This window comes from Bos indicus x Bos taurus, chromosome 24 (genome assembly GCF_003369695.1).
Source record: "Bos indicus x Bos taurus breed Angus x Brahman F1 hybrid chromosome 24, Bos_hybrid_MaternalHap_v2.0, whole genome shotgun sequence".
NCBI classification, from domain to species: domain Eukaryota; kingdom Metazoa; phylum Chordata; class Mammalia; order Artiodactyla; family Bovidae; genus Bos; species Bos indicus x Bos taurus.
Genome location: NC_040099.1, coordinates 62,361,709 through 62,414,538, shown reverse-complemented (window position 1 = coordinate 62,414,538; position 52,830 = coordinate 62,361,709). Strand labels below are relative to the sequence as shown.

General features: G+C 47.9%; 1 pseudogene; it reads left to right on the top strand.

Moving 5' to 3' along the window:
* Window positions 1-4,936: 4,936 nt before the first annotated feature.
* On the top strand, window positions 4,937-17,467 carry LOC113882828 (annotated as a pseudogene).
* Window positions 17,468-52,830: the final 35,363 nt, after the last annotated feature.

Below are 52,830 nucleotides of genomic sequence, written 5' to 3'. Positions count from 1 at the left end.
CTCACAACCACATCCTTACAGGTCACTGATTCCTGAAAACAAAGTGGGTGTTCCACATCAGGTGGTACTGTTGCAGGAAGGAGACCCCTTCCAGGCCCGAAACTGGGCTCCTGTCGAACACTCAGAAGTGAATTGTCTGAGGAGACACATGTCTGACAAAGCCAGAGATTTTATTGGAAAGGGCACCTGCATGGAGAGCAGTAGGGTAGGGAACCCAGAACAGCTCTGCCACACTGCTCACAGTGGTTTTATGGTGATGGGATTAGTTTTCGGGTTGTCTTTAGCCAGGTCATTCTGACTCAGAGTCTTTCCTGCTGGTGCACACCTTGTTCAGCCAAGATGGATGTCAGAGAGAAGGATTCTGGGAGGTGGTCGGACATGTGGTGTGTCCTTTTGACCTTTCCTGAACTCTTTTGGTTGGTGGTGGCTTATTAGTTCCGTGTTCCTTACCAGGACCTCCTGTCATAAAACAACTCATGCAAATGGTTACTGTGGTGTCCTGGCCAGGGTGGGCAGTTTCAGTCAGCATGCTTCCTCTCACAGTTCCACTGTGGTTTTATAGATCAGGCCATAGCATCCTGCATCCCCTGGGTCAATTCTACCACAACCTGTGCTGGTTGGACCTACAAGCTGAGAATGGTTTTTATTTTTAAAATGTTATAAAGTTTTTTGAGACCTATGAATTATATGACTGCCAAATTTCAGTGTCTATAAAGATATCTAAGACTGCTTTCCTGCTGCAATAACAGAATTGAGTAGATGCAGCAGAGGTCATATGACAGTCTAAAATATTTACTATCTGCTCTTTAGAAAACTTGCCAGCTCTCGCTCTGGAAAGTAGTATTTTTTTAAATACTGTATGATGGAGTTTTGCTTGAAGAAAGGTAAAGTTTTATTAAATTTTGCCCCATGAAATAAATATTTTTAAAGTAAATGTAAAACTGGCCATGTTACTCTCAGTAATCTCAGAATAAACACAAGGACAACAAATATTTATTGATAATTGAAAATTTATTAAAGAATCAAGTCATTTAGATGATCTTACTTCTGCAAGACACATTGACATGGTTGATTCCAGAGTTGCATTTTCCCTTAGGATCAGGTGGATTCTATAGCCTCTCCTGTGTGTGTGTCTGTGTGTGTGGCTTGAATGATTGCATGCTGCTTCTTTATTCTTACCACCCTGGTGTTGCTTAGAGACCCTGGATATTTCATGAAATCAATGGCCACACACACACTAAGAGGCCTAACCCTGTCTCTGTCTTGTGTCTTCAGGAGCTGAGTGCATACCAAATGTGCATGAAAGGTCCAGATGTAAAAGCTCAGGAGTCCCATTGACTCACACCTCCTATATAAAGGCAATGGTCTTCTTTTACCCTCATGGGGATAATAGGGGCCAGATGTGAGGACAAAGTGTACGATGGGTCCAGGTGCAAAAAGTCAGTTATCCCCTTGCTTCATACCTGCGGTGCAAAGGGAAAATCCTTCCTTTGGGAAAAGAGCTCAGAGCTCATAGAGACAAGGGCTGCCCCCTGCAGAGTGGGGCCAGTAGCCTCTGGTGGGGAAGTCTGGGGTGATGACTGACTGGCTGGGGGCTCCCAGGATGAGGCAAGAGGCTGAGGAGCCCAAATCCTGCACAGCCAAGGTCATACCAACCCCTCCTTGGATCTGCGTCTGTCTGAGTGGAGCAGTGACTTTAAGGGCCTAGGATGCCAGCTGCCTGCCTGGAGGTTACAGAAGAAGGAGGCGCAGAAGAAAGCAGGCGGTGTGGTTCCTTTTGATTTCTGAAGACACTTCTTTCTGGCACCAGGGGCCAAGCATGGGAAAGCTTGTATTCTTTTTATAAAACTGCTTTAGCCTGTTCTAATTCATATGCCTTTCCATCTTAGTTCATGGTAAAAGATAAATGTACAAATGTATATATTTTTCTTTTAGCACCAGTGGAAATCCTATAACTTGGCTACTTTATCCAAACAATTCATTATACAGATCTTTCCAGGTCAGTACCGATACAAATTTCCGTCCCAGGTCCCTCTTAATGGCTGTTTCCTGAATGTTCTGTTTTATACTGAGTGATACTAATATCAATAATCTTAGTACACAAGTATTTGCACAAATATTCCTCCCACGCTGAGTTGTTCTCATTGGACCTTTCGGTGTACAATATGAAATGTGATTTATGACTGTTTATTCATTCATTTATTTGATGGCTTCTGAAGAGACTTTTTTTTTTTTAATGTTGTATCATGATTCCAATCTTTCTACTCCACAGAATAAAAATCATTCATATATGTTTTTACCCAGTCCTTTCATGGTTTCAGTTTTACAGTCCACACAATCTAAGTTTCACTAATTCCTAAGTCCGCCTGGGAGCAGGGACCCTGCCCTCTGGGCCGCCTGGGTCCGAGCCTCGAGCCTCGGGAATCGCTGAGGAGCGCGCCTTCTCCCGCAGCTACCCGGGGAGGTCTTCCCAGCTCCCGCCCTCCCCGTCTGGTGTCTGGGTCTCCGCGCCCTGCCGGGCCGGGAGCCGGCTCCCAGGCGGACGCCCGGGACAAGCGGGGCGTCAGGCGGCCCGCGTTCGGGGTCCGCCCGGGGCCGTGTGCGCCGCCCGTCGGGAGCCACCCAAAGGACGCCGTGAGCCGGTCCCTTCCCGGGGAACGCTGGCGACTCCCGCGAAGGTTCGGCCGCCGAGCCCGGGGCAGAGCTCCAGAGGCCGGGGTGACAGCGGCAACGCTCCCGGTGCCGTGAGACCCGGGAAGAGCCTGCTGTCGCCGGAGATTCGAGCTGCAGGTCCGCGGCCTGGGCGGGCGGCGGCGATCGGTGTCGCTGCCCGGCCGGGTGGACCAGAGCGCCGCGAGGCCCTTCTGCCCCGGGCACCGCTGGGGCAGCTGAGCACGAGCAGGAAAGGTCACGGCGCCGGCGTCCGCGGGGTTACACCTTCTCCATGTTTCCCACTCGCCCGGAGGTGCGGACCACACGGACGCACGCAGACATGTCCAGTCTTCCCAGCCTCCCCCATGGACCCCGATAGTCCCGATTCACAAACGTGTGTCCTCTCCCCGGAGACGGCCGGCCCTGGTGTCCAGAACAGGAGGCACCGGAAGAGACCACGGGCCGCCCGTCCTCCTCCCCAAAGGGCGCCGGGAAGCGCTTCCTTGCCACCTTGGGGGAACGGTCGTCCCGCTGCCTTCCCGGCGCTGACGCTGCTCCCAGGCGGCCACGGTTCCCGGTGACGTGCTCAGGACTCAGCAGACGGATTTCCTGCGGGTCCGGCTGCATCTATTCGAGGGGCGCCAGGAGTCCCTTCTGTTCTCCTCGGGCTCGGAAGTAGAAAGGATGGTGTCCGTGTGGAGGCGCTGTGTTTCGTGGGTGTGAGACGCGGATACGTCTGTGTGAGGATCACAAAGCCGACAGATTGGTGGCCTCTGTGGCGAGGTCAACCAGATGGCCCGACAGGTTGTTGGGGATTTTTGTTACTATTTGTATTGTAATGTAGGTATTCAGTGAGAAATCTCGAAATTAATTATAATGAAAATCACCATTATCATTGTTACTCAACAATAACGTAATTATTACCTTTGTTTGCAGTTAATTTAAGAAACACTGTTTCAGGTTTATCCACAGAGTATCCAATTGAAGACGACCAGAGAAGGATGTTGAAGTGAAGAACTTTCTTAACACACTGGGAAGTTGGGGAACCTCTCCTTCTAGCCACGAGGCCCTGCCCTGCAGCAACCGACCTGGAAAACCAGACCCCAGCCCCTGCAGCAATGGGCTCCAGGATTCAGTGCGTGGTCAGTGACTGTCACCTTCCTTATTTTTCTTCCTTTCAATTTAGTACCAAATGGGGGAAGCCAAATCTCATCTAAGCAGTCACCTGGGATGGCCCTCTTCCTGCCAGCCTGTCTCCGGCTTCCCCCACATTACATGCTCTGAGCAGGACACACTTTCCCTCTTTCCCACCAGAGTGCGTCCCCACTCCTGTGTGTGCCCTGAGTCTCAGCCTAGGTGAGTGGTGCTGCCTGACTCCTTGCTCTGGAGACAAATTCTGAAGAACAGTGAAGGATCAGGAAAATGTCCTGGAGTAGGAAACGGCCACCCACTCCAGTATTCTTGCCTGGAAAATTCCATGAACAGAGGAGCATGGCCTTCTGCAGGCCATGGGGTCACAACGAGTCAAACATGACTGAGCACGCACACACAGACACAGGCCCCTTTGTTTATGTCTACAGAGCTTAGAGTGAGAACCACATAAAGCACTGAGGATAATATGTGGGTTTTGTTATTTTTGAAAAAAAAATCAAATTAATCATTTTAAGTTGAGATATATATCATATACCAAAAAATTCTACTTTGAGCACTATATTTTAGTGATTGCCTATTTATATAGTTGTGTAGCCATCATCACTATCTGATCCAGAATATTTTATATTTTATCTCCCTACAAAGACACCTAGTGTTCCTTAATCAGTCACTTTAAATTCCACATTCCTCACTCTTTCATCCTTATGGAATTGCCTATTCTGTGTATTTCAAGCACATGGGTTTGTACAACTGTGGCCATTTAGGTCCGGTTTCTTACACAGTGTCATGTTTTTGAAGCTTATTCATATTTTATCATGTGATCCAATTTTTTGTTTGACTTCAGAATTTTCCTAAGTCTTTAACACATGCACACACACACACACACAGAGAGAGAGACATGCTACAGTTTTTTTAATGTGGAAAATACACAGAGGTCCAATGTCACCATTAGAACCATTTTATGCAGACAGTTCCATGGCATAAAGTACTGCCTTCCTGTAGGCACTCAACCTGCCCACCAACCCAGAGCGGCCAGCAAGCACAGAGGATGCCAGCACAACTGTGCTGCCCATTGTCAGAACCCCGCACAGCACCCACCCAGGCCAAGACTCAACAATAGGTGCACCTCCCAATGGCCAAAGGAGAGCCCATCTGTGCCAGCAGAGGGGGAGGTGGACAAGGGTGAGAGAGATGAAAGAAGAGACAAGTGGGAAAGTCCACAGCACCTGGTCTTTCCAGCTGGTCTTGCAACCAAGTACTAATCAGGCTCAACCTTGCTTTAGCTTCTGAGCTCAGAAATTACCAGGGGCCTTCATGGTGCTATGGCCCTAGATGATGGCAGCTCCAACCAGGCACCCCAATACTCTGTGCTGTGGGGCCCTGCCATGCCAGCCTCACCAGCCCCTGTCAGAGCCCTGGAGTGCCCAGCATCTGTGGGCAAACCGCTCCTGACACATCCTTCAGCCCTCTGGAGGCCCAGCCATCAGGCTGTGACTTGGAGTTCCCAGGAGATGGTTATCACTCAGGGTATGTGGCCAGTGGCAATAGGGCCTGACCCTCTGGAAGTGAGTGGAGAAAAGCCCAGTGCTCTAATTCAATGCTGTCCTGGCACCAACTGAGTGACTCTTGCTGACATCTTCACTGATTCATCCAGATATTCCACGTACCACTCGTGTTCCGGCTGGGGTTCTAGGGGCAGCCTTCACGGGGCTGCAGCCTTTCCCAGTGACCAATCCCAAGTGCTGACGCCTCTGCCTCTGGGCCCTCACACAGGTAGTACCGCTGTCAATGCTTAGGGATAAAACAGCGGATCTAAGACGCTGAAGACTTGTCCTAGGTCTTGCAAACAGCTCAGAACTGATGTCTGGTGGCCTTTAATGCTGTGACCTAAGACCATACCATCTACCAGCAGACATGTCAATCTCCAGATAATCAGAATCAGATTGATTAAGTAAAAAGAGAGACAAATGTGTCATGTTGGGAGGAGGGAGGTGGAAACAACACCCCTCTGCCTTTGTCTCCCTCCTTCCAGCTGCCCAGGGGCCCAAGTCATCCCAATATTCTGTGTTCACATATTGTTCTCTTTTGACTTAGACAACATGGAGGGTCCCTGCCCTCAAGTAGTAATTTTCTCAGTTTTGAGGGGTACAGTCATGAAATGTCTTCCAGTGTACAAATAGAGAAAAGATAAAACTCACCCAGACCACTGGAGTTCCGTACGAGGTGAGGGTGATATAAGGTCCCTTGAACTTCTGTTCTGGAAAGAGGGAGGGAGGAGGAAGAAAAAGCTAATCTTCAGTGAATGTAACCTTCACATGGACTCTGTTTAGTCATTTTATCTGTACAGCTCTTCAGTCATCATAACATTTACTCAAGGTCTTTTATCTTTCTGGCCTGATGTTCTCATGGAGCTCACAGGCTGAAGAGGTGCTCAAAGTGAGAGAGTCAATTCGTAGGCAGGTTGATAAGAAGTCCAGGGGAAGCTGAGGAGAGAGGGTCTGGAGTTCTCAAGGAGGAGGAAAGAACAAACATCTTTTTCCCTCTACATTTCTTAGTCTTAGTCACTTAAAACATTTGTTTTTCCTTTCTTTCTTTAGGCCCAGAACTGACGATTACACAACTCAGTTTAAACTCTGTGAAAGAAAGTAAAGTTGCTCGGTCATGCCTGACTCTGCAACCCCATGGACTGTAGCCTACCAGGCTCCTTTGTCCATGGGATTTTCCAGGCAAGAGTACTGGAGTGGGTTGCTGTTTCCTTCTCCAGGGGATCTTCCCAAGCCAGGGATCCAGCCTGGGTCTCCCACATTGTAGGCAGATGCTTTCCCATCTGAGCCACTTAAACTCTGTACTAGGGATCATATAACAACAATGTATCCTGCTTGAGGACAGTTTCTCCTTCCTGAAAACCTTCTGATTAATCCTGATATCTTAGAATGTATATTATGGGAATAGGTCTGGTAGGATCTTTCTGTTAAATTCTAATCCTCTTATCCTAAAATGCTAATTGTGGGAGTGGGTCTGGTAAACCTTTCACAAACTTGAGACATTCTTTTGATTTAATGTAGAAACTAATTTAAAAAGTATATACATCCCTTGCTAACACTAGCAAGGGGGGGCACTCTCCACCCCCTTCTGCTGTCCATGTCAGAAGCTTTCTCTGACCTTTTCCCACTGTCATAAAACTCTGCTACACAAACGCTCTTGAGTGATCAATCCTGGTCCCTGGTCCTGAAGCTAAATCTTCTTCGGAGATCCTGAATCCGACAGCGTTCATAGTAAGCTCAATTGAATCTATAACAATCTCTTAAAAGCCAAATATAATCTTAAAATAAGCTATGCTGCTGCTAAGTCACTTCAGTCGTGTCCAACTCTGTGTGACCCCATAGACGGCAGCCCACCAGGCTCCCCCATCCCTGGGACATGCCCTCTTGTGATGCATGTCCCAGGGATATGCGTCACATATGACACTTCCTGCATGTCCCAGGGATATGCGTCTTATGACACTTCCTGCAGTGTTCTCCAGGCAAGAACACTGGGGTGGGTTGCCATTTGAAAAATCAAAGTGAAGTCGCTCAGTCGTGTCCGACTCTTAGTGACCACATGGACTGCAGCCCACCAGGCTCCTCCATCCATGGGATTTTCCAGGCAAGAGTACTGGAGTGGGATGCCATTGCCTTCTCCAAAATAAGCTATAAGCCCTATTAAAATAAAATTCAACTGAGTAAAATTTTAAAATCTTAGTGCCTTTATTTAAATGAATGAGGCAGCACCCAATTTAGCAGTTAGAAACTCTGAGGAGTTGCACAAAATAAAAGACTTTTATAGGCATAAGGGATCAGGAACAAGGACGTTGTACTGGGCAAAGAATCCAAGTGGTTACTGTGAGGTTACTTTCCAATAGAGGCTGGAAAGCTTTCTCAGGCAGATGACTTAACTAGTGATAATCAGAAGATTCCTGGCTGACTGGTTCAAGATTTCATTTCTGGAAGAGCCAAAACTGCATTTAAGTCTATTTTGCTAGCATGGTTCCTAACTAAGCAACTCCTCTGGGGCTGTTGTCTTGTTTGTAACAGTCCCCTGGGGGCAGCAACAAGGCTTCCCACTGCTGGTTCTTCCCAAATGCTGAGAGCGCACGTGCTCTGTGCCAGGCCTGTGCTGGGGGCAGGGACCCAGCCACGACACCTCACAGTCCTTGACATTCAAGAGGAGAGTAAAACAGAAGACCACCACACTTTAAAAAGAAAGGATTCTGCTGCTCCCACAAAGCTGACGCTGTGGAACCAGACAAGGAATAAACAGAACAGCTTGTAGAAGAATCAGCTCCATGAAGTGAAGGGCGGGAAACGGCACAGCGGGATGGGGGGGCTGGGGCAGAGAGGGGCAGGGAGGAGAAGAGTCCTGGGGCCGGAGGATGGATGGGTGATGAGCCCCAGCGGGTGCAGACAGGGCCGGCCCTGGTGCTGTGAAGGACCGAGGTGGTAAGGGTAGGAGACATGGGGGAGCTGTCACCGCAGATGCACATGGGGACGTGTCTCTGAGGAGGTGACATTTAAGCTGCGCTCCGGGCCACTGTCCCCTTCCCTTGTCACCCAGAGCCAGACACCGAGGATGGCCGCTAACATCACGCGCACCAGCCAGTCCTGAGCCTGCGCACCCAGCTCACTGTTCCCTCCTGAGGAGTCACAGTCAAGGCCCCTGTGCTGAGTTCCCCTCCCTCCCTCTCTGGACAAGTCCATTCCTTTCCCATGTGGCCCAATGGCGTGGCCTGTCCCTCCTCTTGGGAACTTTAAGTCATCAACTCTCTTCTTGATGACAGTCATCTCCTGATCTGTTTGCCTTATTATGCCTCCAATTTCCTATTAATACACTATATTTTAAATTAGCCAAGAATGACAGCGCACTCTAGACACAGAGTGTCTTAACTGAGCACACTCGATTAAGTGTGGACAAATGGAGAATGAACTAGGACACTTCCCGCAATGTCCTCAATCAGTTTAATGTTTATTGTGTGTTAAGCGTGTGTTTTGTGTTTTCCCGCCTGGTTAGTTTCCTCTGGGTCAGCTGTGCTTTCTTTCACCAACTCTTTCTCCTGACAAAATTACTTGCAAGCACAACTGAAGTTCAGAATATGTTCAAATTGTTCCCTACAGGGCAGGCATCTTAGAGAAAACTTTACTGCAGTGCTGATAAGGTGTCATGTCTTTCTCCAAGTTGGCTGAGAACAAGCAGAGTAGGACTTGTGTGGTTAGTCCCTCTGTTGTGTCCAGCTCCTTGTGACCCATCCTTTGAGAGGAGCCTGGCAGGCTACAGGCCCTGGAGTCCCAAAGAGCTGGACACAACTGAGCGACTATATATTCTTCTGGATTCTTTCCCATTACAGGTCGTCACAAGATACTGAGTATAGCTCCCTCACTACACAGCAGCTCCTTATGTCACCTGGTGTACATACAGCAGTGTGTGCATACTGACCCCAAACTCCTGACTCACCTCTCCCACACGCCCGTGTCCTCTTTGGTAACCATAAGCGTGTTTTCTATGTCTGTGACTCTACCTCTGCTTTGTAAATAAGTTCATCTGTATCATTCTTCAATATTCCACATATGTGATATCATACGATGCTTGTCTCTTTCTGTCTGACTTACTTCACTTAAAGTGAAATCACCATGTTCATCCATGTTGCTACAAATGGCATTATTTCATTTGATTTTATGACTGAGTAATTTTCCATTGTATATATATTCCACATCTTCTGGAGCAAGCACTTCTTAGACTGTACAGCTTGACTTCCTTTAAAGGAACAAAAATTGTGAGGAAACCTAAGTTTTTTTAGAGATGGAGAATTTCTCTGCAATGATTCATATATCATTAATTAGCATTTAATGGATTAGGAGACCAAGAATAGTAGGTAAAATTGGTGTGTCGTTTTGTTTTATGTCACTTATGTCAAGTTCTCATGCTGCTGCTGCTAAGTTGCTTCGACTCTGTGTGACCCCATAGATGGCAGCCCACCAAGCTCCCCCACCCCTGGGATTCTCCAGGCAGGAACACTGGAGGCAGTTGCCATCTCCTTCTCCAATGCACGCAAGTGAAAAGTGAAAGTGAAGTCACTCAGTTGTGTCCAACTCCTATCAGGGTTAAATTATGTTCACAAAATACAGATTTCTTCTGTTCGTCTATTCTTGATTCTCTAAAATTATGTGGTGCTTTGGTAGTCAGTTGTTCTTTGCTTGCATAGCCTTCACATGATTTTCAGAAGTAATTCTTGAAAAAATTTTATTTTATAGCCTTCCTTGCTTATTTTTCTTTTGTTACAGCTGCTTTAAATATTGGTCTTGAGAATTCATATTTTTCCAGAAAGTAGTCAATTTCTTGAATATTCTCGTATATTTGCAGTGTGTATAAAGGGGTTTATATTCATTTTTGTGGGTGGGTATGAGATAATATGAAATATACATTGGACTTGTTATCTGACACAGGACCCCTAAATGTCTTGAAGTTTCCTGGGCGATAGAAATGTCTTTTGGTTTGTTTTCTTTGTATGTTTCCTGAAAGTGTTAATTTTGCTTTTTCCTGATAGGAAATGATTACCTTCATAGCAGACACGTTTGAGGATTATTGCTAAGGTTTGTTAGTACAATTCTATGTGCCCTTTATTTTAAGGCTTGTGATTAGTTTCATCTCTTTCTCTCTCTCTCTTTTTTTTTTTTTTTAGTTTCAGCTCTAATATATACATTTTCTGTCTCAGTTGAATGCCCCACATATTCAAGGAGGTTTCTTCACTCTGGCTGGTGAGGATTCTCAGCCCCAATGAATGTTGCACATTATTCAATGCATTCAGTTCAGTTCAGCTCAGTCATTCAGTCACGTCCAACTCTTTGCAACCCCATGAACCGCAGCACGCCAGGCTTCCCTGTCCATCACCAACTCCCTGAGTTCACCCAAACTCATGTTCATTGAATCGGTGATGCCATCCAACTATCTCATCCTCTGTCATCCCCTTCTCCTCCTGCCCCCAATTCCTCCCAGCATCAGAGTCTTTTCCAATGAATCAGCTCTTCACATCAGGTGGCCAAAGTATTGGAGTTTCAGCTTCAGCATCAGTCCTTCCAGTGAACACCCAGGACTGATCTCCTTTAGAATGGACTTGTTGGATCTCCTTGCTGTCCAAGGGACTCTCAAGAGTCTTCTCCAAAAGCATTAATTCTTCTCTGCTAAGTTTTCTTTATAGTCCAACTCTCACATCCATACACGACTACTGGAAAAACTATAGCTTTGACTAGATGGACTTTTGTTGGCAAAGTACTGTCTCTGCTTTTTAATATGCTGTCTAGTTTTGTCATAACTTTCCTTCCAAGGAGTAAGCATCTTTTAATTTCATGGATGCAATCACCATCTGTGTTGATTTGGGAGCCCACCAAAATAAAGTCAGCCACTGTTTCCACTATTACCCCATCTATTTGTTGAGCTATTTCAAATCCTAAAAGATGATTCTGTGAAAGTCCTGCACTCAATATGTCAGCAAATTTGGAAAACTCAGCAGTGGCCACAGGACTGGAAAAGGTCAGTGTTCATTCCAATCCCAAAGAAAGGCAATGCCAAAGAATGCTCAAACTACCACACAATTGCACTCATCTCACACGCTAGTAAAGTAATGTTCAAAATTCTCCAAGCCAGGCTTCAGCAATATGTGAACCGTGAACTTCCTGATGTTCAAGGTGATTTTAGAAAAGGCAGAGGAACCAGAGATCAAATTGCCAACATCCACTGGATCATCAAAAAAAGAAAAGAGTTCCAGAAAAATATCTATTTCTGCTTTATTGACTATGCCAAAGCCTTTGACTGTGTGGATCACAACAAACTGTGGAAAATTCTGAAAGAGATGGGAATACCAGACCACCTGACCTGCCTCTTGAGAAACCTGTAGGAAGAAACAGTTAGAACTGGACATGGAACAACAGACTGGTTCCAAATAGGAAAAGGAGTACATCAAGGCTGTATATTGTTATCCTGCTTATTTAACTTATATGCAGAGTGCAATGGCACCCCACTCCAGTACTCTTGCCTGGAAAATCCCATGGATGGAGGAGCCTGGTGGGCTGCAGTCCATGGGGTCGCTAAGAGTCAGGCATGACTGAACGACTTCACTTTCACTTTTCACTTTCATGCATTGGAGAAGGAACTGGCCACCCACTCCAGTGTTCTTGCCTGGAGAACCCCAGGGACTGGGGAGCCTGGTGGGCTGCCGTCTATGGGGTCACACAGAGTTGGACACGACTGAAGTGACTTAGCAGTAGCAGTAGTAGCAGAGTACATCATGAGAAACGCTGGGCTGGAGGAAGCACAAGCTGGAATCAAGATTGCTGGGAGAAATATCAACAACCTCAGAGATTCAGATGACACCACCCTTATGGCAGAAAGTGAAGAGGAACTAAAGAACCTCTTGATGAAAGTGAAAGAGAGAGTGAAAAAGTTGGCTTAAAGCTCAACATTCAGAAAACTAAGATCATGGCATCCAGTCCCACTCAATGCATAGATGTCCAGTAATAATTCTTTCCTCAAAAGTTGTTCCTGCCCAGCCTTGTGGAATGTCACCTGTGTGTGATCAGATGACAGAGACTCAGCAGGCTCATTAGGCACTTGTAATCATTCTTTCTGTCTGAGTAGCTCTCTCCTTTGGATCCCCTGCCCAACACATATCACCTTCTGAGCCTCCCTGGCTCACCTGTGTTCTAAGATCAGGGCTTTGCTGGGCTGCATCTGGGTTCCCCTCCCTGTACCTGCAACATGGAAATTGCCTGAAGGCAGACAGCCAGGAGTCATCAGATGGATTTGTGTATCCATCTTCACTCTAGGAACTTAGTCCTGTGTGGCCTGCTGTCCAGGATCTGAAAACAGTTGTTCCCAGTATTTTGTTCAGGTTTCTAATTACCAGTGCCAGGTGAGGAAGTTCAGATACTGTTCCTCTTAAAGCTGGAAGTGGAAGTCACATTTTATTTTTACAGACACTTTGAATCAGTAATTCTAAGTCAGTTAACCATATATGTTCAAAAGTACCCTTTGCTTCATTTTATGTGTTTTGCTCTTGCAAATGTAAAACAAAACCAAATATCAAGAGACACACTAAAACGGGTTTTGTTTTCTGTTTTTCCTGGTTGAACTTTATGCCAACAAGTCCTAGGTAAGGACTTAGGAAGCTGCAATAAGTCAAGGCACCAGCAAGATCACAGGATCTGCAATCAACAGGGATCTTAATGGTACCAGAGAGCCTTTTTTTTTTTTTGCCATGCCATAGGAGTTGGATGCAGTAGTTGAGGGGCTAGAGAGATCCCAGGACCTTAATGACACCAGTGAGCCAACTAAAATACAGGAGGCTGAGGCCAGGTACAGCATGTTTGGCCAATGTGAGCTGAAACATATTTCATTCTGAATTTCCAGAACCATAACCTCAAATAAAATGTTCACCTTCTTCTGATATTCACATAGAAAGATTGCACAGAATCTTTTTCCCAGAAATTCTACTTCCATGAAAGAAAGCCACCAGGAAGATTGCTTGGAGAATTTAGGAGATGTGTGGTTTTTAGGTGGAGAAAGAGGAAGTGAGTAAATGGCAAATGTGGTTCAGAAATGGAAAGGGGTCTGTGCAAACCCAGCAGGCTCTCTTTGGTGGAAGGCAGGCCGTGCACTCACTGCTCCTTCCCCCTTTTGCTGAGGTCACTTTTATCATGTTTTAGGTAGCTCCAATGAAAACTTCAAGTACAGGGGCTTCCCTGGTGGTCCAGTGGTTAAGAATCTACCTTGCAGTGCAGGGGACACCGGCTCAATCTCTGGTCCCCAGAAGATCCCACATGCCACAGAGAAATTAAGTCTGTACACCGCCAATACTGAGCCCAGGCATCCTAGAGCCCAGTGCTCCACAGCAAGAGGAGCCACCAAAGCAGGAAGCCCAACCACCCAACTAGAGCACAGGCTCTGCTTGCTACAAGTGGAGAGAGCCTGCAGGCAGCAAAGAAGACCCAGGGCAGCCAAAAGGAAATAAAATTATATTTAAATAAAAACCCCTTCAAGTACAGTGACTCTCAATGGCTCAAGTAACTCCTGCTCGATGTTCTCAGCACACCGGCATATGGGGTCTACAGGACCCTCCTCGTCCCGTGAAGGCCCAGCGTCTCCATCGACCATGTGTCTCCACCACTGTGCTGTGCCATCTCCCCGTTCTCCTCTGCACAGAACTGCTTCTGATGGTGTCACTCTTTAGGCAGGGGAGTCATTCTTGTGAATCACCATCTAAGAATTAATATCATCTCACCTGCAATTTTATTTCTATATTCCTTAAAAGGAGTTCCTTAAAATCCCAATTGTATTACTTAAAAGGGCGTTTTAACAAAATCTTGATTTGAACATCTATGTTTTTATTTATCAACTTTTATGTCTCCTTCATTGTGTCCTGTGCTCTGGCTCAGCCTCTCTCTTGGCCTCTGCTCTTGGCCTCTCAGGAAACAGCATACAGGATGTATTAGTTGCATCCGCCCTCCCCTCTCACTGGCTCTTTTCCATCCTCCCTCATCTCCGTGACATGGGTAACTCTGTGCACATCACTATCACCATGACACCCTCCCTCCCTTGGGAAGCCTGTTATCACCTTCCTGCTCCTTTCTCTGCTGCCCCGTGTGTGTCCCTGCCCAACACTCACAGCAGCCTCACAGCAGGCGCTCTCCCTCACTCTTGTCTCCAGAGCTCCTGCTGGAATTTCTGGACACCACCTCCCAAGTATTTACCTCTGACTCTGACTTCTCCTTCCCTGGTGGGCCCTGTAGCATCTTCCCCTGAATGAAGACCACAGATAAAACCTAAATTCTCCTTCTTCCCCAGCTACCTTAGACTCCCCTGTGGATGTCTCCTTCTCATCCAGGCTCAGTGATTCAATATTATCCATGAACCATTTTTCTATACTCAACCGTCTATCTGGCCGTATTGATACCGTCTCTAGGGGAGTGGGTGGAGCAATGATGGGCAATGTTGAGATGGCAGGTAGAGACCAGACCAGGCAATGAGGGCGTGAGAATGAAGGACAGTGCTAAGAAAAGGAGCAGATTATAGAGAAGTCACAAGGGTAGAAGAGGTTGGAGAATTTTTAAAAACAGATCAGGGAGAAATCTGGGAGAGGAGAGGTTGAGTCTTAAGGAAAGAGAAATGATCATTGCATAGCTCCTCGGTGGAGTGGGGGAGGGGGGGAAATCCAGCAACGTGCTAGTTTACCAGCAACATCCTATCAGATGCTACATTTCAGTTGGAAATACTTCAGGCTACAAATCCGTTACATTTGTAGAAATTCCTAATGCACTAGAAATTGATACATTTTCCTGCCATGGAATAAATTAGGCTAAGATTATGCATTACATTGCTTATTGTGATGTCAAGATGTCATTTTATATTAGTGTTTATTCCAATGTGGACCAGTAAAGCGTATTATAATACATCATCTATTCAGTGGACTGATTTGTGGAAAATAGTGTCCCAAGAGAGAATATTCCCCAAGATATTGTCAGCTGAATATAAGCAAGATACCATAGAACACTGTGCACAGTGTGCGACCATGTATGGTTTTAAATGTGGTTGTGCTCAGTCACTCAGTCACGTCCCACACTTTGTGACACTATGGACTGTAGCCCACCGGGCTCCTCTGCCCATGGCGATTCCCCAGGCACGGATACTAGAGTGGGTTGCCATTTCCTGCTCCAGAGGATCTTCCGGACCCAGGGATTGAATCTGAGTCCCTTATGTCTCCTGCACAGGGAGGTGGGTTCTTTACCACTAGCACCACATGTGGAGTGAAGAAGAAATAGATAGTCATAGTTGCTTGTGTATCCATAAAATGACATTCTGGGCCGTCTCTCCTGATCCAGGGGCTAAGACTCTGCACTCTCATTGTAAGGGCCTGAGTTTAATCCCTTGTCAGGAAAGTAGAACCCACATGCCACAGCTAAGAGTTCCCATGGAAAAGGTCCCGCAGGCACAGCCAAATAAATACTTAGAAAAAAACAAACAAACAAACAAACAAAAAGTCTGGAAACCATTCCTGAGAAACAAAACACGTGGCTGACTGTGGAAGCAGCAGGGCCTTGACAAGAAGAAAGGGGGTAGGAAGAACGATGTAATATAAAGTATTTTATATTTCTAGGTTCTTGAACCTTGTACATGTATTACAAGTTTCTCAGAAATGCCAAGACATTACAAAAAAATTTTAAACCTCTAAAGAATAAAACTCACAGCGTTATTTCTACAAACTGAAAGAAAGTCAAGTTTGTTTTATCAGAAAGATTATCTGGCTTCTCTAACATATCTTCTCAGGCTTTTCCCACGCTACCCAGACAGTGATCCACACGGCACTGTCTGGATTCTTGTCATAACGTGAAGTGAATCTTTTGCACTATCCTGGGTCCTTGATGTCCGGAAAATGAAGGACGACACCATCACGTTCCTTGCAGCAGGGGCCCACTTAGGTATCACCGACTTTTACTTCCCAATGGAGCAGTACATCTACAGAAGGAAAACTGACGGCGTCTACATTAGGAATCCAAAGAGAACCTGGGAGAAGCTTCTGTAGGCAGCTCATGCCATCGTTGCCACTGAAAACCCAGCTGCTGTCACTGCTGCGTCCTCCAGGAACCTTTGCCAGCGAGCTAAGCTGCAGTTTGCTGCCACCGCTTCTCTGGTCGGGTACTTTGCTCCTGGAGCCTCCACTAACCAGACCCAGGCAGCTTCCAGGAGCCAAGACTCCTAGTGGTTACGATCCCAGGGCTGACCACCAGCCTCTCCCAGAGGCATGTATGCGAACTTCTTACCATCGGTCTGTGTGACACGGACTCTCCTCTGCACTCTGGAGACCACCCATCCCCGGCAACTAGGGAGTTCAGTTGGTGGGTATGACTTGGCAGATGCTCACCCGGGAAGTTCTGCCCATTTCCTGTGAACATTCTTGGGAGATCGTGCCTGATCTCTACGTCTGAAGATTCTGAAATGTTGGGAAGCACGGTACAAAACAGCCGGTTGGAAGAAGTCCTTGGAAAAATGGCAAGGGCCAGAGATACCCTGGCTTGATGTGCTGCGGGCAAAAAAACATCTCCTGCCTTTGGTTATGCCCGGCAGCAAGATTTAATAATAAATATTAAAGATGTTACTTGAAAAAATGGGTTACAGGATAAACACACGGGTCACTTAGAGAGCGCTGTCCTTAAAATATTTTTACTGATTAGATGTTAACCCCGTACACACTCTGCTGGCTGTATACTCTAAGCTCTTTGTTCCTGCTTCTATAAAAAGACTTGACTACAAAAATAAACTTGTCAGTCCACACAAGAGACTGCCTGACTGTCTTCTTTCAAGTTCATTGCTTCCAAGTCCTGGAAAAAAAAATCCCCAACACTGAAGAGATTAAAAGGGAAGAGCAGGTGGCAGCTGAGCAAGCTCTGACCAAGGAGGACTTCACCGTGAATGGGTCACTTCAGCAGCTCAGTGCAACGCTACTGGATCTGAGGTGCTGGCCTAGTCCACAGGCGGGCAGGCGAGCTCGCTGCCTACTCCGCAGTTTCCCCTGAAGGCTGGCCTGCAGCGCCCACTGCTCAGGCCACTGGGTGGGTAGGCACAGCACTGGGTGGGCTTCAGCTGTTCCTTCACAGGCTCTTTTCTTCGGTGGGGGCTGTGCTGGGTCCTTGCTGCTGCACAGGTTTGCTCTGGTTTTGGTGAGTGGGGCGCACGCTCTGGTTGTGGTGCCTGCCTTCTCATTGAAGTGGCTTCTCTTGTTATGGAGCGTGGGCCCCAGGGCCCCCAGGCTTCAGTGGTGGCAGAGCGTGGGCTCAGTGGCTGTGGCCCCCAGGCTGTGGAGCACAGGCTCAGTGGTTGTGGTTCACAGCCTTAGTTCCTCTGAGGCATGTGGGATCTTCTTGGACCAGGGATTGAACTCATGTCTCCTGCATTGGCAGGATTCTTTACCATGAGCCATTATGGAAACCCCACAAACTCTTAAAATGGAAATTGGTTGACAGAAAATAAGCAGTTTCTAAATAAATAAATATGTCTACTCATGAGGATGTTCTGTGACTTTTGCTGTTTTCCTTTCACATAAGAGGAAAATTTCCTAATTCATAATTCATTATGTTCTTCCCTTAAACAACATTTGCAACTGCTAATTTTATTAGCTAAGCTTGATCCAATTTTTAAAACACTTTTATCCCACTTTCCCCTATGCACTGTACATTCATTATCAATTGAAATAATATTTTATCATTGTTCAGTCACTCAGTCATGTCCAACTCTTTGTGACCCCATGGACTGTAGCACACCAGGCTTCCCTGTCCTTCACCATCTCCCAGAGATTATATTTATATACTTCATATGGATAGGAGGATAATCAGTTGACTTCATCCTTGAATTATTTCTCTGAATCTGACATATTAATATTCTAGTAAGATATAAAACACTTGACTGACTTCAGCATAATAAAAAATAATAGAATCAGGTGACCATATCTTAAGACTGATTATAAAAGCAGCAGCCATGTTTATGAGGAGCAGTGACACATGGGGGGACATTTTATGTGGTGAGAGAGAGGAGCGCTGTCCTCAGGGATTTAAAGGGCTGCTTGAAAACAGAATGGAACTCGGCTCAGTGGCTGGACCTCCTGGGAGTCACTTCCCAGGGACACACAGGACAGAGTCCCGAGCATCCTGTGTGCCCACAAGGCAGTCTGAAGCGGTGGCCAGGGCACCCCTCTGGGTATCAGTGGAGATGGTAGCTGTATTGTGTGCCTGTATGAGTCTGTATAAGGTGACCCTGCATGCAGAAAAGTAAATTTGACTAAATGGCAGATGGCCTCAGCTCTAATAGTAAGATCTTTTCTTAAATCAATTTCTTTCTCCTCTCAGCTTTTCCATCTGAACGGATTTACTCTTCATGAGACCCATTCTTTTTTAATTCCCTTCTTCAAAGCCTCAAATTTTGTAGCTTTTTTTCAGTAAGTATCTTTCCATGTTTATTCCTCAGACAAGATAAGCAAGAGTAAAATTTTCTTATTGGACTTTAAAGATACACAAATACTTTTAAAATCAGAAGTTCCAAAAGTTCTAAATTCAGTCATGTTCTCACTTTAGTATCTTCAATCCTAAGCCTATAATTAGCATTTTTACTTGACTCACCGGGAGAAATATCAATAACCTCAGATATGCAGATGACACCACCCTTATGGCAGAAAGTGAAGAGCAACTAAAAAGCCTCTTGATGAAAGTGAAAGTGGAGAGTGGGAAAGTTGGCTAAAAGCTCAACATTCAGAAAATGAAGATCATGGCATCTGGTCCCATCACTTCATGGGAAACAGATGGGGAAACAGTGTCAGACTTTATTTTGGGGGGCTCCAAAATCACTGCAGATGGTGACTGCAGCCATGAAATTAAAAGACGCTTACTCCTTGGAAGGAAAGTTATAACCAACCTAGATAGCATATTGAAAAGCAGAGACATTACTTTGCCAACAAAGGTCCAGCTAGTCAAGGCTATGGTTTTTCCTGTGGTCATGTATGGATGTGAGAGTTGGACTGTGAAGAAAGCTGAGCACCAAAGAACTGATGCTTTTGAAGTGTGGTGTTGGAGAAGACTCTTGAGAGTCCCTTGGACTGCAAGGAGATCCAACCAGTCCATTTTGAAGGAGATCAGCCCTGGGATTTCTTTGGAAGGAATGATGCTAAAGCTGAAACTCCAGTCCTTTGGCCACCTCATGCGAAGAGTTGACTCATTGGAAAAGACTCTGATGCTGGGAGGGATTGGGGGCAGGAGGAGAGGGGACAACAGAGGATGAGATGGCTGGATGGCATCAACGACTTGATGGAAGTGAGTTTGAGTGAACTCCTGGAGTTGGTGATGGACAGGGAGGCCTGGCCTGCTGTGATTCATGGGGTTGCAAAGAGTCGGACACGATTGAGTGACTGAACTGAACTGAACCTGATTAAAACACAACTCTGGGGGGTGAATTGATGGCGGGACTCCACAGACCCCTGGAATTTTGAACTCTCGACAGTTAGATCTCCTTTTACGGAAGTGTTAGCAGCCAATGGAGCAAGGCGCATATAGTGCCAGATTACAGGGCTGACAGCAGGGACAAGACAGTTTATTGATGGTAGAAAAGATCTGCCTTCTGACAAGCAGCCGCCTCTCACCATGAGGCAAACTGGAAGTGCCTGCAGAGGCAGAGCCGTGTGCGTAGGGAGCGCGATGCTTCAGCCACACCCCTTATCAGTGCAGCCTTCAGAAAGGGGTCGTTCCTTGACCTGACTCCTGCTTCCTCTTTCTTTAACTGCCTGTGCTTGGGGCTGCTCTGCTGAGTTGGACTCCCCTTTGCTTTTCCTAGATCTCCTTGGGGCCTTCTCACAAGGCCCGGCAGCAGGCAGCAAGCAGCGGCGCCATTGGGCAGGTCTGCTCCTGTAACTCTTCTGGCAGCCGTGCGGCTGGGACAGCGCGCTGAGCGTCCACCGTCCCTCTCATGGGACCAGAAGTCGGAACGTGATGGGACCAGAAGTCGGAATGGGGAAGATGGAAGGGTTGCCTTTGCTTTCTTTCACTCCCTGGCCAGGAGCTCTTAAACTGAGGGATTTGGAGAGCCCAGGGAGCCTGTGGCCTCCCTGAAAGTGAAAGTGAAGTCTCTCAGTCGTGTCCAACTCTTTGCGACGCCGTGGACTGTAGCCCACCAGGCTCCTCCGTCCATGGGATTCTCCAGGCAAGAATACTGGAGTGGGTTGCCATTTCCTTCTCCAGGGGATCTTCCCAACCCAGGGATCGAACCCAGGTCTCCCGCACTGCAGGCAGACACTTTAACCTCTGAGCCCCCAGGGAAGCCCAAGTGATGCATAAAATGCCTCTGTGCACAAACTTTTGTTCAGATAAGAGTAAATGCCCTGGATTCACCCCTTCAGAATATTTTATCTTTGTTCCTAGTCTGTACAGATCCTGTGCTTTGAAGCACAACACCGCTGCAGTGATTTCATCACACGTTCCCTGCTGCCAGTCCCTAGTAAATCCAGCTTTCAGAATCAAGAGAAGCTGGTGGCTGACAAGGCTTAAAAGCATCCTTTGAAGTACGTAGAGTCAAGAGCACTTGACTGTGCTCTACTGGAACATTTTAAGGTCTAGCAGTTTGCTTTTCGCTTGTGAGCAGCTAGGTCAAATTGTTTCCACACAAGAAAACCGAACTAAAGTCTATGTGCCTGACCAGGGTTACAGGACACAAACTACTTTAGGGCGGGTCCCAGGTCAGCCTGAGATTCTGTCATTACCAGGAATCAAAGTAGCAAAGAGCATTTGTGACACAAACGCTAAAAGCGTTTTATTACTGGATAATTTGGGTTGGGACGGTTCCCTAGAGAAGAGAATGGCAACTCACTCCAGTGTTCTTGCCTGGAGAATTCCATGGGCAGAGGAGCCTGGCGGGCTACAGTCTAAGGGATCGCAAAGAGTCGGACAGGACTGAGTGACTTTCACTTTCTGTTTTCAGTTTGAATCTATGGAGAGGTAAAGTCTTTTCTGTGGATATTTGTAAATGCTTCCTACAGATCCAGTTATGTGGCTTTGTGTTCTTCTGGAATTGCTCCCATGACATTGATTTGGACTTCATACGCTTATGTACCAAATTACTCTGTTTTCTGTGCAATGGTGGTAAAACAGTTTAAAAGCAAGTAAACAAGCCAAAGCCCATGAACTGTTTTCCAAACAGGCTGAAAGCGCCACCTACTGTCCAATCTGTAGAGGTGCCCGAGGAATGTAGTCTGAGCCTTATGGACTGAGAGCCACAGGAACTAGGATATTAAGGTAAGTTAGACTCACATCTGACTATACTTTCTACTTATATGCTATTTATAACGAGTTATGTAGTTATGTTTATGCTCTCTCCTGAGCATTCTCAATCTTTGGTTACAGAAGGTAAGATATTGAAAATCACTGAGCTGTGGCAGATGTAAGAAACAGTATCAGGCTTTCATATGCTTTCCATGGGTCCCGATTATCCCACACCAAAATGCCTTTAGAGTTCTGGAGCAAAAATGCTCTTTGCCACTTTTATTCCCAGTAACGACTGAGGCCCAGAGCTCCCTGAGTGGCCCCTCCTGCTGGGGACTTGACTGTATTTATTTTACATGTTTAAGAGATGACAGAAAAAGAGAAAGCTCTAAAATGGCAAAAGCTTTCAGGTACACCAAAAGGGTGGTTTTTGATGTTGGTTTGAGTGTTTTGTTTTCAGTGGAAGAATCCATTATAGAACGGGCCAAAATAAGTTTAGAGAGTACAGTGTGCATTTTCTACCTCTGAGAGCTACTAAATAAAACATGTCTTTACTATGGGCCTGGCATAAATTCAGACTTGCCTTGGACAGGTGACTGACTTCCAGGCTGCCTTAAACCCAGCAAGCATTCAGGGAATGACCCAGTGACTGGAGGGGACAGCAGCGTGCAGCCAGTGTTTCACTGTTTGTGCTGCTCGTGTGCTCTTTCTGTCTCTAGCCCTTCAGCAGATATTCACTCTCTATGCAGCTTATCATTTGTTTGACTCTGAAATACATTGGTTCAGTTTTTATAATAAGCTGGTTCTGTACAATCATATGTAAAGTGTTTATTTAAATACAAACAATATATACTCTTGTTCAAGTTCCTCCTGAGTTAAAAGTACATACACACACCAAAAATAAAAAATAAAAAACTGGATAATTTAGAGTAAAAGTAGAATTTCTCTTTCATCCTTATCAAAGTATCTGTGGTTCATTTGTATATATTCCTCCAGCTTTTTAAAAAACATTTTCATATATATATATTTATTTACACAGATAATATAGGTTCATTTTTAGTTCAGTTAGACAAATAATGTGTGTGTTGTTTTACAACTTGCTTTTGTCATGTAACAGTATGACTTTGAGGTGTCACCATTTCCTGTTTGGGGGTTTTCCAGTGGTTTTAAGTAGGACTATATAAATCTTTCTTTAGAACAACACGATTCTTCTATAAGCAAACTAGGTTCATCTAGCATTCACATTCAGGGAAATTCAGAAATGGCTTTAGTTGCCCTGCGCATCCCACCATCACGAATGGAGGAAACTGGGAGCAAGGAAAGTCTCAGCAATGAACACCAGGCACCCCGTTAACCCAGCGCTAAAGGAGGAGGGCGGGGCGAGGACAGCTCACGGGCTGCAGGGAAGGTCTTGTGATGCCTGTGTCTCCAGCCTGGCCGGTAGCAGCCGAGAGAATCCAGGAAAGAGAGATGGTGGGCGGGGAACAGTGGAGGGCAGGAAACGGGCCTCCTGGAGGCAAAGCTTGAAGGTCTCAGCAGAGCCTAGGGAGGACAAGCGGGCTCGCGGAGGAGCCGGCGGAGAGACACCAGGAGGAGGCTCCCTCCCGCTCACCCCAGAAGGTGCCCATGGGCCCGGTGCTGGGTCGCATCCGCTCCCCTCACTAAGACTGTGCACTTCAGGCTGGTCTCGGGAACACACTTCTTGTTGCACTTGAGTGATTTAATTGTGCCTCCCCTGTAATTTCAGGTTGGGTCTTCTCTGCGTGCCTTCCCCTCACTTTTCACTCTGGCCTCAGTCTTCATTTTTTTCTAGCAAACAAAATATGGTCAGCAGGCAGAGTTGACTGCATAAAAGGCAAAGATCTGCCTCTGAGGAGTAGTAATATATACTCATATTGTCATGCTAGTTTACTTATATTTTTTAATTTAATTTAGTATAACATAATGCTACATAAATATATGCATATATAATGTAAATAAATATTAAATGTTATGTACTATTATTATTTTAATATAATATTTATATATCCATGATATATGTTAATATTAATAATATATAGGCTGATTTAGTTAATGACACCCCTGGTGAGAAGACTAATGAAGACTAAAGAAGTCAGAAAAAAACAGAAATTTGAAGATCTTTGCGCAAACTCCATGCTCACGATGTAAATGGCGAGACGTGCATGAAGGTTCTTGGCCAGGGCCCCTCACAGGCTTCTCCAGGCCCCTGTTAACGGTCAGCAGTGAAAGAGGGAGTGAGGGTCCGGGCAAAGCCCTCAGGCCGAGGCCAGGCCGAGCCCCCCGCCAGTCTCCTTCCTTCTGTCACCGTGCGTCACCTCCTCACTTACACTAGTGTAAACGAGTGTTATCACTTCTCCCACAGAATGAAGGGTGTGTGTTGCAGGAGAGCTGGAGCGAGCTCACTGGTGACACAAATCTTAAAACTATAGAGAGAGGGAGTTGGAGAAAGGGAGACAGATAAATAGACTTATGTGCCCTGGCTTTAGACTGTAGGGTGAAATTTATGATATTAAAACTGGTTAGCCTTTAGCTTGTATTTTATCAGTGTGTGTATTAAACAATTGATTAGTCACCTAAATATCATAGACTCTAAATCATAAACTAGGACTTTAAAATACTGTAGTTTTCTGTATTACCAAAATGCGCTTTTGAAGCCAATGTTCAGATCATCCAGTGTCTTCTCTTTGTGTTCGGTCACATGTTGTTCTCTTTTAACTTTTACTTTGTATTTGGGGTGTAGCCCGTTAACAAACAGTGTTGTGACAGTTTCAAGTGACACCAAGGGGAACAGTTCAGCCAAACACACACATGCGTCCTTTCTCCCCCAAACTCCCCTCCCATCGAGGCTGCTACATAGCATTGACATCCATGTGCCACACAGTGAGTCCTTGTTGATTCCTAAACAAAGCGGACATTTGTTGCTTCATCAGAGACTCTGTCAGAATCTTTCCCAGAGGTTAGTGAGGAGTTTCCTGGAAAACACTCAGCCCACCCCCTGTTGCCAGAGGAAGAGTGTTTATATACAGGCATTAGTTTTGAGAGAATTTGGTGAACCAGACCAGCTCGTACAGAGATGGAAACAGCTTGTCACCATCAACATTGTCACCATTCCCCAGTAGGTTCAGCCTCCCCCGAATGTGCACTGAGTCCTGACCGCTGAGCAGGCCAAGCCCACTCTCAGCCCCCAGCACCTCTTCCCGCAGGGCCCAGCCTGCAGGAGAAAGAGGGACTGACCGCTCGTCCCCTCCTCCCCCTACTCACAGGCCTGCACGAGCCAGCTCTCTGATCTGGTTGAAGGAGGAAGAAGGCCTAGCAGTAGCCCCAGAAGAAGCACACAGGGGACCCTCCATTCCCAGGAGTGCGGGCTCATCGTGCAGGGCCGAAGGGACACAAGGGCGGGAGAAGCCTCCGCGCTGGACACTGTGGGAGCTTGTCTGCTGAACAGACTCAGGGACTGTCTGTTGGCCACGGGATCTGAGGAACAGGAGAGATTTGGATGGACTGGGCTAGCTGGGAGGGTTTGCCATGGTCTAAAGCACAGGCTGTGTCTCTCTGGGCTGAAAATATTAACTGCTGAGCACTAGCTCCCACCAAAAGAGGGTATTGGTTACAGGTGTCCTGAGATGTAAGAGCTTCTTAGGGAGACAAGAGGAGACGCTAGGAGGATGTGAAATGCCTTGTAGAGCCTGAACCGTACGCCCAGCCTTCTGACCCCAGTTTTGGGAGGTAGCAGTTTCTTATGCATGTCTCTGGTGGCTCAGATGGTAAAGAATACACCTGTAATGTAGGAGACCTGGGTTCGATCTCTGCATCGAGAAAATCCCCTGGAAAAGGAAATGACAACCCACTCCAGTATTCTTACCTGGAAAATCCCACGGACAAAGGAGCCTGGTGGGCTACAGTCCATGGGGTCTCAGGGACATGATTGAGAGACTAACACCCTTTCAGGTGAGGGCAGCCGGTTTGCTTGGGCCTGATCAGAGAGGGGCACAGGTGAGTGTGGCTTCTGACAAGTGAAAGAGTCTTTGGGCCTAGAAAAGAAAACAGCAGTCTCAAAGGCCCTTGCTGAATTTTCTAACTTTGGGAAAACAAAACCAAACTTTAGGTCCCACCCTGATGCTCCAGGCTGGTTGCATCCACCTGGGACTTATTACCCCTTGTCCTGAGGATTTATCACCCTCTGCCCAGCTACAAATGCCATCTCAACTACAGAATACCCAAAACATCCCGCCAGACTAACATTTCCCTTATTCCTCCCACAAACCTCCCATTAAATATGAAGCCTCCCTGGTCCCTCTCAGGCTCAGCCTGGTCGTTAGGCTGACTGCCACCCCTCCTTGCCTGAATAAAGGTAACCTACTTCCTTTGAGGTCGTCTCTCCTTTTCTGCCTCAGTCCAATCTATACCTTACAACCAGCACTGTCCAAGAGAAGAGGGCAAACAGGTGCCCCCTAGGAGTCAAGACACAGGCTGCTTAGTCAGCAAGCCAGCTGTGAGGGGTGGAGTGGGCACCACGCGGGGCCTCTCCTGCTGTCCCAGCTGCCCTGCAGTTCCAAGCTTTGGCCTGAAAGCGTCATAGAGAAGGACCCTTTGTATCCTACCTATTACGAGTTAACCACTAAAGGAATGTTGCCTATAAGCTTGTACATAAAGTCCCATCTCTGGGAGCCCTGCATCCCAGGTAATGAGCACCAAGCCAAAATAATAACTTTGTTTAGCTTGCAGGAAAGTTCCTGACCAGACTCACCTGTGAATCACAGCAGGGAGGCAGACATTAACACATCCCCTCTGGAGCCTGATCAGAATGAGGAAATAGTTGACCTTCCTCCCCCACCACCTTTGAGAATTAATATAAAAGAAACCTGAATTCTAACTCAGGCAAGATGGGTCCTAGGACAAGAGTCCCGGGTTTCTGAATAAAGTAACTATTCCTTGCCCCAAGAACTCATCTCTCAGTTTATTGGCCTGTCGTGAGGTGAGCAGGACAAGCTTGGACTCAGTTACAGAAGAGCTGACAGTCTTGGTTTTTGGGGGGAAGATTTCCATTTTCATTCATTTCGTCATTCATCATGTATTTGAGTCCTGCTCAGAGCCAGGCCCTGCCAAACTCACCTTTGGAGACCCAGCTCAGACCTCACCGGGTCCAGGACGCCTTTCTTGATCCCATGCTCTGCCCACACCATTTTCTGCCTCACCCAGGACCCCTCAAGTCTTTAAGCACACTGCGATGAGCTCTCCAGTTTGTGAACCCTGTGAGGACATTGAACAGATGCAGAACGGGACTCAGAAACGGTGATGATGATCAATAATCAAATCAATGAGCTGATCAAACACAAACCAGGCTTAGGTCACATTCACCAAAGGTCATCTTCTTCTCCCTCCTTCCAGAGCCAGAGTTTCAGGGGGACCTTTACCAGGAGCCCAGGGATCTTCTCTGACACTAACCTCATCCAAAACGTTAATAGTCTGGGTGGATTTTATTTTCAATTTTATTTCTTTTTACACTTGAAGTCACTTCGTGGCTATTCCACTAAATACTGAGTAACTTAATGATCACTTCTGTAGTGTCTGGGCCAAGAAAGCCCAATACAGGGGTAGGATACTGAGGAGGAGAAGGTCAGGGGAGTTGGGGGGTGTGAAACAGAAGAGGCAGGCAGAGCCCATCCCCTTTGTACTTAACCAACCTGGCTGTGATTACCGGGGTCCAGATGTCTCCTTGCTGATGGTCTGTCCTTTAGAGCCAGCTGTAGAAGTCACAAGACAAACCTGAGTTCTGGAGCCCCTATGTGATCCAGAAGCGGTCACCTGTGCCTTCAGAGGGTCAGTTTCTGACCCACAGTGATGCTATCCCAGAGTCGGGTGTGAGTTTGTGGCCAGCTCTGCTCACCATGAGATGCTGCAGCTCTTGCCCTGCCCTGAAACCTCTCCCTGCAGCCTGGCTGTGTTCAGGGGACGCCTGGACAAAACAGGCATGGGCGAGTAGGAGAGAGTGGGCACTTCAGGGGCAGAGGAGATACAGAGAAACTTGATTTCACTCTGGCCACTTCCAACTGGTCCCAGCCTAATGCCACTTGTCATACACCCTGAGTGGACACGATCTCCTGAGAGCTCAGAAGACTCTCCTCAGAGCTGGGGTGTGGAGCTCTGGAGGATGGGGCTGGGATAGCCCCCACATGAGGCTGGGGCTCTGGGGCTCTGAAGCTGGCCCAGGGAGTGGAGCTGGGCCTGGCAGGTTTGCACTACAGACTGTCGGGTGTCTGGCTGAAGCTGCTGACATTCGTGGTCACACCTCCCTCAGCCATCTGACCTTTTCTGATCCCAGCAGTTAAGCAGAGCTGGTCTGGCGGGCATGCGACTGAGACAGGAGCTCAGCATGGGCGGCTCCTCCACCCGCCTCTGCTCTCCTCCCTCCTGATCTCTCTCCTTCACCACCTCTCTTCCTAGGCTGCCATGGGTAGGCCCGCATGGAGTCCTGGTCGGGTGGGTGGCACAGAGGGTCCCGAGAAGGGGTGTCGTGGCTGGGCTGGTTGCTCTGTGCTCGCTGGTGGCTCAGAGTCTGTGAGGCAAAGAGGCTCCTTGCACAAAGACGGTTCCTAGTGATGTGGACTAAGCGACAATGGTAATTTTATATTCCATGAGTTTTTCACAATTAAAAAGAAAAGAACTCGTGTGTGTGTTATAATGGCCTAGAAAGGAAAATTCTCAAGTCAAACAGAGGAATGAATCGTGTGCTAAACATAGATGAGTCTCAAAGACATAGCACCAAGTGTAAGAAACCAGCATATGTGGCCACAGTTGTACAAATCCATGTACTTTAAATGTGCAGAATAGGCAAATCATTAGGGTCAAAAAGCACACAGACAATTGCTGAAAGCTGGGGGAAGGTGGAAGGGGAAGTGCCTGTTTGGTGGGTAGTGGCTTTCTCTGAGGAGATGAAATGCTCTGATTTGGATAGCGGTGATAGCAGCAAAGCTTTGCACACAGATGATGAATCACTGAGATGCACATTTTACAGAGTAAATTTTATGATATGTGAATTAGATTCCAACTTAAGAATTGTGGTTGATAGAGGATTGGTTTTTTTTTAAAGAATTCACACAAGAAACACATCTTATCCTGAGTTTTGTTTGGTTCTCACCCTTCTAATGTCTGTAGGCAAACAAACATCTGGACAGGGATGAGGATTCAGGTTTCCCCCTTCAGGGACTGACTTCTCTGAGCTTCCCTTCATGACCAAACAACGAGGATCCTCAGCCTCTGCAGCAGCTGCTTTCCATATTCCTACCATCCCCTCTCCTTCTCCTCCCCCTGCTCTGACAGGCTTCCTCCCTCCAGCTCCGCCTCCTGAGTTCAGTCTGGGCTCCTCTCACCAGGGCTCTTGCTGGGCTCCTGACCCCCGTCTGATTGCAGCCTCTCCGCCCTCCTGTTCGCTTTCTCTCTGTGATTAACTGATCTGTTTTAACTGCAGTTCTGAACATGTCCGTTCTCTACTCACAGCATTTGAGTGGCTCCCACTTCCCAGGAAGGATAGTGGCATCCCAGGCCAGGCTCTGAATGCCTTTCACTCTCTCTCCCCTGCCCCCTTCCTCTGCCAGCCCTCACCCCCTGCGTCCACCCCACAGTCCACACCACCTTTGACATCATCCAGGAGTGAGATGAACACTCTGTTTTCACATCTGCCTTTCTGGGGGAACCTGCTCTCTGTTACACCTACCACTGGCCCCTGGCTCTGGATTCCTGGCTGCTGAACTGTATTCCTCCGAGGCCTTGGCTTGAAAACCATCTGCTCTGCTGATTTTCCTGACTCCCTCGGGCTGTGTTGTAACTCCTTGTCTTTCTTCTGGTCCTGTGTGCCTTTTCTGGGTCAGCACGTGCCATATGGTGGGGCACTTATGTCTTGTCTGATGCCCTTCTAAGCCCAGGGCTTCCTGAGGACAGGAATCCAGGCCCCCACGACTCTCCACGACTCTCTGAGGCCCGGAGGTGCTCACTACTCACCTGCACGGTGACTGAAGGCTGTGGCTCCCCCGTCAGGCTTGCAGGGCCATCTGGTCCTCATCTCAGGCACTGTCCGTGCTGTGGGGGAGCAGTTTTCACTCCAAGAAAGCCCCCCACGCTCTTGTTGCAGAGACAGGCTCTGGGAGGCATGGGTGTCAGGGGTTGCGGCTCCAGGCTCTACAGGAGCAATAGTCGTGGTGCGCGGACGTAGCTGCTCCACAGCGTGTGGGATCTTTCTGGATCGAACCTGTGTCTCTTGCATTGGCAGGCAGATTCTTTACCACTGAGTCAGCAGGGATGCCTAAGATAACACATTTTTGATTTCTGCCAATTTTGCTGAGGCCCAAGGACCGTTGAAAAGTCAAGAAACACCCAAGAGCAGCCGGGCCGCTCGTCTTACACACGTGGAAGCCAACACCAGCGGAGCGCATAGATGGTGTCCTTGGGCTCGTGGCGCAGCTCAGGCCGGGGCCCTCACTCCACGCCCAGGCTCTCTCCTGAGGCCTGGATTCCTGTCCTCAGGAAGCCCTGGGCTTAGAGGGGCATCAGACAAGACGTAAGTGCCCCACCATATGGCACGTGCTCACTGAGAAAAAGCACACAGGACCAGAAGAAAGACAAGGAGTTACAACACAGCCCTTCCTCCCCCAGGTCAGAGGAGAGCACTGGGACCCACACCAGGCTTCTCAGGGCCTGTGAGCCCCGGGAGGCATGGCTGAGGGTCTGGGGGTCAGACAGAGCCTTTATCAGAAGGGCTGAGGGGGCAGGAGCTCGGCCGGCTCATCTCCTGTGGCCCAGCTCTGTCTTCTGCAGGCTCACTTTCTACTCCTTGCGGTGACCAAGAATTTATAGCTTCCCAAGGAGGTCCCTTCCATATTTTAACAAGTGTAGTGAAGGGTCCTTCCTGTCATTGTATATTTTGTTTGCCACCAGAGCTTTGAACAAGCAGTGACACACTCCGTCAAGCCCTCATGTAATTGTAGACACTTCCAAGAAGGGTTCATGATAAAACTTAAAAAAAAAAAAAAAGCTCCTAGGCAATTGAATCACTTGAGCTGTGACATGATTTTAATCTAGTTTAGTCATTGTGGATAGCACTCCAAAATAATACTTTAAAAGTTATAGTGGTCTTTTTGCCTTTATTTCCTTTTTTTTTTTCTTTTTTTTTAATGTATTTTTTTTCTTACCCCATCCTGAACCCCCCTCCCGCCTCCCTCCCCATACCATCCCTCTGGGTCATCCCAGTGCACCAGCCCCAAGCTTCCTGTACCCTGCATCGAACCTGGACTGGCGATTCATTTCTTATATGATATTATGCATGTTTTAATGCCATTTTCCCAAATCATACCCCCCCTCCCTCTCCCACAGAGTCCATAAGACTGTTCTATACATCTGTGTCTCTTTTGCTGTCTCGCATACAGGGTTGTCATTACCAACTTTCTAAATTCCATATATATGCATTAGTATACTGTATTGGTGTTTTTCTTTCTGGCTTACTTCACTCTGTATAATAGGCTCCAGTTTCATCCACCTCATTAGAACTGATTGAAATGTATTCTTTTTAATGGCTGAGTAATACTCCATTGTGTATATGTACCACAGCTTTCTTATCCATTCATCTGCTGATGGGCATCTAGGTTGCTTCCATGTCCTGGCTATTATAAACAGTGCTGCGATGAACATTGGGGTACACGTGTCTCTTTCAATTCTGGTTTCCTTGGTGTGTATGCCCAGCAGTGGGATTGCTGGGTCATACAGCAGTTCTATTTCCAGTTTTTTTAAGGAATCTCCACACTGTTCTCCATAGTGGCTGTACTAGTTTGCATTCCCACCAACAGTGTAAGAGGGTTCCCTTTTTTGCCTTTATTTCTGAAGGTCTTTGCTGGTGGGCCCCATTTGTCTGAGGAGATCGGTATATGAACATGAAACAGCATCATTTCCAGTCTGATGAAAGTTGCCATTTTCTGCTTCTCTGCAAGGGAAACACCACCTCGGCTCACCCCGCAGCTATTTCACAGTGTCAGGAATGGAGGCCAAAAAAGCCCCTGTGCTGTACTCATAAGTGTAACTGGATCCCTTAGAAACCAGCCCAGCTAATCTCCACCCTCAGGAGCTTTAACACCTTGCTACTCAAATGCAGCCAGGGATCTGTAGGAATTGACGTTTCCTGGGAGCTTGTGAGAAATGCGGAGCCCCAGGCCTATCCAAGGCCATAAGTATCCTTTACAACACTGAGAGGAGGGAAGCCGGCAGACCCTGAGGCACAGCTCAGTGCTTCATCTGTCTCAGCAATTGTGAGAGCGCATATCGTCCTTCCACCATTTTCTTTTTTTTTAACTGATGCATAGTTGACATATCCCTTCATATTCATTTTGGATGTGCAACATAATGACTCAATATCTGTATGTATTGTGAAATCATCACCATGATGAGTCCATCGCACGTCCATCATCTCACATTGTTACATCTTTTGTGTGTGTGTGATGAGGACTTTTTAGATCCACTCTTTTAGCAACTTTCAAATATACAAAATAATTTTAAAATAGTATTATTAGCTGTAGTTGCCATGCTACACATGATGATCCCATGCGTTACTTTCCTATAATTGGAAATTTGTACCTTTTGACCACCTTCACCTACTTCACACACCCCCACAGTCCACCTTCTACAACCACCAATCTGTGCCCTGGATTGAGGACCTTGGTGCTTTGCTTTTTATTTTATTTATTTATTTTTTTTAAGATGGCACATGTAAGTGAGCGCACCCTTTTTCTGTGCACCTGTAAGACTAGTGCAGGTCTTAGTAGGTCCTGGATCTGTTACTCTCTCAACATTCTATGTGGAATCTTGGGCTGCTGTGTGAGAATGATCATTCAGTGGATGGTAAACTCGGTAAGATGGGAATGTGATCTCCTCCCACCACCTGTCGTGGGGCAGATTCTCCCAGCCCTGGTGTGTGGCTCTGGGGCACTTCCACTCCACATCAGTAAAGTGTGTGATCATTCAGTAATGACTCTGTTTCCAACAATCGTGATAATGGACATCACCTTTGATAAATGCTTCATTAATTAGAGCAACTGCTGTTTGGAAACACAAGTCCAGGCTTGAATTTCTCCCTTTGAAATATCAAACATCCAGCAGGAAAACAACTCCCTAGGAAACTTTCCCCCAGATTTTAGTCACAGAGTCAGCAAACCATGAAAACTTCACATGTTCTATAGATCTTTACAGAAGGTTGCTTTTACATTAATTAAACCACAGGAGTGGGTTTGAACCTGCCCTAATACTAAGTGATGCAGAACTGACTTCTGTAACTCAGGGAACATTAATTGTGCTCTTGGAATCTATGGATAGATAGGAATGAGAACTCACTCATATAAAAAGCCACAAGCAAAGATATTAACACTTTCTCAAATTTTAATTGCAGATATGGATCACTGCAGATGGTGACTGCAGCCATGAAATTAAAAGACGCTTACTCCTTGGAAGGAAAGCTATGTCCAACCTAGATAGCATATTGAAAAGCAGAGACATTACTTTGCCAACAAAGGTCCAGCTAGTCAAGGCTATGGTTTTTCCTGTGGTCATGTACAGATGTGAGAGTTGGACTGTGAAGAAGGCTGAGCGCTGAAGAATTGATGCTTTTGACCTGTGGTGTTGGAGAAGACTCTTGAGAGTCCCTTGGACTGCAAGGAGATCCAACCAGTCCATTCTGAAGGAGATCAGCCCTGGGATTTCTTTGGAAGGAATGATGCTAAAGCTGAAACTCCAGTCCTTTGGCCACATCATGTGAAGAGTTGACTCATTGGAAAAGACTCTGATTCTGGGAGGGATTGGGGGCAGGAGGAGAAGGGGATGAGAGAGGATGAGATGGCTGGATGGCATCACTGACTCTACGGACGTGAGTCTGGGTGAACTCCTGGAGTTGGTGATGGACAGGGAGGCCCGGTGTGCTGCAATTCATGGGGTTGCAAAGAGTTGGACATGACTGAGCGACTGAACTGAACTGATGGCTGGCAGAGTTTTGCCCTATATAGTCCCCATTTCAGAGATCATTGAAAGCTTTGAATAAAGTGAAATTACCATGCGGAGGACCCATGTGTTTCTAGAGTACAAGTTTCAACCTGCTTGATTAGTCCACCGGAGGGACCTGGGGTGAGGAAATTAAAGGACAGTTGATCATCAATCACTTTCCAGTGTCAGTATTTACCGGAAGATAAAGACTGCCATAAGTTAACTTCTCCATTGTCCAAGCATGGCTAGTTCCTAGACCTTCAGAGATAACGCTTGGTTCTTTGGCTACAGTGCTTTGTTGCTACTGCTAAGTCGCTTCAGTCGTGTCCGACTCTGTGCGACCTCATAGACGGCAGCCCACTAGGCTCCTCTGTCCCTGGGATTCTTCAGGCAAGAATGCTGGAGTGGGTTGCCATTTCCTTCTCCAACAGTGCTTTAGTACCCAGGAAACTATGTGGCCAAGTGCATGACTATGTGATTGTGGTGGCTGTTCTCTGAACCGTGTAACTGGAGAAAGATCACAGATTGTTTTATGTGTGTACCAAGCAGCTGTCACTTTTAACCCTTTTATCCACAGCCTAATCTTGAATCTCAAGTTCAGTACAACGAATGTTCAACCAAATATCTAGGAACAAATGGAACAGGCTGGGGGTAAGCCTAAAGATTAATACACGTCAGAGCTGATGAACATTAGCGATTACCTCATCCAGTCTCCAAATCCTCGGAAGATGTGTGGCATCTCCAGCTCATCCCAGAGCCAGGCCGCTCCCAGCACACCCCTGTCACTCATCCTTCAACCATCCATTCAACAGTGACCGAGAATCAACTCGTGTCAGGAGCCAGGAAAAAACCATGAGCAAGACACAGCCCTGCTCTCAGAAAGTTTTCAGTCCAGCAGGAGATTACATGAGAACTGTCAATCTGATGAATGTTACAGAGGGTGAATGCAGGTGCTCTTGGAGCTGATGGAAGGGTTAGGGAAGACGCCCCTGAACAAGGAGTATTGGACATCAAGATGAAATGATGGGGAGCTGGTGGAACAAGGGGTAGGGAGAAGAGCTCCCCAGGTGGGAGGAACAGCATATATAAGGCCAAGACTCAGGGGGAAACGTATGGTGCCAGGCTCTAAAAGAAGTCCAGGATGGCAGGGAGATTAGAGTGAGGAAAATCACCGGGGTTACTCATGGACGGTCCTGGAATCTTGGGCCTGGTGGTAGTGAGAAAAAACTGAAGTTTTTAAGGAGGATTTGGGTTTTTATTTTTTTAGTTACATTTTCTGCTGTAGGAAGGATAGGTTGGAAGAAATATAGAGCAACCCTTTGGGGGCAGGGGGCAGGTAGAGATGGAAAATTTGACAAATCAAGGCAGAAAAGGGTAGGAGATGCAATTAAGGGGTGACATTTGAGACAGAAAGTAGAGTGAACATCACTCTGAGAGCTCGATTCAGCTTGACCATTCTCCTGAGAGGTTTTCCTGGTGGCTCAGATGGTAAAGAATCCACCTGCAATGAGGGAGACCCGGGTTCCATCCCTGGGTTGGGAAGATCTCCTGGAGGAGGGCATGGCAACCCACTCCAGTATTCTTGCCAGGAGAATCCCACGAACAGAAGAGCCTGCAGGGCTACAGTCCATGGGGTCGGAAACAGACACAACTTAGCAACTGAGTAGCAACTGAGTACACAGGCTCAGTGTTCACTCTGGCTGAGATCACTGAGAGCAATGTAACCAGTTTTACATCTGCCTACAGGAGGTTTGTTTCAAAAGAATTCACAATGTAATGTGAATTAACTTCACAGTAATTTGTAATGGGAACAAAATTCACAGTGTTTCTAAAGTATAGCTCTCAGCATATGTGTTAAAACAAACAAACAAACAAAAAACCCTACCATATTTCTACAGTGGAGGTGGGCAAACTTCTATAAAGATCCAGAAAGTATTTGAGCTTTGCCATATGACATCTGTTGCATCCTCTCAGTTCAGTCATTGTATCCAAGAAGCACCACAGATAAAAAGTACATGAAAGAGCCTGTTTCAAGAAAACACTACTTATAGATCATGAAATCTGGATGAATATGAGTATAATGAATATAATTTTCATGCTGCAAATATTATCTTTAAGAATTATTTTCAACCATTTAAAGATATAAAAACCATTTTTAGCTTTCAGGCCCTACCAGCACAATCTGGCAGTGGAATTTGGTCCATGGGAAGTAAGATGCAATGGCCTATTCTATCCATTTATAGTGGACTCTCCCACCCATAGGGACCACCATTCCAAAACAGAGTGATTGAGCTATGTGCTGTGACTATGAAAGCTACACTCAAAAAACAAGACCCAATTTACCAAAAGCTGCCTGAGGTGTGAGAGGTTCAAGTCCTTCCCTCCTCCCGCCCGGATGCTCCCCCCCCCCCCCACCTCCTGCTCATGCATGGCCGCCTTATTACTGCCAAAATCTCGCCTTTGCCCACCAATGCCCAATTAAAATATACAGAGACGGAATTTTGGAGGAAGTAGATGGCTTTACTCCTCAGCTGGCCAAGGGGAGCACACCGCAGGCTAGCACCCCAGGAACAGTGCCCTGTCAACACCCGGGGGACCTGAGAGGCTGTACATAGCCTGGATCTCCTGGGTCCCTCAGCCTGCCACCTTCCTTCTGAAATGCAAACAGCCCTAAGGGGTGACTTGCTACAAGAGGGTGCAGCGAGAGCAAAAATGCGGTACAGGATGAAGATTACGTAGAATTAGGGGACTTCTGGTTACATACACTACAGGTTAGTAACACTTCAAGTAAAACTAGGGGCGAATAACTCTGACGACCGGTCATGTTTCTTCTTTAGGCTTCGCTGTTTACTTTCCTCGTTCTCAGGAGAGGAAACACTTCGTTTCTGTTTTTGCTGCGACAACCTCATCTGTGCGTCCCCAGCCTCCAGCAGGGGGTGAAGCTGCCCTGTCCGGTACCCGCTTTCCTGCTGCGCGCTGGCGCCCATTGAGTTTTGAGCAGCAGTTACTTGCTGGGCACAGTTCCTCACCCATCAAGTCGTCAGTACCTGCTGAGGCGCCCAGAGGGACAGAAGCCGCCTTTCCAGCCCCAGCCCTGGAGCTGGAGTCCAGCCCTGACAGTCTGACTCTGACGGCTGATGACCAGCCCAGGCTGGCAGTCTTCTGTGCTCTGTGCACCCACAGGGGGTCGGGCTCAGACCTGCCCTTCAGGCTCACCGCCAACAGGGCGGGTGACGGTGGCTTTTCAAGTCACCAACCGGCTTATTTTGGCCGGGGAAAGAACGCCTTCTACAAAACATTTATAAAGAACCTTTCTTCCGCCCAGGGCGGAAATCTGGGTTCTTTCACACCAGAGACATGGATCAAAGAAGCGGCGCGCGTGCAGTTGACCCCAAGTCCTAGTTTCGGGGCCGCCCCTGCGCTCCACGGGCAGACGGCCAAGCCGCCTCGCTTGGTGTCCCCCGGCCCTCGGGCTGCAGACGGGGCGGCCGGCGGAGCCAGAAGCCGAGGCGGCCCCGTGTCCCCGTCCGACGGCGCCTCCAGCGGCCGCATATTCCCGGCTCGGGCTGCCGCTCAGCCGGCTGCTCGGGGAAGCCGTGCCCGCGGGGCAGGCGACGCGCACGGAGGGTCCGGGGCCGGGCGGGATCTGGGGTCCAGTCCCCGCAGGAGCTCCGAGCCCCTGGACGCCTCTGGAACCTGGGATCCGGGTGCGCCCAGAGAAGCCGGGAGGCGGCGAGGAGAGAGCGGGGCGGTCTCTGGGCCCCAGAGACGGTTCCGATGCATCGCGGGCCAGAGACGCGGAGGACCCGGGAATCGCGCGGCGGCACAGCGGCCCCTCCGCCGGGCTAAGGGCTTCCGACCGACCCGGCTCGGCCCCGCGGGGAGAAACTGCACCCGTTCCTCGCACGCGGCCACCCACGGGGCGCGCGCCCCCGCCTGCTCGCCTCCCTAGGCCCGACCCTGAGCCTCCGGCCGCTGCGGGAACCGGGAGAGGAGGACCGGGAGAAGGGGCGCGCGCGGCACACTCGAGCTCGGTCGCGGGGCCCAGGGCTCAGACGTGCGGGCGCCCGGGCCCCTCTCCAGCTGAGGACCCGAGCGGGAAGCTCCGGGACTGGGGATCACCGACGGGGCGGGGCGGAAGGAGTCTCCCGGGGCTCTGGGCTCAGCAGCGCTGCTGTTTCTAAAGTGCTTCTTGATCTCAGTGGTCCGAACCGCCCTCTGCAGTCCTGCCACGCTGCTGTTACCACGTTGTGCTTTTCTGTTGAATGGACGCTGTAGATCAGGACATCACGGGGGAACTAGGAGTTAGAGAGGGTGGGCACTTGCACAAATAGGTGGTGAGAAGACCCGGCGTCTCAGGGACCCCCCCACCCGCAGCCACATCCTGCCCACCCAGCTCCCACCCTAATGTCTGGGGCTGCTCCTGCCTGAACCCTGCAGAGGCCTAGCTGTCCCTTGGATTCTGTGCCTGTGTTCACCGGGACCTGTCCCGGCTCAGCCCTGTCTGTGCAGACCCCACCCACCCTCCCCGACCTCATGCTTCAGGAAACGACCCTGACAGGTGTCACCCAAATACAATCTGATCGTTGTTTCTCGCTGGTGAAAAATTAGGAAAGCATTCTTCTAGGCCTGTTTATTGTGATCCACATTATGACCCAATTGTTGTATTATCTGTATATCATATTTTCATAGGTGATTATACTCTGAGCTGTTGTGAAGGTACTTTGCAATTGTTTAAAGTACTTTTCTCTCAAGTTGTGCAGAAAGAGTAGTGTGATCAACAGTTTCCCTCCCCCAAAGATGTCCGGGTCCTAATCCACAGAACCTGTGACTGTTTACTCACATGGCAAAAGGGACTTGTGTGGGTGTAGTTAAAGAAAGGATCTACACCCGGAGGCCCTCTGGGTAACTGGTGAGGGTGCAATGTAGTCCCAAAGTCCTCAGAAGTCAGGGAGGGAGTCAGGAGGGTCACAGCTGGTGAAGGAGACATGAGGACATGAGCCACAGCGGGGCTGAAGTGGCTGCTGGGCCCACAAGCAAGCCGTGCAGCGACCCCTAGAAAGAACACCCCCAGATCCTCCAGAAGGAACACAGCCCCGCCGACACCTCCATGTCTGCACAGCAAGATGCACATTGGACTTCTCCACAGGGATGAGAAAGTGAACTTGTGCTCATTTGTTATACCAGCAGTAAGAAATGGATACAGGTAGGGAAATGTATCTTTTTGAAAGATACATGGATCCCTACTGGTAGGAAGAATTTCGTTAACATTTAAAAGTGTTTTCTTTAAAAAATGTATCTTTTTAAAAGATACATGGCCCCCCTACTGGTAGGAAGAATTTATTTGTATCAGGGAGTTAGAATGAGGAAAGGTAATTTGATAATATGTATCCTCTGAAAAGCAATTCAGAAGCCACTCTCCTGAGAAAGAGGGAAGGGAGGATGTGGGTAGATATGAAAGGCCCTCCCTGGGGGCAGAAAGGGACTGTGGGCAGAGGAGCCTCAGGGAAACAGCGGGGAGGGCTGGACTCAAGATCTTACTTAGATCTGGAGATGCTCTGGAGACAGCTGAGCTGAGAGAGGGTGATTCACAAGGGGCTCCTGGGCCTTGCACCTGCATCTTGACCACCAGGTGAGCGCCGTCCCTCAGAGATGAGCATCCAGAACCGGGGGGGTCCCACTGGAAGGAAAGAGTAACCAGGGGAAAAAATGACCTTATATCACAACGTGCCCCATGGAAACTTAGCTTTGCATCTTTCTCTTCTGACACCTAGTTGAAAGTGACAGTGATATGTTATCAAATGCTGAGGTAAGAAGCCAGGCATTCTCAGTGCACAAGCCTGAAGTAAACTGTGCTTGTGTGGGTCGGGGGAACACGAGTTGGCTGTGAGTCACACAAACATCCACATCCTATCGCTACCCCTGTCTACTTGTGTGATTTTGGACAAGACACCTAATGTCTTTAATCACCTGTTTCTTTACTTCTAGAGTAGAAATGACAATCCTATTGCATCATAGAGCTGCGTGGAAAATTACATGAGATAAGACATGTACTGGCACTTATATGAGGGTAGCTCAGTTCAGTTCGGTCACGCAGTCGTGTCCAACTCTCTGTGACCCCGTGGACACCAGGCCTCCCTGTCCATCACCAACTCCCGGAGCTTACTCATGTCCATTAAGCCGGTGATGCCATCCAGCCATCCCATCCTCTGTCGTCCCCTTCTCCTGCTTTCAATCTTTCCCAGCATCAGAGTCTTTTCCAGTGAGTCAGTTCTTCACATCTGTGAGGGTAGCTAGCGATCCCCCCAGATCCCAGGGAATGACTCGTGATACTGAGCACAGGGGAATCATGCTTAGCAGCCTCTGGATTCTGGTCCTGCTTTGGATTCTTTCCATCCGTCTGGCCTGTTTCTGCATTCCCCTTGGTTCAAAAGACCTTATTACTCTCAACTTTAAAAATCTACTTTTCACTGTACAAGTTTGGAGAAGTTGGTGAGAAGCAACCCTTCTCTGTGCCCACTCTGAGCCCTTTGAGTTCAGGAAACAAGGTTCTGAGGCAGCTGAGAAAACTCTGACTTTGGTACTTTTAGAAACCCAGCCAAGATTAGAGCAAGTGAGAGTGACCATGATTCAAATGCAGAGGCGCCCTGTCCCTAGGTCTCAGACCCACAGGAGGTCCGCTTCCCATTCTACTCAGATCGCCTCAGCAATTGCTTTCATGTTTCTGACTTTATAGATTTCCTGAGCTTCCCTGGAGGCTCAGCTGTAATAAATCTGCCTGCAGTGCAGGAGATATGGGTTCCATCCCTGAGTCAGGAAGATCCCCTGGAGAAGGAAATGGCAACCCACTCCAGTATTCTTGCCTGGGAAATCCATGGACAGAGGAGCCTAGCAGGCTACAGTCCATGGGTTCACAAAGAGTCAGACACAACTTAGTGATGAAACCACCACCACATTATTATCAAAGTAATCTATCACAAATTTAATTTAATTTATCACAAATGAAATTGATCACATTTTAAATGTTCGTTGGACTTCCATGTTTCACCTTCCATGCAATGCCTGTTAATGTGTTTTTGACATCTACTTTAAAAAAGTATTTATTGGTGAAAGATCTTTACACTTGTGCACATGTCACTTCCCACTCCCTAGCTTTTGCTTTCCTTATTTTATGATGTCTTTGGATGAGCAGCAGTTGTTACTTGTAACATGATCATATTTATCCATCTTTTGCTTACCCGTTTGTTTGGCTTTTTAAAGAAGTTCTTCATCCCCCAGACATCATAATAGCATTCTGTTAGGTATGCTCCAAAAGGTTTCATGTTTTTTGTCTTTCACGCTTAATGTTTAATTTATTAATACCTTCAATTTAAGTTTCAGTTTACCTGCAGTTTATATTCATGCCTTGTCTCTGAAGAAAAACAGCTTCTTCTCCAGCAAAGCCTGTGGAGAGAAGATAGCACCCTACCCTCTCCCCACATCTCCCTTCACCCACAGCCCCATCCCTAGAGTCTGTCAGAGATGCAAGAAATGAGAGAGAGAGAGAGAGCAGGACAAGTGGAAGAGAAGGATGGCGCTGATGCCCTCCATGTGAGGTGTGGGATCTCTCCCCCAGGAGGGAGCATTTAAGTAAAGGCCTGAAGCCAGTGAAGGAATGAGATGTCTGTCGCTGGAAGAGAAGTGTGTTTCAGGGGAATCAGAGAGAAGGGAAATGCTCTATGACTGAGGGAGTGTGGGGATTTCAAAGAACAGCCCGGGGTGCCATGTGGTCCAGCACCTGAGAGGAGAAGGGGGGATGAGGTTCATTTTCACAAACATTCCCGTTCTTCACATGAGCTGCCTCCACCTCCAGGTGAAAAAAGTCTCACTTTTAAAGACTCACCTGAACCTCCTCTGCCCTGTTGGACTGTCAGGGCTTCCAGACTCCTGGGCAGAGCGAGTGAACTGTCCACTGCCCTGTGATGGGGGTTACTTTCTGTATTACCAGCAGAGAAGGAGCTTCTCAAAGGGAGATTTAATTCTTTATCACTAGTGATAAAAATGTCCAGTAAATATTGGATGAATTTACAAATGAATGATGAAGGAATGATGCTAACATTTTCTTCCATCTTCACCTTGGCCCATTAGAAACTGGGTATAGTAGGAACCCTGGGCTTCTGTTAAAAAGAATCTAGTAACGATCAGGTCAGTCTTTAACCTTGTAGGTAGGTCCTAGGAATGAGACTCAGGCCAAAGCTTCCCGCCCTCCCCTTACTGAGAGTTGGTGACCAGTCAGCATTTCTCTCTGTGTTCCGCCCAGTGGGTATCAAGGTCTGCAGGCTCCATGGGCCTATCTTCCACCTGGCTTGGCTCTCCTTGGCCATCCCAGATTCACAAGTGCCCATCTGGTACAGGGACCAAGAAGCTGATGTCATTACCTGCTGTGAGTCACAGCCCTGAGACCCTGGCTGATTCGCATTTGCTTCTGGTGACAAGGGCTCCCGCCTGTCCCTGAACAGAGGGGCTGGCCATGCTGCCCTGGTCAGCTTCCCGCACAGACAGCCTCCTCTCATTTCACCTTGACTCTGCCTGTCCCTTTGCCATATTGGGATGTCCTGCCTGTCACAGCCACTGCTGTTCCTCACCCTGAGTGAGGAAGTAGGTAAGTTCTTATGACCCCGAGAATCCCCGGGTGGTGAGTTATGTGGCCAGCCCTGGCCTTAGCACCCCAGGATGATCTGTGACATAGCCTGCACTGAATGCAGTCAATTCATTCTGCCTGAGAGAGAGGAGGAGAGGGTGGACTTGGGGTGGGTCCTGAAGGTATTTACTGAGTCAGAGATGCTGAGATCAGGCCTGGTTTTCCTGATGGGGAGTCTGAGTCATCAAAGATGGCAGCCTTCCCCAGCAGTCTGGGGGCTCAGGAAGCCCAGCCAGCCTGCGGGTCCTCTGCTACCCCTGAGTGAGCCCGCAGACAGCTGCTCCAGAGTCCATGGGCTGCTCTCCTCTTGGGGTTTTCTGGTGGTTTTGGTTCATTGCTCCCCTCACATCTCCTTGGACTATTCAGCAGAAGTGATGTGTGCCTGTTCCCTGAGATGCTGAACACTGGAAATTCCTCCTTTTCTGTGACCTGGAGTTTTGTAAGTATCCAAAATATCTAAGAGAATCAGGTACAAAATGTGAGAAGAATGAACATAAAGAGAAGTGAAATGTCATTCTCTCTCTCTCTCTCTCTCTTTTTTTTTTTTTGCTGGACTCAGTCTTTTAAAAATGTAACTAATTGATTGATTTCTTTTGGCTGCACCAGGCCATCACTGCCACACACCCGCTGTCTGCAGTGTGACCTGCAGAGGCTCCTCTACTGCGGTGCCTGGCTTCTCACCGTGGCGGCTTCCCTTGCTGTAGAGCACCCGCTCCAGGGTGCGCACACTTCAGTGGTTGGGGTGCACAGGCTTCATTGCTCTGTGGCTTGTGGGATCTTCCCAGACCAGAGATCAAAGCTGTGTCCCCTGCATTGGCAGGCAGATTCTTAACCACTGCATGTCCAGGGAAGTCCCCAGACTCAATCTTTCTGAAAGAACTGAATTTAGTTTCAGGAGGGAAGTATAGCAGTGGTCAATGGTGGTTGGGGAATCTTTAAAGAACTACTCTAAAGGAAGTCCTAGGATGGCTGGAAAGAGCACTCGTGGTTAAAAAAAAAAAAAAAAAAAGAAAGAAACCAGAAACCAGACCCAGAATTAGAGCTGCTGGGGACAGAATGGGGCAGTGCTGGGCCTCTGGACACACTCTTCTCTTTCACATCAGCTGCTGCCCACAGACGTCATTTAAGACAATAGCCCTGAGTGGTGGGGACTTGAAAGATGAGTTGGGGAGGGAACCCAAGGTTTCTCACCACACTGGGGACAGCTTCTCATTCTCCCAGGGCCACTAGGTCATCTGAGGTATTTATTTCAAAGGCTGAATTTATGGCTGAGGCTTAAGCTCTCTTATGAAGACAAGAGAGTAGGTGGGACTTGTACTCAGAGGAGGCACACCCTTCTAGGAAAATGGGAAACCTGGAGATGAGCAGGGTGAAATGAAACAAATGATTATATTTCTTATCTTTTAAGAAGATGGAGAGTGTCAACTAAATGTCAGAATATGTTTTGAGTGAGCACACAAATTTGTTCGATGAAGAAAGTAATTATTTTAATTTTCCTTCCTTAGAGACAAATACCTTCCTATACAAAAATTATGAAATGAAGAATGTTTCTGCCAATAATATTTAGTAGGACAGAAATCCATGTAGTATTTCACCATGCCTCTGAAGGTGTCAACTAGATTTCACCCCAAAGTAAACTTCTTCTGCATTTGATGAGCATGTCTGCCCTGTGGGACTGTGACACCCACCAGGGGACTCATGATGTATGTGCTCCTGCTTCTTTCCTGTGCAAGGGGGTTTAAGAGCTTATCTATGCGACCAGAGTGCCTGATCTTCTGCCAAGACATGACCCCTTAGGTTGCTTCACCCACCACTGAAAAGGTTCACAGTGGCTTGGCCACATATCTGAGGCCATGATAGAACTAAGGTTAGGGCTCCGAAGTTGCCTGATTCCCACATTGGGAGGACTCAAGATGACTGAAGGTGCTTGCATCCAGAGGGTCAGGGGAGGGCACAGCAGGAAGGGTGGGGACTCTAAACGACTTCAGTGGGTATTGGAGAACAAAACCTGATACATTTGATCAAGAATTAGTTATGGAAATGTTTGAGAGTGGTTGTTCTATGGAGTCAAGATTCCCCAAGTGATCACTGTGAGGGTTTCCTGGGATTTGATGTAAATCATAGGAATTGAATATTCATTAAATGACTCTGAACAAGTAGGTCTAATCAGAGTATAACAGCTCATGACTTTCATTTTTTTTTCCGCGTAAAATGGAAATATTACTACGTTGTTTATGTGGCGAGTAGCCCATAGTGCTTTGACCCCAGAAAGGAGGGTTCCCCATATCTCTGCATGCCTGTGGTTTGGTAGGAGGGGTCACACCCAGGTGAGTGGTTGGGGACTCATGCCTGGAGTATCTAGCAGGGCTTTAGAGGCTTGGATCTCATGACTTCTTTCCATCTCCTCAGCTTTATCTGGTCAGTTTCAACCGTCCTGCATGAGGATGCAGAGAAGGACAGTGGTGGCTGAGTTCTTGACCTTGAAACAATGAGAGGGACTTGCTCTGGCTCCTGGTTTGATCTGTGTCTTGCCAAATTGTCCGGTTTCTCCTTTCAGCCTGGATCTTCTAACACCACCCAGGAAATATTAAATGCCAGTAACATCCACCACTCTGTTAGGCATATGGCAGCTCAGAGACTGATATGGAAATAGCCTCTTTCTGTCATTCACACCCACTTGTTACAGGATCCATAAAGGTTGTGACTTTAGAGGACAGATGGGAGTGGTTTCTATTAGAAGAAAAAAAAAAAAAATACAACCCTCAGGCTCACTAGAGAAAAATCCCCTGATTTACCATGTGGATGGCTACAGTGGCCTCAGGTGTGTAGTGAGCATAGAGGATAGTGATGAGTGTGAAAGAAGTCTCCAAACCAGGAGAACAGGCATGTCGTCAGGTGAGCCCACTGTGACACAAGCTGGGGCAGAGATGGTGATGGGCAAGAAGGAGTAATGAGGGATTATTTACTTTTCCTAGTTTTAAAAAATATTAAGCTTTTATAGACTATATTTGAACATTTTGGTAGCTGCAAAAAAGATAAATAAAATTTCCTCACTACCTTCTTCACAATAACCCAATTTCTCTCTGTTCTTAAACTTTGTTCAAGTTTGAAAATTGAAATCAATGTGTGTCCATTCTTATTTTTAATGGTGACTGTGCATTGAGGAGAGAGGGTAGAGTGGACTGAATAAAGCACAGGGCGCTGGACAGCAAACTGCAGACTAGGGCGCTCCAAGCCCTCACTCTCCACAGTGAAGTCAGCAAAGCAACCAGGGTCTGCCAGTGCAGAGGACCCGAGAAGCAGCAACAATGATGTCTTTTCTGCTCCCACCATTGCCAGCCCTAGCAGGAGTCCAGATAAGCTCCTGGGGTGTGTGTGTGCCTCTGTGTTTGTACATGGGTGTGTGTGCATGTGTGTGTATGTACTTAGTATTTCTTCCTGCCACATAAGTGAGTCTGGATGCTTCTAGTAAGCAATGGCCATACCATGCAAACAGCACAGTGAAAAGGGTAGTGTCTTTGGGAGTAGAGTGTGCACACAGAGTTTGTATAATGGGTCCAGGTGCAAACTTCCAGTTGTTCCCGTGGTTCATACCTGTTTTGTGAGGGGAATGGTCTTACCTTGGGATATCAGCTCAAAGCTTATGGAGAGAAGGACTGCACAGGTGTATGTTAGAGCCAGCAGCTCTGGGCATGGATGATTGGGCAAACCAAGTGAATTGCTCGAGGCTCCTGACATGAAGGAAGAGACTGTGGACATAGGGACCCCAGGCCTGCAGAGTCAGAGTTCTGATTGCCTGCAGGGGCTCTGAGTGTTAGTGGAGCAGAGAGGTGCAGGGGCTGAGATGCCAGCTGCCTTCCCAAGACTACAGCAGGAGGGAGCAGAGAAGCACGTAGTGTGGCCCATCTTTGTTTCTGGCACGTCTTTCTGTCCAGACACCAGGCTACAGGGAAGACTTGATTCTTGCTCTTTAAAACCGCTTTAGCTATTCTAACTCTTCATTTTTCCGCTTCATTTTTTAAAAAGCACTTCCAGTAGTAAGTGCTAAAACTTTGTTTTCATTTGACAGTTTGCCATCGACATCTTTCCAAGTCAATACCTATGGATCTAACTCATTTAAACAACAGCAATAAACCAAAAAGCAAAGTGATAGTCTTGTGTTATGTGAATGCACTGAAAATTTACTTAACTGGTCCCTTGCCGTGTTTTCTACATTCTGTTATTATGTAATCCTGATACCAACGTTCTTAATATATATGTAGTCGCACAAACGTTCTCACACCCATTTCTTGTCACCTGCCTTTGCTTGGTAAAGACCAAAAGACCAATTACATAGTCAAGTTTTCAGTCGTTTCCTTTATGGCTTCTGAGCCTTGTATTTTTGTACTTGAGTAACATCTCAACTCTGAAATGACAGAATAATATGTATTCCGTGCTTGCTTGCTTTCTGTTTTACTTTCACTGTTCCAGCTCACAGTTCACACAGCCCAGCCCCCTGCAGAATCTCCCTTGCTCAGGTTGGCCTGCGGCCCTGCAGTCTCGCGGGGAGGGCCTCTCCGCCGCAGCCTTCCGCTCTCCGACCGCCCTCGTCTGCCGCCTGGGCCGCTCCGCGAAGCCGCGTCGCGCTGTCCCGAGCGGGGAGCCCCCTCCGAGGCAGAGGCCCCGGGCGAGCTCGGGCGTTAGGGCGTTCGGCGCCGCTGCGGCCTGCCGGCAACTCGTCCTGGGGACACTCGAACCGGTTGTCGGGCGCCCCTGGCGGCCGCTTTCAGAGCGTTCCTTTCCTTCGGCGACCTTCATAAGGGCTGAGACTCAGCCGGAGAATACGGCGCAGAGCTCCAGAGGCCGGCAGCACTGGTGGCAATAACCATGGTGCTGCGGAGACCTGGGCACGCCTGCTCCTGCTGAAGACTGGGTCTGCAGGTTTTCGTGAAGCGGCCTGGCGCTGCGGCCTTACAGGTGGGTTGTCGCTCGCTCTGGTCGACCAGCAGCTCCTCGCGGTCTTCCATCCGCGGGGCCTCGGAGCGAGCAGAGAAAGGGTCTGCGGCGCCGGAGTTCCTGTGGCTCGTCGGCCAAACTCCTGGGTCACCGTTAGGGGCCTTCGTCTCCCTCCGGGGTCCCCACTCTCCAGGCTCTGGTGCTTGGCCAGACCGGCCGAGTATGGGCTCGCAGGGCTCGTTGGCTGGCGCGCCTGGGCCCCGTCTCCGGGCCTGGACGCGTCCTGCTCCCTCTGAACGGTCAGGCTTGCGTGGCGAGCACGGGCCGTGTCTTTAGAAGCTAGACAGCGATCCGGACGTTTCCTCCGCCCGCGGGGCTGCATGGGGTACGGCTCGCAGCCAGGAGAGTAAAGTGCCCCGCGCGGTGTCCTGGATCAGTATTTTTGTTTTCCCGCCTCGGCTGGGAGTAGCCGTGTCTCCGTCGGCGGACGGCGCAGGGTTCACGCCGGCCGTCCCTGGATCCCGGGCGTCTTCCCCGGAGTGGAGCCTGGCCGGACACGCGGAACAAGGCGGCGCTGGGCTGCGCACCCGGCCCTCCCAGCGGCACCGCGATCCCCAGACTAGGCTCTCCCAACCCCACGTCCTGATCGCCTGGGGGCCCAGGTCCGCACCAGGGCTGGGCGGCGGGGGAGCTGCTCTCCGACGGCCGCTGTCGTGTCAAGCTCTGCGTTCGTCGGAAGCCGTGCTGCGTCTTCGCGGGGGCCGCCTGTAGTCTCTTCTGTTCCCCTTACGGGCTCGAAAGTTGTGTGGACCACACACGAGTCCCTCGCCACGGGTGACAAGAGGGAACGCGGTGGGCGAGCAAGGAGGTGGCCCAATGTGCTGCTTTAGTCCTGCACGGGATCGGTGGTCAGAGGCGCCAAATGTTTGAGACCCAGAAAGCGGCCCGGGCCCTCCGCTGAGGGTACCAAGGAGACGCGAGCCTGGTGCGGTGTGCAGTCCTGGAAGGGCGTCTGAACGCGCGCGGACGGGAGAACGCTTAGGTAAGAGAAACGAGTGCGGAGTGGTGGTGCTCTGCCTTCTTTGCCCTGCGATCCAGATTTGTGTTTATGTTTGGTTGTAGTCAGGCAAGCACCGCCGACAGGTCGACCAGATGGCCAGACAACTTTGGTGCTCTAGAATTTGTAATGGTGTAGGTTTTAGTCGATGAGAAATACAGAAATCTATAATAAAAACTACTATCGTTGTCTGTAATTAATGATAAAATTCACCCACAAAATAGCTAACTGCTCAGTTGAAGATGACCAAAGAGTTTCAGTGTATCTAAATATTTGTTTAAAAGCAGAGGAAACTCTCTACAACCCACGAGGCCCTGCCCCCTGCCCCGCAGCAACCACTGTGGAAACCCAGACCCCCAAAGTCTTCAGCACTAGGCCTCAAGGTCCGGTCTTGGTCAGTGACTGTTTCCTCATTTATCCTTTCCATTAGAAACAAATCGGCGGGAATATGTTCCTCTAAGCAATCCCGTGGGCGCCCCTGTTCCTGTCAGCCTGCCTCCAACTTCCCTACATCACAAGCTCTGAGCAGGATGTGCCTTCCTGTTTTGCTACCACTCAAGCGTCCTGCTGCTGCTGCTGCTAAGTCGCTCCCGTCATGTCCGACTCTGCGACCCCATAGACCGCAGCCCACCAGGCTCCCCCGTCCCTGGGATTCTCCAGGCAAGAACACTGGAGTGGGTTGCCATGTCCTTCTCCAGTGCATGAAAGTGAAGAGTGAAAATGAAGTCGCTCAGTCGTGTCCGACTCTTAGCTACCCCGTGGACTGCAGCCCACCAGGCTCCTCCGTCCGTGGGATTTTCCAGGCAAGAATACTGGAGTGGGTCGCCATTGCCTTCTCCGCTTAAGTGTCCTAGTCTCAGCCTAACGCAAGTGGTGCTGGCTGACCCCTTGCAATGCAAATAGTAGCTGCTCAATTCACTTACTGATCGGTATTTTTAAATCTTCATAAACATCATAATGGAAGGACAATACGGAGTTAGGAACATGTGTGACATTGTTAACGATTTCTTTAGTATTTAGACATTAAATGTAGGGCTCCTTATAACTTTTCCATCTTAAAACTAAAGCTATTGAAGGAGGGGAAAGAAGCTCAATAAGCGAGAGATATAAATATATATACATATATATATATATAATTATTGGCTAATTTGTATTGTTGTATGGCAGAAACCAACACAAAATGGTAAAACAATTTCCACCAATTAAAAAATTTTTTAAAGAGTACTAAAGCTATTCGAATGCCTTTTGCATGCAAAGACATATTGCCACATTACTTTTTTCACTTTTTAGTAGAATTCTAAAATTGGAATGACAAGAGGTTTATTGACATCTTTAAAAAATTGCTTTCTACAAACTTATCCATTTATGTATGTGTGTACTGCACACTGCTACTGCCGCTAAGTAGCTTCAGTTGTGTCCGACTCTGTGCAACCCCAGAGATGGCAGCCCAGCAGGCTCTCCCATCCATGGGATTCTCCAGGCAAGAACACCGGAGTGGGTCGCCATTTCCTTCTCTCTAGTACTGCACACTAGCCTTCATTTAATTGCCATATTTTGAAAAAAAATTTAATGTAGAAGAAATTGTTTTTTTGCTTGAGAGACCAATGTTTTACGTTTTTGTGTTTTTGTTCATTATGGAATCTCACCTGTGTGTCCTCATATTGATATTCGATAAAGACTTAAAGATCATTAAGCAGTTGTGGAACATTTTTTCTGAGTATCTCCCTCTTCTTTGATGCCCTGCCACACAGGTTATAGCCTCCGTGGCCTCCCAGATCACCAGTGTTCTCCATTCAGATTTTTGCCAGAATGTTTATGGCTCCTCTGCCTGCAGCTGCAGCGTGAAAACCGCCTGAAGGCAGAGAGCTGCGGAGTCACCAGGTTGATGTGTGTGCTCACCTTCACTCGAGGAACCTAGCCCTGGAGCCTAACACTGCCTGCTGTTCAGGGTCTGAGAACCGTTTCCTATTTTGTTCAGCTTTCTAATTCCCAATAGTAGGTGAGGAAGTCTAGACGCTGTTCCTCTTATGGTTGCAGAAAGGAGAACCCTTCCCAGGGCCCTAGAGTGGGCTCACACATGCTGACAAAGCAAGAGACTTGATTGGGAAGGGCAGGCAGGAGGACAGCAGCAGGGCGAGGAAGCCCAGGGGACTTCTTGCCACGTGACGTGCAGTCTCAGGTTTTATGGCGATGGGGTTGCTTTCCAGGTTGTCTCTGGCCAAGCATTCTGACTCAAGGTTCATTCCATGGATTTTGTTCAGCTTTCTAATTACCAGTAGTAGGTGAGGAAGTCCAGACACTCCTTCTTGTATTTAGAGGCAGAAATCACATTTCATTTTAAGAGAAAATTGTACTTTTGAATCAATAATTTTAAATCGCCTAACCACACTGGCTTGAAGGTGTCTTTTGTTTCGTATTTGTTGTTTTGCTCATGAACATGTTAAAATGAAATATCAGGAGACACACTTAGATGGCTTCCCCCCCCCCCCCCAGAAGAACTTTATGCCAATAAATCCTGGGTAAGGTCTTAGGAGTCTCTGAGTTTGAATCCTTCAGGTATATCAAGTCACTGAGGCCATTTTTGCTCCCGTTTTCATAAGATCTGTTGGTCTAATAAGTCACACTAAATTTTCCCACGGTTTATATTGTGGAGAATGTTTTTCACCTGAATCCCAGTGTCCATCTTCTTTTTCAGTCACTAGCAGTTCATTCTGCTCCAAAGTGTGCAGTTCACTATCTCTGGATTGGCTTGAGGTGACCACTTGTGGGACACTTGGTAGCTCACTTCTCATTTCTAATCCATGAATTTGCATTAAAGGGACCTTAAGGCTCTTGTATTCATTACTCAATAAATACTTATCAATTGAGAATTGTAATCACTGGAGACACGTTAATAAATGAACAGATAGGGACCCTGACCTCATGTGACTTTCTGGAGTACACAGACTCTTATAAATAAACATTTTAATTGGGGAAAACGTTTTGATTAGCATTATAAAGAAAAAACTGAGCTTTCCAGATGACTCAGTGGTAAAGAATCCACCTGCCAAGCAGGAGACATGGGTTCAATCTCTGGGTCAGGAAAATCCCCTGGAGAAGAAAATAGCAACCCACTCCAGTATTCCTGCCTGGGAAATCCCATGGACAGAGGAGCCTGGCAGGCTGCAGTCCCTGGGGTTGCAAGAGTCAGACGTGACTTAGTGACTAAACAACACTGATGGAAAACATCAGGGTCACGAGGGATGGTAAAGGGGGAACACCAGCATTAGACAGGCTGGTCCAAGAATGCCCATCCGAGAGGTAATATCTGAGCTGCCATCCAGATGAGCAGAAAACAGCAGCCACTTTAAGATCTAGGACAACGGCATTCTAGGAGAGGGAAGAGCAGGGACAAGGGCCCTGAGATGGGCACCAACTTGGAGGGTGGAAACACATGGGGGCTGAGTTGACATGAGTGAGCGCACACGTGGGGAAGGGGAGGGGGGCGGGGCAGGGGGCGGAGTCAGTGGTAGCTCAGTGCTGCCAGTCCCTGATCCTGGGATTTGATCCTGCTCTGAATACTTCTCACATAAATACAGTACATTGATGCCACGTGCCCACACAGATGGATGACACAGGGCCCTGGCAGTCAGAGTGCATGCAGTAGTCAAGGCACCAGCAAGATCACAGGATCTGAGATCAGCAGGAACCTTGATGGTACCACAGAGCCTACTTTAAACTCAGGAGACTGAGGAGCAATTTTTGTAGTCTTGGCCAGTATGGACCAAAATAAATTTATTTCTACAGTTTGCAGAACTGTTGCCTCAAAAAAATGTTGGGATTTTTATGAAGTTTATGTAGAAAGGAAACATAGAACCCATGCCTAGAAATCTTACTTCCATGGGAGAAAGCCCACCAGGAAAACTGCTTGGAAAGTTTAAGAAATGTGGCTTTTAAATTATAAAAGAGAAAGACACTAAAATACAAGAAAAGTTCAGAGACAAAAGGGGTTGATCCAAAGCTGGCAGGCTTTGTCCTGGTGAAAAACCCAGCACACAGCACACTTCCTCATGTTCCTGGGTTTATTCCTACCACGCTTTCCTATGGCCTGTAGCCCACCAGGCTCCTCTGTGCATGGAATTCTCCAGGCAAGAATACTGGAGTGGGTTGCCATTTTCTTCTCCAGGGGGTCTTCCTGACCCAAGGATCAAACCCATGCCTCCAGCATTGCAGGCAGATTCTTTACGACCTGAACCACCAGGGAAGCCATTGCACTTTACATGGTGCCAATTTAAAATTCAGTTTAAGTAATTTTTTTCAGGTTAAGTAATTCCTAAGACACAAATAGCTCCCCCTTGATGTTATCTGCACACTGGCGCATGTAGTCTGCAAGAATTCCCTCTTCCCTGAAGACCTCCGGTCACCAGCCTTTTCCACACGTGTCTCCTATCACATCCATCCGCCGATGTCATGGGCTCTCTGCCCGACTCTGCACAGAACTGTTGCTGATGGGATGTCTTCTAGGC